This window comes from Azolla caroliniana, unplaced genomic scaffold (assembly GCF_043228905.1).
Source record: "Azolla caroliniana isolate FFs.n. ecotype wild unplaced genomic scaffold, voAzoCaro1.0.p SCAF_17, whole genome shotgun sequence".
In the NCBI taxonomy this organism is placed as follows: domain Eukaryota; kingdom Viridiplantae; phylum Streptophyta; class Polypodiopsida; order Salviniales; family Salviniaceae; genus Azolla; species Azolla caroliniana.
The window spans coordinates 17179608-17251696 of NW_028230452.1; the positions used below are offsets into that span (position 1 = coordinate 17179608).

The 72089-nt window shown below is 41.5% G+C and overlaps 3 protein-coding genes and 1 pseudogene across 3 annotated transcripts; 1 reads left to right on the forward strand and 3 right to left on the reverse strand.

Annotated features, from left to right (window-relative positions):
- Positions 1 to 10272: 10272 nt before the first annotated feature.
- On the reverse strand, positions 10273 to 17348 carry LOC147853328 (PH, RCC1 and FYVE domains-containing protein 1-like). The gene is made up of 9 exons (XM_087333429.1): positions 16554 to 17348; positions 16264 to 16350; positions 16102 to 16191; positions 15921 to 16007; positions 15573 to 15785; positions 13368 to 15479; positions 13126 to 13272; positions 12413 to 13023; positions 10273 to 11014 (listed from the first exon to the last, which is right to left on the reverse strand). The coding sequence occupies exons 1-9, from the start codon at positions 16599 to 16601 to the stop codon at positions 10912 to 10914; spliced, it is 3498 nt and encodes a 1165-aa protein (XP_087189555.1). The 5' UTR covers positions 16602 to 17348; the 3' UTR covers positions 10273 to 10911.
- Positions 17349 to 27499: 10151 nt separating this feature from the next.
- Positions 27500 to 28814, reverse strand: LOC147853329 (pentatricopeptide repeat-containing protein At5g27110-like). Its single transcript, XM_087332855.1, has 4 exons — positions 28739 to 28814; positions 28448 to 28677; positions 27974 to 28100; positions 27500 to 27882 (listed from the first exon to the last, which is right to left on the reverse strand). Exons 1-4 carry the CDS (start codon positions 28812 to 28814, stop codon positions 27500 to 27502), a joined length of 816 nt encoding a protein of 271 aa, XP_087188981.1.
- Positions 28815 to 31094: 2280 nt separating this feature from the next.
- On the reverse strand, positions 31095 to 38533 carry LOC147853330 (myosin-1-like). Its single transcript, XM_087333078.1, has 22 exons — positions 37808 to 38533; positions 37567 to 37668; positions 36796 to 36939; positions 36579 to 36711; positions 36459 to 36486; positions 35923 to 36088; positions 35728 to 35791; positions 35601 to 35614; positions 35408 to 35492; positions 35225 to 35328; positions 35017 to 35134; positions 34849 to 34934; positions 34607 to 34759; positions 34446 to 34535; positions 34290 to 34355; positions 34024 to 34164; positions 33747 to 33938; positions 33411 to 33616; positions 33193 to 33337; positions 32669 to 32798; positions 32329 to 32495; positions 31095 to 32111 (listed from the first exon to the last, which is right to left on the reverse strand). Exons 1-22 carry the CDS (start codon positions 38498 to 38500, stop codon positions 31452 to 31454), a joined length of 3687 nt encoding a protein of 1228 aa, XP_087189204.1. The 5' UTR covers positions 38501 to 38533; the 3' UTR covers positions 31095 to 31451.
- A 7578-nt stretch (positions 38534 to 46111) lies between these two features.
- Positions 46112 to 49178, forward strand: LOC147853331 (elongation factor 1-alpha 1 pseudogene; annotated as a pseudogene).
- Positions 49179 to 72089: the final 22911 nt, after the last annotated feature.

The window sequence follows — 72089 nt, forward strand, 5'->3', positions numbered from 1 at the left end:
TGGTATGTGATGCTGTTGTTTTTTTTGGTCATTCTTTTTGGCGCAAGATTAGAGCGCAACAATGTATAGAGAGAGAGAGAGAGAAAGAGACGAAGAGTTCGTATCTCTGTTGTAACCGCCGCCTGTGGCGAAGACAATGAACAAGAGGTCGTTGCCTTTGTGTTCATTTATTGTATATTGTTACATAGTGATAGTTAGCAGTCAGTGGACTGGCGTGGTTTTTCCCGTGTTTGGGTTTTCCACCTAAACATCCTGTGTACTCTTCTCTCCATTGTGTCGTGCATTCATTCCCGTTTTCTGTGTTTGATTCTAAGCTTGGTTGTGGCCGAGCATTGTTCATCGAGAGCGTGTAGTTCTTGACATAAGCAATGCAATGAAAAGACCCAAACGTGTGGAAGACGAGGTTAACATGGCATATGTTGATGCAATGCGTAGTGATGTTAACTTTAAAGATGATGCACACTGGGATTATTTGAGATGCATGGCTAATGCTTTGATGGAGGATTGCATGAAAGAAAATGCTAAAATTGCTTCAAAGTTTGATGCAGAAGATATTTTTAAGGTTGAGGTGGATACAAAAGAGTATTTGTCATCTTTTTCTGCATTTTATGATAGAGGAGTGATACTTTTTTTTACTGGCAAAATACCTACCCTTCATTGGGTCAAACAATGGCTTCGTGGTGTCTTGCATGCAGATTGTGTAGAGGATGTGTATGTTGGCCCACGTGGTTTCTATGAGGTGGTATTGAATTCAAGTGAGAATAAAGAAACATTACTTGCTAAGTTGCCAATTTTCCATGGTAGGAGTTTGGTTCATGTTGTTCCTTGGAGACCATTGACTGAGTACTTAGATATATTGAAACAAGATTGTCCGGTATGGGTGGAGGTAGAATGTAAGCATTCCACTATGTGGCCACTTTTGCATTCAACAATAGAGAAATTGGGGGAAATTTTGGTGCCTCCTAATGTTAATGCAATGAATCAATATCGATTGTGTATTCTTTGGAATACTACTATAAAATGACCAGGTTGTCTACAAATAGATCCTATGCCACCAATGTATTTCAAACTTAAATGGGGTACATTTGCAAGCCATTGTTTCCATTGTGGAGAATTATGACATTTTATGGTAGAATGTCCTCGTACTGGTAAAACTTTAGAGAATCATGAGGTGGTGGAGGATATTCATGAGAAAGCACAACACGATAAGGACCTTGATTTGGCTATGTGTGAGAATATTGAGGAACAAGGAGGTGTGATTGAGAAAGGGCCAAAGTCGTCAGATAGGGAGGGTCCATGGTCGGTAGTTTCTGGAAGAATGAATAGGTTTGGAAAGGGCACGTGGAATAAATCCAATGAGGGTATGAAGTTACCATTACAACAAGGCTCTTTTGGGCGTAGTAAAAATTCAGGTCATCAAGCCGATTTTCCTAGAGAATTATTTTTTGATAGTAAAGGGAATTTGCATAACCCTTAGAATAAGCATACTCAAGTACAACATAACAAAGGGAATAGATCAAGTGTGTCAAGATTCCCGTCCCATCAAAATTTGTTTGCAATCTTAGGAGATTTTTTCCAAGATTTAGCAGATACATTGATTGAGAGGGGAAAACAGGTTCCCTCATCTAAAGGAAAGGCTAAAGTATGAAGGTGACAACATGGAATGTAAGAGGGATTTGTTCCCGATTTAAGATGCATGAGGTGTGGAGTGCTTTTTACACAATCATTGGGATGTTTTATGTGTCGTGGAGCATAAAGAACATAAAAATGCAGGTTTAGTGGTTAACACTAAGGGTTATATGCTATGTTATTCAGGAAAAGTGAAAGGTGATTATTCAGGAGTTGTTATGTTTATAAGAAATGTGTTTTGTCCTCAAGTTATCTTTAGTGATGATTTTGGTCGATTTTTGGTTGTACAAATCTCTTATGAAGGCCAAATTTTGTGATTGGTTGGTGTATATGCTTCAAATCTATCTCAAAAACGAAAGTTGTTGTGGCAAAATTTGGCTTCGCTTCTTAAGCAAGGTCAAGCAGGAATAATGATGGGGGATTTTAATGTTTGTTGTGAGGAAGCACAATCAATTTTTATGCATTCTATAATGAAAAGATCCGAAACTCAATCTTGGGAGCAATTAGAAATGGATGTTCTACATTGTGATGTGTGGCCTTGGATTCATGGTGATGAGCCAAGTTATACTTTTCGATCAACACAATACACATCTACTTGGAGTAGGTTAGATCGTATGTATATTATGCATACTGATTCTTTCTTGCTAGAGATTTTGGATATTTTCATTTCTTATGATTTGGTTCTTTCGGATAATTTTCCATTAGTGTTTGAGCTTGCGCAGCAATCAGTTGATCAATTTGAATATTTCTTAGGACAACCTCCTCTTCGTTTTAATTCATCTTTTTTAGACCATGAAGTATTTCATGGTTACATGTGTCAATTGATTGAAAATTTCAATTTACATGTTTAAGATGTTGGATTCGAGGCTTGGGATGTATTTGTTGTAAATGTGCAAAAGCTATCTAGATTTTATGGAATGTATAATGCCTTTAAGAGAAGAAGAAAAATAAAGGCTTTGGCTACATTGTTGGGACAATGTAATGCATTACCAAGTTATTGGCCAATGGATGAGCAATTATTGGATATTCACAAAATATTATCCACCTCGTTATGTGATATGAAGGTTAAGAGTTATCAACAAGCTAGACTACATAAGTTGAGACAAGAAGTGGATGATTGTAATTGTCAATCACGCAATTTCTTTCATGCCCTTCATGAATCACATGCGAGGTATAATGTGTTGCGGTTACATGAAAATGGGACGATGATTATGGATCCTCATATGATTGTGACAAAATGTGTGGATTATTATAAGCAATTGTTAGATGTAGAAACTCATGTTGATGAAATTGTTAATTATGCTGAGAGGTGTTCTTGAAGGAAGTTACAAATCATGTATCAATAGAGGTTTCTAATGTTTGGATGCATATATATCAGAGGTTGAGGTAGAAAATGTGATTTCTGATCTTGTGAATGGTAAGAGTCCTGGTTGGGATGGTTTAACAAATGAATTCTTTAAGAAATATAATACACACTTGAAGAGGTCCTTTGCAATTCTATTCCAAAATGTTTGGTCCACAAGGCACATGCCACAATCTTGGAAGATTGGTTTAATAAAACTGTTACCTAAAGTGCCATCTCCAATGTCCTTTGCTCAATGGAGGCCTATATCTTTGATGGGGGGGATTTATAAGATTTTCACAAAGATTTTAGCTAATAGATTACATACAATATTGCCAACTATTATCCATAATGCTCAATATGGTTTTTTGGCCAACAGAGATATTTTGCATAATATTTTAAATGTTCAGATGGTAATAGATTTTGCTGTGTGGAAACTAAAAAAGAGATTGTGATGTTGCAATTGGATCTAGAGAAGGCATACGATCATGTTAATTGGTCCTTTTTATGTCATGTGATGCATTGAATGGGGTTTGGTGATCGTATGTCAAATTTAATATATACATTGGGGGATGCTTCAATGTCACATGTCATGCTTAATGGGGGAGTAACACAACCTATTTCGGTGAGAAGGTCAGTTAGACAAGGGTGCCCCCTTAGTCCACTTTTGTTTACTATTGTCACTCATTCTATACTTGTTAAGCTACATAATATGACGGTGGATGGAGATTTGGTTGGGTTAAGATTGCCATCTGGGAGACAGTGTATTACTCAAGCGCTAGTAGATGATCATTTTATGTTTTTGGGAGCTACATGTAATAATGTTACAAAGGCTACAAAGGTTTGGGAATTGTTTTCTCTTGCATCAAGATTAAAGATTAATATGCATAAATCAGTTCTTATTTCATGTACTGAGCAAAATATATTGGAGCTTGGCTGGTTAGGAAAGATTGTTAATCGTGGGGAAATTTTTCGACAGTTGGGTTACCCTATTGGAGTAGAAGTTTCACATGTTAAACTAGTTGACTGGGTGTCGAGAAAGATTGAAAATAAGTTCATCTATTGGAGATCTCAGTCATGGCCATTTCATATAAGGGTTAAAGTTGTGCAATCCATTATGATACCCATGGTTTCTTATTATCTTCCATTGTTTCCATGGTCTAAGAAGGTTGTTGAAAAGGTTACCCAATCCATGCATTCATTATTATGGGAGAAAAAAGGAAACATGGCATTTCTTGGTTGGCATGGGATCATATTTGTACTCCAAAACGGCTTGGAGGAGCAACATTATTGAATGTATATGAGCATATGGTAGCTCGGAAGTTTTCATTACTCATTTCTATGTTTGCAAACACACAACCATGGATAGAAATGGTGATTTTCTTTATTGAGAGAATTGGCATCAAGTTTGGCAAATTAAGAGTAGAAACACATTGGTGGAATGTAGTCAACTCCAAAAGGCAAGTGAAGTGTGCAACGTCTTGGGTTGTTAATCAATTATTATCATCTTGGCAGAATGTGTTAGAATTTGTCAAGTGGGATCCTCCATCACATAGAGAGCATGTAAATTCTCTACAACTAGAGATTTTGGCAACATCAAGGGTGTTGGATTGGGAAAGTAAACAATCTTTGCAAAATCAATTTAATCGAATGGCTCGATTAGGATTAGTATCACTAAAAGATGCAATTTTGACTTCTCAAAGAAGGTTGATGGCTTTTCGTACTACTAGATCAACATTTGGAATTCCACGCAATTATCGGCACATTTGGGATACATTACAAGGATTATCAATGTTGCAAGGGCATGTGCCACATTTGAATGAAGATTCTCTATATCTTGATTGGACATTTGTGGGGGGGAACAACTTAAGTATGGTTTCAACGAATGAGGTTTATCATACAATTATTGGGAAACATATGTGGTTAGAAAATAGGGTAATTAAGGTATGGTCTTTTCATAGGCCAACAATTTGGTGGAAAAATGTACTTCAGAAGGGTTGGTGTTCACATTTGTCATTTAGAGCGAAGGTGTTTATTTGGAGGGTTATGGTTGGTGGATTGCCATTGGGTGATGCTTTATGCAAAAGAAAAATTACTAGTGGTTTCTATTTCTTTTGTACGGTGGAAGTAGAGCACAGTCGACATCGATTTATTTCATGTCCTATTACAAAGATGGTTTGGAAGTTTATCAATGCAATATGGATGTCCTTGACAAGAGTGATACAATCTCCTTTCAAATGGGTTTTTGCACAAGTGGAATTAGGAGGTCTTTCACCTTCTTTTCAAATTATTTTGGAGTATTTGAGGTATTATGGGCTTTGATTTATTTGGCATATGTGAAATGCTTTTATATTTGATGAACAAAGGGGAGTACATTGTTATGTGTTGATATTGAAAGGGTTCCTTTTATGGCAATTTTCATTGTTGGAGATGTCAAGCATATTCAATCATGAAGAGAGACAAGTATGTAAGTTAGTTGGACATCACATTCGTCATTTGGTCTGATAAGAAAGGTTCGGGGATGTCTAGAGACATATTCATGGTTTGTAATGATATGAATATGTATCTCTCTATGTAGATATGTAAAGTTGACTTACAAGTTGTAATAGGGGTTTTTTTACATGCAATTAATATAATTGTGTGATTTTAACAAAAAAAAAAGAAAAGAAGAAGAAGAAGTTGTAACAAGTGGAATTTACATACAATTAATACAATTGTGTGCTTTTACCAAAAAACAAGAAAAGATCTTTTATTATTTGTCTTCGGAGGTCAAGTATGACCTATGAGTTCAAACATCTGACATTTTTCAAGTAAACACGTGCGAAAGTGAGTAGCGACTCTCGAGGATCGAGATCTTTACGAATGAATGCCACAACCAAGAGTGCACATTGTGACTCTAATAGGAATTCATGCAAAGGATTGGGTTTGGTCGAAGATGTGTTGGAAAGTATAGTTGAATATGATCAAAGGTAGAACAAAGTATCAAAGCAGGATACTTTGACACCCCAACTTTACTCTTGAATGCCACAATGAAGAGTGCACACTATGACTTTGAAAAGGAATTCTTGCAAAGGATTGGGTTTGGTCAAAGATGGCTTGGAAAGCATAGTCAGATGTGATCAAAGCCAGAGGATTGTATGGAAATGTGATATTCCAAGTCCCGAACTTGTTTACGACAAAGCGTGGATAGTTGATTACTCACATCATGACATGTCTCACATTGTAGTGAGTGTGAGCTAAGACAATGAGATGGGCTCTAACATTTGTATTGATGTGTGTGGTTTCCCCATTCAACGAAGAATATGGTTTTGTAGTTACGTGCAACAAATGTACTATAATGTGTGAAGCATGAGCCTTTGTAGTTTTCCCAAATCATGATACATTGATGTTGCAAAAATGCCGCATATACAAAGGAATCTAGTTATGCATCATGAAGCAAGTGCTTTGCATCCCATCTTCCAAACCATTTTCTATATCGTGAAGAGAGAGAGAGAGAGAGAGAGAGAGAGAGAGAGAGAGTTTGCCTAGATGAATGTAGCTCAATTGGTAAGGTTGCCCAATGGAGACCAGGTGGTCATGGGTTCAACCCCTACATTCCACAGTGGCGTCTAGTGAATTAAGAGATATGTATGAAGTATAGAATAGAGATGTGCGAAAATTGGGTATCGAACCCAAGGTGTAGTGCTTGTAGTGTTAACAACTTACCACTAGGGTAAGATAATTACGAGAGAGTGAATGAGTTGGTCTATAAGACTAAACAAGAGATTACATCTTAAGTGTTGTCTCGTCTTTGAGAACAACTGATCAAAATAAATCAATGTTACTAAAAAAATTTAACAAGGCAAAAAGAGGCTAAAGAATCTTGTTATGGATACATGTTTCTCAAGTCAAATATATTTAATTTTTGTCTTTGGAATATCTCAAGCATAGGTCAATCCAGAATAGAGATGTCTTTGAAGTGAGGGAAGCACTTGCAACAGTAGGAAACATTGGCCTTTATCTGTAAACGACAAGGGTGGTGAGATTGTGGTCCATGGGGTCGGAGCCTACATGAATGAAAAAATCCTATTACCAATCTATTGTAACCCTTTTTGCTATGTCCTAGTCGAGAACCAATTTGTGTAGCCCTTGAATGACTTGTAGCATGAGTGGGAGTGATGGGGCTAAAGAAAGTTGTGATTATTCTTTGTGGATGAGCTTGTGTGGATGTATTGTTGTCCTTCGACAACTTTTCCCTATGTCTCTTGAGTTTTAGTAAGAAAACCCCCATGCACCATTGGTCCTCATGTTTCATTGTCTTGTGCATTGGGCCAAAGCCTTCTTTAAAGAAGCGATGGTATCTTCCTCTTATTTCATAAAAAACACGACAACTACAAACATAATGTCCTACAATGACAAATATAGTGTTATTCAGAGAGAGAGAGATTTTATACACCCCCAATAGCCTTAATATACATGGGCACAATTAGCCTAGCTCTAGATGATGGAACACCCCATGCACCTCTTGATTGAAAGCATGTCCATTACTGAAACTTGACATCAAAACCTAACCATTTTGACAATCCTCAAATGTGTAAACCTTCTTGGAATAGCTACCTTTTGGTACAAAGTTCTTTCTTCATTGAATACCTTACAAAGACATAAGGGATTATCTTACAAAGTCTATCATGAACTAAGTTGTTGACCCCTAATTGAAAATCATGCATTCACATAATAGAAGACTAAACATGTAAGCAATGAGCTAGACGCATGTCATATTATATTGGGAAAAGTACTAGGATACCCTGAGAAGTTCGTCTATTTACCATAATGCCCCTGGAAGTTTCAAATTTACCAAACTACCCCTATGTCCAAAAAGTACCAGGATACCCTAAGAATTTCGTCTATTTACCATAATGCCCCTGGAAGTTTCAAATTTACCAAACTACCCCTATGTCCAAAAAGTACCAGGATACCCTGAGAATTTCGTCTATTTACCATAATGCCCCTAGAAGTTTCAAATTTACCAAACTACCCCTATGTCCAAAAAATTACACTTTATAAAGTAATTATACACTCAAATCTTTTGGTAAATAGGGCTAGTTCGGGTCCATTTCTTCATCGTTGGTAAATAGGGCTTGTAGATTTGAGTGTATAATTACTTTATAAAGTGTAATTTTTTGGACATAGGGGTAGTTTGGTACATTTGGAACTTCCAGGGGCATTCTGGTAAATAGATGAACTTCCAGGGGTATCCTGGTACTTTTCCCTATTATATTCTATTGGATAACAAAATATATCCATGGAAATCAATCAAAAGGAGTCTCACATTGCATTATATACGATTTACAGACAAACATATATTGATATACATAAAAAAACACATTCATTTGGATCTAACAAAATAGAGAATAATATGGCCAAATAGCCAAGAAGGGGAAAGTCATAGATATGGTGCATAACCGAATCCACCTACACATGATATATGACGAAAGTGAGGTGCTTGTCGATATATTGCTATAACCAAATATGGCCACACTTTGAATTGTTCTAGTGAAAATGAGTTCCAAAAACATAAAGAAAAGTACTTATTATTTAGAGCGAGAATGTCGATATCTATGGATGGTTGTGAATGTTGAAAGAATGTAATAACATGCATGCGTAAGATAGTTCAAAATGATGAGATATGTTGATTCCATGGATGAGAACAAAAGTGTGGATCTCAATTGGATTGCACTAACTTTGTTTATCTTAAATTTTTGTTTCTATTGACTTGATTGTTCATTGAAAAGGAGTACATCCTCTATCCTCATTTGCCAATATACTTTTGTCAACTTCACTAGTTTTTGGTTGAAGATGAGCAATGTGGTGGTCAAGATCAATAGTGAAACAAAAAGATCGTTGGGGAAAATGAAAGAACAAGTGCAAGCTTTCAATTAGTTTTGAGCAATTATTGGCAATCAAATGGTTCCTAAAGAAACTATTATGAAATGTTAACCATGTCAAATAAACTAAGTCAGAACTATTCAGAGATCTAGTTGAAATCCTCTTCAAACAAATCTCGGAGTTTTGAGCAAGGGATTTGGTAAATTCACAGTTTTTTCTGTATTTTCACAGTTTTTTTTTTTAGTTCAGAAATATGATTACAAATGATAGCCAGATTCCATCCCCCCAAAAAAACTGTGAAAATACGGAAAAACCTGTGAATTTACCAATTTCCTTTGAGCAATTATTGCAAATAAAATGGTTCCTAAAGAAACTATTGTGAAATGTAAAACATGTCATCAAGTAAACTAAGTTGGAACTATTCAAAGATCCAATTGAAATCCTCTTCAAACAACTCCTCCCTACAAAATTAAACATTACCTAGAATTCTGTCTGCTTACAAGTTGAATCTTTCTTATTAATGGCGTCCCTTTCTCTTATCACCGCAATGAATGCTAGTCAAGCAATGCTAGAAAATGAGGGTTGAATAATCTATTCTTACATGCACTCACTTTTGTCTTATAAAAAAGAAAAAAAAGCCGATTTCGTGTTTATTCCTTTTTCCCAACTTTGAATGAATATGAAAGTGGAGCTACAAGCCTACAACTTCATGTTCGCATTGATTGTTTTCCTTACCATCTTCTTGAAGTTAGCACAGGAAAATACAAAGTCAAAATTAACTTGCAAGCAATGCCAATGATGCAATCGCCTACTATTGTAACTAAAGATTTTACCATACTTGATCTAACTATAGAATGAAAAGGATTGACCGTGAATTCTCGAGCACCGTAATCAGTTGTAAAATACATGAGAATTCACTTTTGAGCTGGTTATCAAAATTCTGACCACATCCCTACTCACTACTCCGTTAAGTGAGAAAGAGTGTTGACATAAGTTACAGGTTCCTTGATTTAACCTTGACTGGAATCGATGGTAGAGCTAAAAAACTACAGTAACATTTCTTATCTTTACTTTTCCAGCTCTTTGGAAAACGTTACCAAACAGCACAAATCCTAACCTCATCTGATGACTCGCATTTGGAAACGCTTAACTGATAACATTGGAAATATGCACCAAATATCACTTGTTTGTGGACTAACTCATAACATATAAAATATGCACATGGAATTCTCTCATGATATATAGCAAGTTGTTTTCACATTCATATTCACATTCAATTAGTCATGTAGCACCACTGAAGAAACAGGTAGGCACAAACAGTGTATCTCGCCTCACGCAATATTTGGCTTGGAATCGAGCTTTTTTTCCCATATAGATTAATCCCAGGATAGAGTAGCACAAAATGAAAGCAGAAAGAATAGACCAGAGACTTCATGTTCAGACAAATGTTAGGCTATAATAATATTAAGCTGCAAAGAGCGAACATAAATGTATAATTACATAATTCATCTTCTCTCTACTACTGAGAAAATATGTAAGTGCTGTAATAGTAAAACATTACAGCTGTGTATATTGTACAGACACATGAATGATGTTGGATTTGTGCAAAACTCTCGTGAGTCTGCAGGGACTGAATGCAATTTATTGCGACAAAATGTTTACAGATTTCTTATCACAAAAATCAGAACATTCTCTCATTCCCCTTGACACAGTTGAGTGTAAGAGAAGGGTTGATTTTTATCTGAAACTTACAGTGACTTTACACCGACCCTACACAACCAGTCTCTTCCTCACTTTGATACTTATTCCAACACAAGAATTCCTTGAACTGGATGACAAGGAAACCAAAGATAACCTGACGTATATCCAAAGGGATCCCATCAATTGTGATGATGTTACTTGTTTTAAGAACCATTGTTCAAGTCCTCTAACTTGGAACTGCCCATCAGTTTGCACACAATTCTTAGCTCACCAAAATGCAGTTTCCTTCTCATTCAACTTCTTTGCATTGACAGAGACTTCAATTATGCATCCAAACAAGTACATATCACATGTGCAGTGATAATAAAACTTCTTTAAGCACCATTGTTTAGACCTCTGACATTGTACTGCTCATAAACTTGAGCGCGATTCTCAGCCCACCATAGCTCAGCTTCCTTTTCGCTGAACTTCTTGCGGCTGTGATATAGAGGAATCAATAATCTCTCTCTCTCTCTCTCTCTCTCTCTCTCTCTCTCTCTCTCTCTCTCTCTCTACTCCAACTTGAGACGAGATCACTTCTCGTTGAGATCAGGGCCATGAACAGGGTCGCTGAATCACACATGCCTAAGGTTCAAAAACGTCTCTCACATCGACTTCCTAGAATCACATGGGAAGCAAGCAAAATTCCTCTATAAATGAGGCCATTTTGCAATGCCAACATATCATGATCTAGGAAAAATGTGGAGGCTCATGCTTCACACATTATATTACACATGTTGCACCTAACTACAAAAGCATATTCTTTGCCAAATTAGGAAACCGAACACATCGATACATGTTAGTGCCCATCAGGTTGTGTCTACCATCCAAACCATTGTCTCCATGCAACTTAGCTCACATGCATTGCAATGTGAGATGGAGGGTTAGGGCACAAGTGGTGAGAATAGTCGACTATGCACACTTTGCCCGAAACAAGTTTGAAAGTCTGAGTATCACAGTTTGACATGCTCTACCTTTGATCATATTCAACTATGCTTTCCACACATCTTCACCAGTTGGGTTAAAATCGCATTAGTTGCATTAATTTAATAGATGCCATTGAGGAATGGAAGGATTGAATGAATGACATGCCTCTCATTATCTATTTATTTTCCAGTTGAGGCAGGACCCAGAGGTAAGCTGATTCTTTTATAAACCAATACATCGGGGGTTCAAATCTCACTAATTTACAAGATAATACTACCAAATCTAGAACTTGAATCCATGACCTTGTCTCCACTGGACAACCTTACCAACTGAGCTATATCTGTAAATGTTCTATAGCAAAATCGCACGATCACGAATAATACAAATACATAAGACATACATCAGGGCTGATGTGTCAAATATGGCGCATCATCAAATAATGTAGGGATCCTAAAAGGCCAGGGGAATGCATGGGGAAGAGTTGCCATAGTAAGATCAACCGCTCGATATGATTAACAGTTCCATGTTAACCATAAAAACGAAATGCAAAGCAAGTCCTCCGATTATGATACAAACCCCAATACTGAAGAAAATAAAGACAGGATTTAAATTATGAGAAAGCATCTATTTACTGCCTTCATCTATCACACAGGTTTGATAAGATATCATATGATTTCATGATTGTAAAATTTGTGGGTTTCCTTTTTCGTAACATTTGTGGGTCTCTAGTCACATCAATATAATCTTCCTTTCTTCTTCTTCCTCTCTCAACTAGATTGCTTGGTAATTTTTTCGGTTTCCAAAGATAATATTTAGCCTCCAAGGGCAATAATATATCTATCAATCTGTCTCATGCACATATAATAAAGAATAATAATTGACTTTTACGGATGTCTTCTGCTCACTGACCTGAATCTTACTCGTTTCAAATCCTTTCCACCACTTGGAAGAGATGTGAATGTAATATAGACTCCAGGTTCATGTTGTTTCACCCATTCTGTTCCCACACATGAATTCATGTCGCTCGCCAATAGTGATGTACTCCTCTTAAGTGTATCTGCATCCTTCTTACCAGATTCATAATGTTCCAATGAATCATGCATGGATGTTCTACCACTTGAGGTCCCCACACTCATGTCAAGTATTTGTGTGTCGTCGGAGCTTCTGGATATACTTAGCATAGAAGGATATTTATGAAAGCCAGCCACAGAGTTTTCTGTACCTCCACCATCCGACACTCTAAGCATTACAGGTTGAGGGGAAATAGACCTTTGTGGGAAATGGAAAGTTCCATTAGGAACTGCATACGAACTGATTGCACCATTTGATTCAGCATCTTGAACAATTCGAACATTAGGATTTCCACTGTATTTCTGATCACGAAAAGAGAAGTCATCAATCTCGGATGTCACAGTTGGCGCATGTGTGTTGTATAACCCATCTGACACTGGAGAGTAAGGAGTAAGTACACCACCATTATCATGCATTTGTGCAGGTAGCTTCTCTGCGAGATCTTTCAACTGCAACGGATTAAGGAATTTAGAAAATTAGATTAAACATAAAACTTGCTTCAGATAAACAGAACCCTCTTCTCCTCCACCCCCTGTTTGACATGAACCTACCTGCATGGTTAGACACCGAATCACTTCTTTTGCAGCTTTGCATTTTGAAGTTTCCTCAGCAGAAATTGCATTGGCCATTTGTAGTTCTTTTGTACCATGTTGTAATTGTGCCTCTTGTGCCTGATAGTGTTGTGTAAGTGATCCAACCTGCACAGAATACATTCCCAGATATTTCACAGGTTCCAATAATCTGATTGCAAACATACTCTTCTGAAGTAACACATCTACAAAGCTGTAATTACCTGAGCCCGAAGCCTTAGAACTTCCTGGGTCAAACTTTTGTTTGTCTTCTTCAACTCATCAAATATAAAATCCGGGGAGCCCAATCCAGAAAAGGTTGGAGTAGATGTAGTGGAATGTGGAGGATTGGACCGCCTTTGCACAGGTGAAGTAACTGATGATATTGTTCTTCGTGGAGCAGATATTGGTGAAATTGGATATTTGTATGATAAAGATGAATCTGTTTCGTAAAACAAACTAGGTGCAGGTGAGACTCGTCTTAGAGACTCGGGCTTCTTTAAAAATTTGGAGGTTGATTTCTCTTCATATTGTCTTGATCGTTCTGCATCATGAAGCCTGGGGTGTAGAGATAACTGCATATTCAACTGCTTTGCATCCTTCTTTATTCTATCTCTGGACTCCAAAGATTGTTGTATGACACTACTCTTCTTCAACCCTATGTGTGAGTTAATACTGACATTAGTGTCATTCTTCAACTTTGTATAGCAAGAATCACAAACACGATAAGGCTTTTTAGGAGTGGGAGCCAAAATGGCTTTGCTCGCCTTCTTGCTACTACATGCATGGCAGAAGACATGCCCACAGTTATAACAATTATGCCGTTTTCTAGTAAAGCCAAAAGATAACCGACACCCTGAACAGATGGATTGATCGGCACCCGAAAGCCATTTATGTAGACAAACCGCAGCCGTAAAGCTTGCACCACAAGCTATACTTTTCACTTGCTTTTCTTTCAGTGCCTCGACTAAGGTAGGAGTATGTCTATCTTGAACATCGCCATGGCCAAGTCTTCCATTGGCACCCTTGCCCCACGTGTAAACCTCTGTCTTTAACGTCAATACAGCCACGTGATGTGATCCACAAGCAATCTCCTCGACACATTCTTCCCACAAATTGCCTTTCACAAGTAATGGATATTTCCCAGTGGCTTGTGGATCTCCTAATTGCCCATAAACTGTGTTTCCCATGGTAAAGACCGTACCGGATGTTGTAAGTGCAACAGTGAGACTATGTCCACAGGCCACCTGTCGAAAATCATAATCAACAAGTGCAGCCACACAAGTAGGAACATTCTTCTGCTCCTTATCACCGTGTCCAAGACGCCCCTTCTCAGCATCACCCCAAGTGAAAAGCTTTCCAGATGGACATACATTAGAATCCGAATAGCCCATTATCACCTCAACTACAGCTGCCGTGTGCCATGCTCCACAAGCTACTTTAACAGTTTTAAGACCTTTTAAGGACTCAAGCTCTTTGGGAAAAGAGACACTCGCATTGTCTCCATGGCCAAGAGTTCCAAATGTGCCATCACCAAAGGTGAACAATTGTCCTGAAGAGGTTATGAGGGCAGTATGCCAGGGACCACACGCAACACTTGATACCCTTACACCCTCTGGCATATGAACCCTCTTAGGCATCCAATGACAGAAATCGTTACCCTGACCAAGAAGACCAAAGCTTCGTGTTCCATCTCCCCATGTATAAAGATCACCATTTCGTGTCACTGCACAAGTATGATACTCACCACAAGCTACCTGTTCAACACATGTATTAGCTAAAGATTCCACCAGTTGAGGATGAGCAACATCCACATGAACTCCATGACCAAGTCTGCCTCCTGACTCTTCTCCCCAGCAGAAGACCTCCCCTTGCCTGTTCACTAATGCAGAATGGCTTCTACCACATGCGATGTTGTGTACATCAAGTACGACAGCTGATTCTAAATGCTTTGGTAGTAAGGAATCCATCTTCGGCCCACACCCATTCTCAGCTCTATATGCACCACCACCCAATAGTCCTTCACCAAGCCCTTCACCCCACAGGTAAACATCACCTAGAGCATCAACATCATCTTGTCCAGATCCATGGCTCGATGAGCTTATCACACTTGATAGGCTCACTCTGAAAGCCTCTGAGCTACTATCTTTATACTGCGTTTTTGGAGCCTCTGGCCCTAAATCCGAATTAGTAGAGTTAAAAGATTCCCTTATCAAGGTTATCTCTGGAAACCCTTTCTTGGAATCAAGTGAATTTGTGGTTGCCACTAAATTAGTCTTATCTGACTCATGGTGAGGGGGACTTTCATATGTTACTCTATGAGCATTTGCATAATCCTGTGTAAGAAAGCAAGCAACAGAAAATAATCATTGATATATTTTATGCATTTGTTTCCCTCGGCAATACAAAGCACTTTAAAGTCATTCTACCTGTTGTAAACTATTCGAACCCATCGCCGAACCACCAACATTATACCTTCTCCTCATGAGGACAATAGGACTATTTCCATCAGAAAAAATAGTTGACAGATCTCCGTCAGTTTTTGTGTCAATACGTAACTTATGTGATTGTGATCGCCCACCATTTATAAGAGCCTTTAAACCAACAAACCACAATTCTGCCTGATCTTTGTCTCTACACACCTACATTAAAAATTAAGATGCATACACTTTGATGGTCACAAGCATTGCCAGGGCAATTGATGAAGTTGGTTTCTCAGTCAATCATGACTCAATGAAAAAGAAAACTGTCAATTTATTTTATGCCACTGTACTTACCAGATCGAGAGACTGCTCATGGTGTCCGAAAATAAGGGAGAAAGACTGGTATTCTTTCTCAGGTGTGGGATTCCGATGAAAACTGGCCTGCAAAATGCATGCGACTGAAGCATAAATTCACATTTACAATAACTCTTTTAAACTCATAATAACACAAAGTACATAGAAACAAGAGCCATACAGTGCGTTGACCAGGAATAATTCTGACCACAGAACTTAAATTTAACTGCATTTCCTCTTTTCCCGACAACCACATCAGTGCCTTCTCATCCTGCAGGAATCAGTTTTGTCATTATTTATATCATTCATGGCTGCATGATAAGAAATGATTTCTTCAACTTACATTAGAGAGTCTGAAGGGACAAAATCTAGGCTTTCCTTTGCGGCTGTAGTTCAGCAAATGAGCACCTTTCTTCAAGGCTGTGATGGCCTACATAAAAGCGAAACAAAATCTCTCTCATTTCAGCTTTACTTATCTTTCTAACATACACAGCTGGGGAGTGTGCTGGCATCAAATTGAGAGAATCCAAGTTAAATCCTTGCCATTTTCTCTGTCTAAACTACCATGCATCCTAAATGCAAGCAGAAGATGGACAAATAAAGTAAGACAAAACCTCGGATATTAAGCTATACCTGTTCGACATCGCGCTCGAATGTCCACGTTCGTCCAAGATCAGCCATGGTAATTGTTTCAATGATCACGACAAGATGAAAACAACAAACAATCAATTTATTCTTCAGACAAAAGAACCAATGGCCGTGAGGGCATCAAAATGTAGGGGTTCATGAAGTGCCATTTTTTTCTCAGAAACGGTAGAGTTGCTGATGGAGAGAAGAAGGCTCCACAGAAATGATCACCCACAAGAAATGAAATCTAGAGAGTCAAAAAATGTTGTTTTTTTTCAGGAATAATTGATTATATTCCATAGTCTACACAGATAGACCTTCTTCCAAAATCCCTGAATTATAGACTATCTGTTTGAATATCTTTCACTGCGTAGAATTAACTAAATCTGTCTTCCCAAATCCAAAGGGAACAGTCAGAATCAACCCATAAAAAAATTCTTCCAAAGTGAATTCAGTGTACTCAAAACCCTAAGAAATCTGTCAAGATCCCCATGCATCAATGGATTTTGAACCAGATAATGAGTTTTCGAAGCTAATTCCACGTACTCAAATCCTAGATATTTGTAGCTGTCTGTTCATCGATGAATTTGAGCCAGAAGGGAAGCTTTGGAAGCAAAGTCCGTGCACTCAAAACCCTAATAAATATGTGGTAAACTCTTCATCCATGACGGGGTTGTGACAGAAAATGACCTTTGAATTCGAAGTCTGTCTACCAAAAGATTAAGAGCTTTTTTTATGAATTATTCAGTGAAGAAGAGAAACTTCTGAAGGAAATTCTGGAGAAACCTGCCATGCATTGATAATCAATGAGCACCATGAGACAGAAAGACGCTTCAGATACCATCAATGAATAGAGAGAGAGAGAGAGAGATGAAGCAGAAAAGACAGTTTTTTGACATACAAACATTTCTATGACTTCTAGGAAGAAAACAGAGAGTTAGATAAAGTGATACTTTCTGTATTCTCTTAACTATGTCATGAAAAAAAATGCGGAAACAGAAAAGCTTACTGTAGAGAATCGTCGGAGAGTAGAAATCCACAGAGCCTGTTATCTGCAAGGGGCAGGGGGGAAAATGGTGGAGATGCAAGAGCTACGGATAGTTTAGGTAGAAATTGAAGCCCTAGAAGTTCCGATGGAAAGAGAAGATCATAGAGAAAGAGGAGAAAATCCAGGAAGCCTGTATCAGCAAAGGGCGGGCGTGGGGGAAATGATCGGAAATGCAGGAGCTATGGCTGAGCTTAGGTAGGCATGGAGCCCCTATAATTGTAGAGGAGAGACTTGAGAGGATATCAGATGGAGGAATCCCCCAAACTCTGTACCAGAAGCCAGTGGGGAGGAAACGGTGGGAAATGCAGGGGGCTATGGCGAACTTGGACAGGCATGGAAAACCCTAATGAACTGCAGCAGACAAAAACCAAAAACCAAAAAAAAATAAAGCAAAACCCAAAGAGAAGATCGGATGATTTGGGGGGTGAGAGACTCCGGAATCCTTTTCTATCCTCTTTCTTATTTTTCTTAGGTTGCAGGAGATATGGGAGCTTTGTTAGGCAAGCAGGAATGGAAACCCTAGAAATGCAGCAGAAGAAGAAAGAAGAAGAAGAAGGGCCCTGAGAGAGGAAGGAGATCATGGAGGAAGAAGAAACCTCAGAATTCTCTTCGTTTCTTCTTCAGTACTTACTTCCTCTCTGTTCTTTTCTTTTCTGTCTCTCTGTTCTTCTTCTTCCTCCTCTGTTCTTTTTCTTTTTCTTTTTCTTTTTTTCTCTTCTCTTTTTTTTTTTTTGTTTTAGTTTTTTTGACTCTGTCTCATCTTTTCCTTCTCTTGCTTTCATTTTCATATCTCTCTCTCTCTCTCTCTCTCTCTCTCTCTCTCTCTCTCTCTCTCTCTCTTCTCAGTTTTTTTCCTTCCATTTTTACCATCCTATTACATGACCACCATTCTAGAGCTCATGTCAATGGATCGATCCCATCCCGATAGAAGCTCTCATGCCGATCGATCGATCGATCCCATCCCGACAGAAGCTCATGCCGATCGATCGATCCCATCCCGATAGAAGCTCTCATGCCGATCGATCGATCCCATCCCGATAGAAGCTCATGTTGATCGATCGATCCCATCTGGGGAGGAGCTTGTGCCCATCGATCGATCCCATCCCGAGAGGAGCTCATGCCGATTGATCAATCCCATCACGACAAGAAGGAGCTCTTGTTGATCAATCGATCCCATCTCGATAGGACCTCATGCCGATCGATCGATCCCATCCCGACAAAGACTCATGCCGATTGATCAATCCCTTCACAATAGGAAGGAGCTCCTGTTGATCAATCCATCCCATCTTGATAGGACCTCGTGCCGATCGATCGATCTCATCCCGACAAAGAGCTCCTGTTGATCAATCCATCCCATCCGGCGAGGAGCTTGTCCTCGTCGATCCCCGCGAGAAGACCCCGTGTCGATCGATCCCATCCCGAGTGGAGCTCATGCCCATTGATCCCCATGAGATGACCTCGTGTCAATTGATCAACCCTGTCACAACGAGCTCATGCCCATCGATCCCCACAAAGACGAACACCCCTTGTCGATCCCATCACGAGAAGAGCTCTCAGGTCCATCAATCCCCACGAAACAACCCTGCGTCGATCGATCGATCCCATCACGAGGAGCTCGTACCCATTGATTCGTCGTTCAGATGACCCTGCACCATTTATCCCCCACCTTAGAACTCATGTCAATCAACACAACACATCTTGCTCCCTAACACGTGTTTTGAATACTTTTTTGTCTCTCTTGGAAGGACTCCCCCCCTCAATCGTGCAATGTAACCTCCCCAACTACGACCAACTCGAGAAACTAGACCACAGTGAAAAATGACCCCTGCCATGGGCATATTCCTGCAAGAGGAGGACCACTTGAGACATACCATAATTCTCAAGATAGAGATTCATGTTGACTAGCAAGTTGATGGTGAAAATGTGTGTCATGCTTGAGTAGGGGTTCTCATGGGTAAACTCATGTGAGATAACACATATCGAGGTGTATATAAGACGAAAGGACGTTAAAAGTTTATTGACAAGGGGATTACATTGGACAAAAAGGTACGTGTTTGTGGAGGGAATTGATACATGAACAATGTCAATCTCAAATACATAGCTACCCATCAATCTATGTTGTCTTTTGGCTTTCCATGAAATATGAAACAACATCGAGCTATTTGTGATGCACTTAGATGTATTGGGTTGCATGTACACTACGTCCATGAATTCATTGAGTGTATTAGGTGAACAATTTGTCTAGGGTAATTAATCTCCCCTCATATGTCCCTCCCCCAACCCTCTCTCTATGTGTTGATATGTTTTCCGGAACCATTGATCGAACCATGTTCCGTCTTTAACACTCGTTGTCATGAATTACCAATCCTATAATGGTAAGTGAAAGGGAGATTGTGCATATATCAACCAATTCCCAACCCATAATTATTATTATAAATATGCATTTACCATTATAGGAGAGAATCTCATACAATACACTTGGCCCATTTGGTGGAGAGGACTAAATAACCATAGTAAATTTATCGCATTGATTTGAGATTTGTCTTTTGAGACACGAGGATTTTTCTCACAAACTCACCTCATGGTATATTTTTTATTGCCTCTCTTTACACAAACAAGCTTCGTTTCAGAATATAAAAGGTATTTCGGTTAAGGGTAACCCTCAAAACAAAATGGCAAGAGCAGAGATAGTTTTGCTCGTGTATGGAATATAACACGTTTACGTGACATTAACATCCTTCCCTATTCATACTTTCTTTATCCATACTTTCTCATTCTTCTATTAAAAATATAAACATACACACATTTCGTATGTCCTTTGTGTGAACCCACTATTTCAGGGACAAATAAATAGTCCATTGTTGAATCCACATAGTCTATTAATGATATTAACCTTTACCTATTGGCAATTGCCCATAACCATGTATTGTGCATATTCACTATTACGAATCACATGTATAGCATGAGTGACCCTTTGTGAGCCATTCACAAGGAGATGATTATAGAGCTCCCTTTTACTTATCTAATGTTGACTCAAGGACGTTAGGTTTAATATCTCGTACATGTTACCTACCCCACACTATTTGATGGGTCGGTGCTCATTTGTAACCAAATCAAGACATTTGCTCTTTCGTTTGTTTGTATATATTCTGAAGTATGGTTCACATGAGTATTACACATTCTCTTGTCACATCAATACAAAATATATCCGGATAATAGTATGCAAAGCTATGTGGAATATAGCCCAGTAACATCAAGAAAGGAAAACCACAAATTGGAAGCCTCTCACACCCTTGAGAGTTATCCATACAAAGATGTGATCACAATGACAAGGAGTCTGTTTTATAACCAATCACCTCATATGTTTATAATTATATTCCTTTGTGAGAGGAAACACTTATTTTGATGCACGAGTACTAGTCTTGGACACATGCATCATATGCTTGTTCCAATTTTAGCTTATAACAAAACTAACTAGCAATGTAAGGGGAAGAATATCACTCTTTATTGTTCCCATTTATTTCCCAATTATATATGTGCATTGTTTGAAAGAACATGTCAACTTGTCCATAGATCCATGGACGCGTAAAGGCAATTGGTCTGAACATGGTTACCTCTTAGAACTTCACCCATGAAGTTTGGTGGGCCTCCGAAAAACCCAAATTCTCGGAAGAGAATAAGTAAGAATAATGATTTAGTAACACAACATGGATGGTCGAGACTCGATACCATAAAAGAGGAGTTTCATGGCTTTCGTTCTAGGAGAGGGAGCCTCCTCACTCGAAAAACAAAATGGAAATTGATTATACTCTTGATGGTATGGAAACTGTCTCACTTCATCTAGATATAATTTTAGGTAGACAATATCTCAATTGACCTATAAATTATCATATTCTCTTTAAAAGAAAGGATCGTGTCACGTAATAGGGTTCACCCCCATGTTTATGCACTTTCTTTCTCATGAATCGACATATTCTATTGATGTTTGCTATTATTATTTATTTATTGTTTCTATACTCACACTCGTTGAATATTTTATTTCTTATGAATAATGACGACGTTTTCGTTTTCTTTTTATGTCTCGATGCTGTCAAGTCCTGTTCACATTCCCATCACTATCTCACAACAATTAGGTTAGCAATTTACTCTACTCTTATGTCAAGGCAGTTGGAAACACACACGGCCCACAAATCCATATCCTTCTCCAATGTGGAGCCTACATACAACGATTCTCAAAATGTTAATGTTATGTTAGATATACTTTGAGCACATGCAAAGTTACCTTACTTCAAACATTTAACATGAAATTCCACATAAACATGCATCCATGTATCGTGAAAGTTTTCATTTGTAAATACATGCTCTAGAAACGGAGGTTCCTTCATGCTTGTAACAAGGTAAAAACCAAAATAATGACGACTTTTGAAGTCGAACCATGAAATGCCATATTGTTATCTCTGAACCATGGTATATACATTACCACTCTTTTACATAGAGTGATGTAGGTTTAAACAATTTGACATCTAACAATACACACTATGACATTATTGTAACATTAATTAGTGACACTTCAACCTCAACACATGTTCTACTAGTGATAAAAGGTTGAAGGATTTCATAAATGCAAGACAAAAGAATCGATGTTGGTCCTTAACATGGTTTCGCAATGAGAGCAACTAAAACATTTCCATGGTTGAATGCTTTCGATGCAAAACAATTAGTCTCCACAGAAACTCAGAAACCATGCTTTCACAACATAAATTAATGTGTGGCGGTTCAAGCATAAGAAATAACCATCATCGATAATGCACGCGAACTCAAGAAGGCCTTCATTTTCCACAAGAAAACTACGTACATAGAACTAAAAAGGCATTCTTTAATACAAAAGGCACACATCTTACATGGATATGTTTCATTCTTTAATGAACAAAAAGCATTAAATATAAAACAATTCATCGTTTTGTAATTGAACGAGTACATGCTTTATTTATCTTAAAGTTTTAACAAAAGTGTAGATAATTGTGTAACATTGTAATATAAAACACGATATTCGCCAGATTAATCACGACAGTCCTTCGAGCATCATGTGATTCTTATCGTTATTTTATAAATGACAATGCATTAAGTATATGAAACTTTACGACATTCATTAGCATCTATATTCTTGACTCGTTACAGCTGTATCTCACGTCAATTGCATTCGATCCTTGAATGAAACAAACGTATGATACAACCATTGACCATTGGTATACCGAGTACATTAAAAAAACATAAGCAAGACAAAATAGTTATTTCATTCATCCACTTTCAATAGCAAGCAAGCAACAAGATTTCATGTCGTGTCTAGCTTTTCTTCTTTTTAACAATTCCATCAACAAGTACCTACACTTTGGAATAATGAGTATATCTATTTCATCTTTCTATCTGTTATCATAATGACATCTTGCGATATGGTTGCAATCTTGTTAATGTGCATATTTAAAGAGAGCAACCTATTGTGTCAACTTACACATCTACACATGGTTGCAATATTGTTAACGAGCATCTTTAAAGGTATACAATCTAAAGTTTCATCTCAGTATGCATAACATTGTTCTAGATAAAGACCACCCCCTTGCCCTCTTAAAGAGAAAAACATAAGAAAAAAACGGTATCGACAAAGACAAATGCGACAATCATGTCTAGAAGATGTCACATGCATGCACACATAGAAAATGATTTAGTGACGAAGTAAGTGCTCTCAATTGTAGCTTCTAGTCCCATTCTTCAACCTTGGGATTGCACAAATTTTTTTGACAGTAGATGTTATACAAATATCTTTGTTGAAATTAATATTGACCTCTACGAAAGCATAATGTGAAGAATTCACTGACGTGGCAAATGAGTTTTATAAAGAGAGGAGAGAGCATTTGCACACAATAAATATAGTAAAGAGAGGTACAGTGTTAAGAAAGGCAACTTGTGAAATGTCGACAAGGCCTGCAATGGGGCAAACATGTGTATTTACATAGTAGGAAAATCGTACAATTAACATTATTCAAGGAAATGAAACCTAAAGCACCAACCTACAATGCCATGTATCAAATAGAGCTAAAAAGAAGAAAACCTTACAGCTCACATTGTCGAGACATAGGTTCCGAACATTCCTACAATTAGAATTGGAAGAATCATGCAATTATAACTATGAAATGCGAATCCCCCAGTACCGCGACTAACTATGATTCGCCTATTCTTTGATAATATGTTAGCCTTGATGTGGTGTTTTTCTTGTAATTTATTAATACAACACTACGATATACCATCATGAAAAGTTCATACATGCAGTAACACAAATTGTTAGCATTAGGCACATAGCTTTTACAGTATATTATGACAAACATGAACTAAAAAATAACAAACACCACAATATCCTAGATCTATAAAAAATATTCTATTATTAGATATTGGGTATCCTTTGCTTAGATGGTCATGTGTAACAATAGTATGTGATGAGATGCATAAAATTTATTCATCATGAAGTTGGGCCAATGTGCTTTTTATATGTCACGAATCACTCTCTTTAACACTCTCTTAGATAGACATGAATGCACAATAATATTGTATCACCAACTCTAAGATCAACAAAATTTCACCATTTGTGGATATTAGAGAGCCCTTGTGTTGTGATATTATGTACATGATGGGATTGCATTCATGAACAGAGGCTTTAAAAATCGGGGGAAGTATAAAATTGAAATAAGATTTTCATACGCATCATAGAGTGGACCTGCAATTTCAATGTTCACCAAAATAGTGTATGTTCTTTAATCAAATGTCTATATCAAAAACAAGGTTTCGCATTGAGCTATAATAGTCAAAACAAGGAAGACAAAATAAAGTCTTGAATATGGTTGAAAACATGATAAATAGTAACATAATGTCAAAACACTTATTGATTATCTAAACATGTTCAACGTTGAATACTTTGTAGGTATGAATGTAATCATTGGTCCAAATTGTCCTCTATTCTCAATATGATTATATCTACTTGAGTCATGACTCCTAGTGATGCCATTTAAGAATGAAGAGTGATGGGATACATGATTAAGGGGGTTGACCTACACCATATATAAATTATTGGCTTTGAAGGTCAAATATGACCTATGAGCAAAAAGTATAATGTTTTCACATAATATTGTGGGAAAGTGAGTAGCCACTCTTGATGTTCAAGAACTTTACTAATGAATGTAGCAATTTGAGAGTTCACACTATGATTGTTAGGGAAATTCATGTAATAAATGTTGGGTCAAAGATGTGTGTATTGCATTGTTGAATATGATCATAGCTAGAGAGTGTTGTACCAAAGTGTGATACTTAGACTCTCAAAGTTGTTTAGGGAGAAATGTGCAGAGTCGACTTGTCTCATCACATGCGCTCCAATGTCTTGTTTCACATTGAATCGAGTATGAAAAACTGACATAGACGAGGGGTTGCATGAAATGGAGTAGGTGAATATTGACTCGGGAAGAGAAAGAGAAACAATTAGCAAGAAGGAAGAGAACAAGAGCAAAAGACATGGAACTATGAATTCCGTAATTGGTGTTGTTCACCTTGATTGTAGTGAAGGGGATCACACATATTTATACAAGGTTTGGAGAGGCATGATACAAAGAAAGTTCTCGGGATGTGTGTGTTCTAATGGATTCTAGAAAAAAAGTTCTAGAGGATTATCAAATATACAAGAAGATCCATGCAATGTAATATGTGTTAATGGATTCTAGAATATATAGTTATCACAAAAGGTGAATAGCCAAGCCAAGTGGTTAAAACTATTCATCATGTAGGGAGGATTCAAGTTTGAATCTTGGCTATGACAAAAAAGCAAGAGGAAATCTATTCACTATGTGGGGAGGATTCGAGTTTGAATCTTGGTTATAATGTGTGAAGCCAAAGCAAATCTAAAATTTCCCCATGTCATTAGACATTGACATTGTAAAAATACTCCTCCATTCACAAAGGAATACATTGATCCACAATGAAGCAAGAATATTGCATCATATCCCATCTTCTAAAGAAAATTTTCATATTTTGCATTTATCTGAAATACAAGTTTTTGTTTTATGTGTCTTTTGCATTTTTTTACTTGTTTCGCATACCATTTTGGGAAGTCGATGTGAAAGACTTATTTGAAACTTAAGCGGGTACTCAACAACTCTTTCTATGGCCTTGATAAGAATGGGAAGTGATCCGTATTAAGAAGTAGAAAGGTGCATGACAAATGTTTCTTAACTTGGAAAAACTTTGTTTGAAAACGCTTTTGGTGATCACGTGACATTTGGTTCCAATTTTGCAACCCTCATGTTAGACAAATGAAAGCATTTGTTAGATTAGTTCTAATTAAATTTTTTACCTCATGTACAATATAGATTCAAGTTATCGGACATTGTCTCCACCTCTTATACCACCTCGATCATAGGGGCCATGTCCCTGTATCAAGGATGAATGCATCACACTCGAACCCTTGGGATCAGAGGCAAGATTCCCGATCGGAGAGGATAATGTGTTGGCGTACTTTATGTCAAAGCACAATCACCCTATCACAAGCTTGGGTATAAAAAGGGAGTGTACCCTCAATCACCACCACACTACGATAAATATAAATTATGTTACAATTTCGTATTTTATGATTGGGCAACTCGTTTTCCCTAGACATAATGTAACATATGGGTACAAGGCATTGCATCTTCTGATTATTGGTACAAGCTTGGTCATGGTAGAATGTCACGATCAAGACACAGGCTCCAAGAATTGGAATGACACATATATTTTTATGTTCCACGCCTCTTGGTCACACAAGAGAGACATGGGGAGACCATCTAGTTCTTGCATGCCTTTGATCATTGTTACGTTCATACAATTCAAGACAATATGGAGGATGGATGGAAGCATCATTGCCTCGTGATAGAGAGGTTTTTAGTTTTTGGGGTTGGCTTTATATGATAGGCCCATCCACCATATATTGTGATGCTAGTCGAGACAAACCTACTCCAACTAACCCCATGAATTGACCTAATCACTTGGGCACCTCCATTATTCTCAATTGCAGCTTGGTTGTCACCAACGAACCTGACAATCCAAGGGCTTGAAACCCTATGGCACGCTAACCTAGAAACATGTAGGAGCAATTGTTTATTTCCTCAATCTAGAGGAGGTCATAGATCTAGGAGGACATGAAGCGTGGATACTTTAAGTCTACATTCACTTAGGATGTGCCCATCTACCAATGTTCCTCAAGATGACTCAATAAGATTCCTCAAAACAAAAAAGGGATTTTGATTCACTAAGTTGAGAAAAAAACAAAAAAATGAGTTTTTTACATACAAGAATAAAAGTGCAAAAGTGGTTTCCGTAAATACTACATTGACTCTGAATAGTTTGATGATATTAGAACTTCCCTATCTATAGACAATATAGTACCCCTAGTTCTATGCACGCTCACCACCTCGCCTTAATGCATGCATGGTACTTGGTTAACGCAAATATTCGCCACTCAGACATAATGTAAAATGCTAAAATAACAACCATTTCAAGTCTATTATAATGAAGCAATAATAATATTTTACAAACGTAACAATTGCTTCTTCTTTTTTCCAAAAAAATATTCTTCATTAGTAGAAATTCTACATACATGACAAAATGATTAGTTTGACAACCTTATAAAGGTTGTATCCGGGATAGGCCAATAAAAAACTCAAAGACTTAGAGTATAAAACTACAAAGAATGGTGACCACATACAAGAATCTTCTTTCCATCTCATGTGATCACTGGCTTAAACACTGAACTGTAGTTTCTCATTGTTCATCCATGTAGTTATCCATATGTGGATAGATACTACGTCATTATTCTTCCGTTCTCACGTGCTCATCAACATATGTAATAATTGCTCATCACCATGGCTTTACAATATATTAGACCTTTATCTACCATGGTTGTATGACTACAAGCATTTCCAACCGGCTTTGGTAAAACTCCATTTCCTCTCATCTGGTCAAATACAGAAAACACATTTTCAATTTCTCCAACTTGACCATATCCTGTAATTAGAACATTGAAGGAGACTATATTTCGAGTTGGAAGCATATCAAACAGTTCACGTGCTTTCTCTAAGACTCCACACTTAGCATATAGATCAAACAATGCATTGCCAACAACTTGATTTCTCTTCAACCTGCCCATCTCCTCAATCTTTACATGCAATTCTCTGCCCTTTTCTATTGCTCCAATGTTAGCACAAGCTTTTAGAGTACCTACAAATGTGACAAAATTAGAAGATTCTCTTCTTTTGCATGAGCTCAAAAGCATTAAGGGCCTCCTCGTCATTCTCATAGTGCACATAACCTGTGAACAATGTATTCCATGTCACTATATCACATATGAGAAGTTTGTCAAACACAGCCTTTGCTTTTGTTAGCATGCCAGATTTCAAATAATCTCTACTAGTGCATTTCCAACAAGTTGGCTTTTTCTGAAAAGCCCAAGTTTCCTCTCAGCATCGAAATGTATCTCATTGCCCTTGTTTGCAAATCTAATGCACCCACAAGCTTTCAAAATGCATGCACATGTGACTTCATCTCCAGAAATTCATTGAAGTTGCATCTTCTTGACTTGATCAACGCGTCCTCACCTTGCTCCTTTTTTGCTTTTTCAAGTGAACCAACATGTCAACTATTCATCTGGGATGATCCCCTGACATTGCATATGCTCGAAACCTTCCAATGCTTCCTGATGTCAATCATGAAGACCATGCCGTGCTATTAATGCATTCCATGACACCACATCACGAATTGAGATCTTATCGTATACATCTCTGACTTGATCTATCGTACCACATTTTGAATACATGCCCATTAAAGAAAAAGCATTACTTTCCATTGCCTTATTCCCACAAATATGTGCATGTATTTGTTGGCCATTTTCCACAACTTTCAGCTTAGCACAAGCTTTTGGAAGCACAGAAACAACATAATCACTGGGTGTTGGATTTGTAAACACCAAACTTTCCCTTCCGCCCTTGTAGCTATTTCTTGCATTGTGTTGAAGTTCTGAATCGCAGACTTCTAGATATATTTATTCGGAATATACTTGGCCGAATACAACAGTCACCTGCAAAAGAAAATGCTTCTATTTTCCTCGTCCCCTCATGAAAGTCTGCTTCAGCCCCAACAACATCATCACTCATCCTTATCAAACAAAGAAAATATGCTTCCTTTTCCCCAACCAACATGTCGCCGATTACTACCAACGTCCACATCAACCATCTCTCCGTAGCATAGCAAATCCTGTACATACTAAACAAAATCACAATGACACTACTCTCTTAATCCCCTCATGAAATTCCGCTTCTTCCCCAACACCATTGTCACTCATCCTTTACCAAAATAGACAATGTTCTTCGTTTTCCACATCAACCGTCTGTTCGTTTGCCATTGAAGTCATGTACAAACAAAATAGAGTGAATGTGCTATCCTCATCCCCTCATAAAAACATTGCTTCAACCCCCCAACACCACCATGATTCACTCATCCTTAAAAAAAAGACAATTTGCTTCAATAACCACATCAACCACCGAGAACCTGTACCAAAAAACATAATGACACTACTCTCTTGATCCCCTCATGAAATTCCGCTTCTTCACCCGACACCATCGTCACTCACCCTTTACCAAAATAGACAATATTCTTTGTTTTCCACATCAATTGCTTTTAAGCTAATGTATAATTCTTACATCATGATGGTCATGAGTTCAAGTCCTCTAATTGATTTATAATGTTTTGCATTATCAAGAGCTTCAACCTTGTTTCTCCCATTGCACGAGGGTCCATGCTCCTTGTTGATTCCTAGGTCTTTGGTTTCTTCTTCAAATTCCTCATCTGTGCTTCTTGGCTTGGCACAAAAACAACAAATAATTGCTTTAGCAATATCAAAATATATTTTGCCATCTCATGTGGCCTACTATCCAACCCACAACGAGAAGATAATATAATGTCCTTAGTGGTCATATATCCTTTATTGGGTGATGATCAAGCCCACATATTGTCATGGTGTGTTGTAGACCTTATGGTGAAATCGGGTTCCATCATGGAATAGGGGTTTGGATTTGCCTTGTGGTCAATATTCCTATGTTTGCACTTGGTTAACCAAATTGGAATCTAATACTTGGGCCAAATGGCAAGAGTAACTTTATTTCATTGCTTATTGGAAGCCACAACTTTTAGTTCACATTTGTTGGGTCTAGGAGCAAATTTGGAGTCTCAATTACGACCTTTGGGACTAGTTATGATGAAGCCCTTCAAGCTTTTTATGTTGTAACTAGTTTCATACTATGTTTTTCCATATAGCAATTGGCAATAATAAGTGTGATAGAAAAAGGAGATAAAGGAAAAGGTTAAAATGATGTGGGGAAAAAGGAAACAAGGGAACCATACACGTGTCAATGCACAAAAAAAACCCAAACACACTCAAGGTTATGCATTACGATCATGACTTAATGACTAACTTGTCGTTTGTGCACCGTCACTTTGTCCCCGGTTGTTTCTTTTTTCATTTGGTTATTTAATTTCCCCAAAATAATTCTAAGATGTGTCCGCATTTACTATGTAAGGTGGTGTCAGAGCACCGTCACGAAATATGTCATGTCATGTTTTTTTTTGCATCCATATGAAGGAAAAGATTTTGCTTTGTGTGCTCATCATAGCTTTTTACTTGCTTTCCATGTAGTCCTAAGAAGCTAGTGTGAAGGCATTTGCCACTTCATAGGCATGTACACCATAGCCCTCTCCATAGTCACCAACCCAATGGTCTCAAGATTTCATAACTTCCAATTCTTTAGAGATGCCTTCCAAATTCTTTAGAGCCAATTTCATCCAAAGCAAGAACTTAACTTGTGCTCAAATGCATAGTGTACTCTCTTGGCAACTTCCAAAACTCTGTATAGACAGGTCATTCCACATTATTTGAAGGAACCCAAAGACCAACAAATTTGAAGCTCTATATCACTTCATGCATCAAATTAGTGTACAAAATGCATGGGTTGTTTTTGGTGCATATTCTCTGTTTTATAGTTTCATGACAATCAATCAACCTTATTCCAAAGGTCATAAGCTCTGAAACACCATAACCAAGAGAGACAATACATATTTATAGCTGCATTAACGTTCAGGAATGTGGAAACATTTATATGCAATGGTCGATTTTATGTCATCCTAAAACACATGATCTGTTAGCATATCTCAGATTTGATCCTTTTCGATGTACTGATTTCTCTACCCCCGGATACCTTACAAAGGTGGGACTCATGTATATTGTTTACATATCTGATAAGGTATTTTGCAAATTGGACTCACATTTGAGGTAAATAAATCCTTATGCTCAAAAATTTGATTTCTCGCGGTATGATGTTACACCAAACATGAATTACAAGTAAATGGAAAGAGACATTACAATGCGAAATTGTGACAGGTAGCCATAAATCATCTCTACAATTCAAGGAGAAAGCCCTTGTACGGAGACTGTTATTTTACATGCATCAAGCTAAAATCTAGCAAAGGGATGATTACAATGGGCTATATGCTCAGACTTTCTCTGCAATGATGTCTCTCATTCTTATTGAGGATGCCAGTCATTGAATAGAAGCTTGCATCTTTGTATAATCAAATGCTAAAAAAAAATCAAGATTGAAGCTCAACTGGCTACTTTACAGAGTGATCAGTCACATCAGCAAACAATGAGCTGATGGAGTTTTTACCAATGTAAACATACAACAATACAACAGAATCTTCTACAGCTCGTGAAGATGGAAATTTTGTTCTTTGACATATCACCTCCCACCCCACCATTTCTTCCTCTTCTTTTCTGCAGATTCGGGTTTCCCGAGCTTCTTCAGCATGTTTTTGGTCTCCTTCAGCCTGCCTTTGAAATCTTTCTTCCATACTTCAAACCTTTGCTTCAGTTTTTGAAGCTCTGATTCTGGCTTGAAATTGGCTTCAATCTGTCCCGATTTTACTTCCACTAGGAAGTGAGCATCATCATTGAAAACCTGTGTTCGATGTTCAAATTCCTTCAATAATCGATCAATCACAGATCTACTTGGATCAAGATCACTTCTACTAGCATTGGATTCTCGATGACAGGGTATTTCTGCTGAATTTCCTTGTACATTCTCGTAAATAGATCGATTTCCTGAAGCACTGCCTTGCTCATTATGTTTTTCTTGTATGGAAGGCTGTACCTCCACAACAGTTTTTGTAGTTGTCAAATTTTGCTGCAGGGTAGCTATTTGTTTTGTCCACATTTCCTCCATTGATTTCATCTTGGTTTCATAGACTGTCCATTTTCTCTCATACTCCTTTATAGTCTGCTGTAAAATTGCATTTTCTTCTTCTTTTCGTTGCAGAGTAGCCAGCAACTGTTGCTGCCCACCTTGTTTATCTCCTTTTCTCATGCATTTATTATTTAATCCTTCATTGATACTACATGCCTGCCATCCAAATGAAAATCAATTAACCTCTTTTTATTTTTCCAATCTGTGTGTGTATAATCACAGCATGGATTGAGACCCCAACGTCTAAAAGAATTACCCAAGCCAAACTCGCACAGTGGGATCAAAGGATGACAAGTAAACATGATAATGTCCCCCTTTGATTATGTGTAAATAATTTATGGAGGATCCATAGGTTTCCAAACACATGACATACCTCCTCTTTTGAATCCTTTTCAACACCATTTTCACCATCCACCTTCCCTTCTGTCCTTATCAGCATTTTCTCATGGGTGTCGATATTGTCTCCCAATGTTCTTCCAATCATGTTCTCCTTTACAATATGATGTGCAAAAGATTTCCTCACCAACCAACCTCGTATAGCTGGATCACGAAGAATCGTTAAAAAAATCTAGTATAGACTTCCCATTACAACCAGGAAATCCAGAATTTTTTTTTAATATTTCTGTCTGCATTTATCCAAAGTAGTGAAAATAGTTCGATCTCATTGATGTACAGGTAGACATAGTTATGAGAAATGTGTTTGTTAGACTTACAGGCTTGCAAATATGTTAATGCTTTTTTCTGCTTCTTAAAACTGCATCGGACTTTGTAGCCTCGATATGCCTTCTGCACTGCCACAATGGCAAGCACATGCTTTTTCCATATCTGCTCCAGCCTATCAAGCTTTGGAATACATACGTACACACATCAGTATCAGTAATATTCCTAGACCTACAACCAAATTCTATACGAAAAGGTAAACTCATGATTTCCTGTACAGTCTTTTCACAAAGGAAAACTTTTACAGTGACATTATAGTATGATATCATACAGGTACCCATGGACATATTTTAACAGAAGGAAATTATCAACTCAAGCACTACCATCTACCAAAAATTCACCTTTATTTCATGTAGCAAATATAAAATTTGTAGTTCCTCTTTTATGAATTCCCATGATTTCCTCTCCTCATGGCATACCAGTGAATCTAAATTCACTAGCATTCTGGGTAGCCATTTTTCTAGTAACCTAATGATCCATTTTTCAATGTAGGGTATATAATGTGAGCAAGTAATACCTGTCCTGGGTAGAAGAATAAGTTTCTCAAACCCACACGATACACGTATGGAGGTACATTAAACCTCTGCAGAATTTCTATGCATATACCAAGTTCATCCTGGTCAGTGGCAACATTGGGTGCAGGTGCAACAAACGTACCAAACCTGCACACATGTTGTGTTAAGGGGAACATTCTGCTGTGGCATAGATGAGCTCCATTTTACGAAGGGCATATACCTGCTTGCAAACAGCTTATGTGAAATTTGTTCCCCATGATGTGTTCTTGATTGTTCCACGGCTTCAGTGAGTCTATTCAATCGCAACTGCTCAAGTACAAATTCTTCCTCAAATAAACCTTTAAGCAGCAGTTTATTAGGCATAATACAGAGTATGAAAGATGGTGAACTGCTTTTCAGTTGCTGCAGTACGTGGTGTACCCATTCCTGGAAGTAGCTTGCATCAACAGTAAAGATAACCATATCAATTCTATATTTTATTTTGTTAATTGCTTACAAAGACTTTTCTGTTAACACAAAACGGGATTATGAATCCTGCAACCATCTATATTTTCACCTGACATCTGGAAGAAAGGGTCACATCTGAATCCAATTCACTACTTATAGGTGTACAAGTATGATGGACATCCATATTATTTTTCTCTGAGCTGTATGGCAGCTGAGACATGCATGAGTGTAAGATTTCCAGATGTTGGCATCCAACAACTTGGTTGAGTTCCTTTAAAATTTGAGTGGAATCATATGTCACCTGCAAACGTCACTCAACAGAATTGTTTACCCCAAATAATAATTTGTTAAGCAAAAATTTAAATTCTCCATACGAATACAAATACCTCTCCAAAAATGTGATATATTGAATACTCATGGCTGTTCTTTTGTTGGCAGCAACTACTATTGTCTATCAGTGTTTCTAATCTATTTGTGAAGCCAGAATGTTCACTTTTTGATACATTCTCCAACAGAGGAAATAATGCCTGATTGAAATATCAATGTTCAAGACATAGAAACTATTACTACAAAAGCACATGGCAATGATTTGCAAAAAAATATTTATATATGAGTTGCACATTGTGATAGATATGAGGAAACATGTACAAACCTGCTCCAGAAATTCAAGAACAGCATTTGGTGCAGAACCAATTCTACTTTGTCCACAGATGATATCCTGAAAAGTAAAGCAGACAAGTTCTATTTCAAGATTACATATCAGAAACAGAAAGCCTAAATGCCCTTTTAAACAGATAAATATTTTTACCTCTTCCTCTAGCTGAGATAGATGACATTGAATGAAGTGTTGCAAATATTCGTAGGAGTAGTTCACGAGCAAACCATTCAGCCCCTTCCTCTAAAGGCCATGCTTGTGAGTCCCATAAATTATTGAAGCTTCTATATGTGCAACTATAACAGACTACATACCTGTGATAGTCCAAAACCAGGCATGTTCACAATATTAATAGACTTGTACTCTCCACACAGTTCAGACTGCAGCATCTTGTTGATTTGTGCCATTAACCATCGAAATAACCTTTCATAAATTGATTGAGCCAATAGATCCTTGGAAACAATCGCCTACAGATCATATTGGCAGATTTTTCTATTTCTTACAAAATGATGCTTATAAATATCTATGAACAAAAGCAGGAAGATAATCAACCCACTTCAACTGAATCACATGAGATGTTCGAAAGAGCTCCCAGTAGCTGCTCTCTAGAACATCGAAGCAATCTGGCAGCATTTTCCACAGCTGAAATAATGGCTTGTGGTCTGTTACATCTAATGATACAGGAAAGATCTGAACATATCATTCCAAAATTTACTGACCATACCTTGACTCTCAATACCGAGTGTAGGTAATGTGATGTTTCCAAGCCAAAGAATTGCTGCCAGCATGGTAAAGATATGTTCTTGATCTTGGCTACTGACCCTGAAGGCATATAGGGAATCCTGGATTTTTAAAAAAGCTATAGTTTTCAAAATAGATTTCCTTTTGAACACACCGAATTGAGATGAAAAGAGAAACATGCTTTAACTCACAATAACTGACTGAAACTTAGTATGATAGTTGATTCCATCCATTAAATCAAGTTCCATCTTATTTAAATAACTGAATTCCCCTGCCCCCAATAGATTCAACTTGTCTGTGAAATACAAAAACGCAAATATACTAAACATCTGGGTTCTGATGAAAACGTCAGCAATTACAAGATGATATCCAACCTTTGAGGACAGAATCTGCACCCCCACAGAGCTGGTAGAAAATATTATATGTGTGTTCACCCTTCTCTCGATGTGCAACTCTCAACTGCAATAACATAATGAGAGACGTTTCTTAGTACTTCCAGACAAAGAAAGAAGCTCGATATCTTTCAAGTTTCATAAATTCAGTGCATCATAAATCCTAATAAATTACCTCTTCGAACAAAACTTCTCAGTATTGATGAAGTGCCGCATCACAATACAAAACCTAGCCAATTAGGAAGCTTCCTGATTTTTTCAAAATATGTAATGGAAAAGTGTTTAAATAACAAATGCCTTACCAGTTTTCCATTCAGCCCCTGACAATCTCTTGGAATTATCATAAAATAAATTTACCATTTCCCCCTACAAACCAAATCAATTTAAACTTCAGCCTCACATGGCATGTGTTCATATTACAGATCTGTGAGTCCATAATCAATGTACTAAAACAAACAAAGAAAAATTCAAAACACTAAGGTAGTTTAAAAAATTACCACACAACTTGCATTTGTTTTGCTGGATGGTTTTACATAAGCAAAAGCTTCCATAATTGGATGGACTAACAGCAACATCTTTTCTAGATCAGGATTCCCTCCATGAGAGACCAAATTTTCCAGTGTGAGTTTCATTGTTGCTAACTTGTCTGCATCATTCGCGCCACTGAAACGAGACACCTTGTTATTTTGAGTTCTATGAGCACTAAACAGTGTTCATTTCTCAACAAATATTTCCAGTAATGCATATTTCTCAATACGTTTCCATTTATTTAAAGAAACACTTTCTTGCCGCTCCACTGAAACGAGACACCTTGTTATTTTGAGTTCTATGAGCACTAAACAGTGTTCATTTCTCAACAAATATTTCCAGTAATGCATATTTCTCAATACGTTTCCATTTATTTAAAGAAACACTTTCTTGCAAGCATCTCATCTAATGAAAATGCCGTCTTTTATAGAGCAACTAAAATAATGAAGCATTTATATACATCACATGGCCAATATTATAATAGCATATAGATAGCTTAGCTCACCTAATAATAATTGATTGGTTCATTGCATCTGAAACATGACAAAAACATAAGGATAATCGTGTCTGAAAATTCGGAAACATAGAATAAGTGAACCATGAGGTTGGGTGACCTACAAATTACCTCTTTTCATTGCTTCAAATGTACTGTCTGCAACCGCACGGACATGAAGACCAGATGCATCCAAACCATTTCCATTGTCACTTTGACGCTCCATAGATGAAGTGATGGATATTAACATTGATCCAGCTCTAGTCTACAAACAGCCAGAAATACAACATAAATGTAATGCTTTTGATACCTAGCCTTAGCAAGAATTTTAAAGAGGTTTCAAGCTTACATGGCTCTTGCCTATCCCGTATCTTCTTCGCAAGGTGTGAAGTATCGATGGCTCATTGATGAAGCTAAGCTGAACAAGGTTTTCCACATCATCGAGGACATCTGGGTTTGCAGGAAGAAGTCTATTAGACTGCAACCTTACTACCTGCAGTAGAACAACAGTTCCAAGAAGGACATTGCATGAAAGGAAAATAAATAACTTCAAAAAAGTCAGTGCTTCCATTCTCCATAGGGAACTTCAAACTACCCGCAAAGTCATTATTTATTTCCCCAAAAGCGCCTAAGTATCTATTGTGGTCACAAAGTACACAGGGTAAACCATGGAAAGCGCAAGTATGGTCAATCCATCATGTGAGCAATTATGTGCTCAAATTTGTCCTCTTCTGTTTTTTGCGGCGTCAAACAAGGATTTTAATTAAGGGAAGTAAGAAAGGACTGTTAAGGAAATAAAGAAAAACTCTGGAGAGTATTTCGGAGTAAATGCCCTTCTTTGTTTTAAAAGCTTTGGGCTTTCCTAAACTCTGGTGTGAGAGCTATTTTGCACCATTGCTTCTTTACACATCACCAACATTAACAAATACAAATGATGTCACTAGTATGAAAACCCACTCTTCCTTTGAAGACGAGGAAAAAATTCCAGATTTTGTTAGGGTTTTGAAAGATCCAGAAAATCCACAGGGTTTTTTTAGAGAGCTTTAGCATTTCTGTCGGCTGGCAAGAAAAGAGGATTTGGTGGTTTTTTAAGAGCAAAAAGGATGAGGAATTCACTCACCTGGCCATCTTGCAGAGAAACCATGGCCTCCATGTCACAGATTGAATGGAGGAGACCCTGTGCCCATTTACTTTCTTGGTTCAAAAACCATACTTTGCGACCCTGCAAAATAAAGGATGAACAAGGAAAAAATAGATCAATTTTAGAAGGATGAATCATGAATTAGAAAATCTCCTCAGAGAGTACATTCTGTCTTTTAAATGTTAAGACTATTCTGGAATATGAACAGAGGTAATGTTACCTTCAATGTATCTCCTTCTGCCATCACCACTTCCTTGGTTCTCTCTTGCCCAGATGAGCTCTTCTCGTTCTCTTTCTTCATATTCGACTTGGCCATGGTAGTAGATTGGCCGAAACTTTCCTGTGTCGCCATCACAACACGGTATTCATTTAGCTGTGCTTGTTCCATCCTCAACTCATCAGAATGATGAGACTCGTTTGTTGCAGTGGATGGAGATGGAGCAGAGCTTCCATGTCGATCATCAGCAGATGGTTCGTCGGGTATCTCGTGGTCTTTCATAGGAGAGTCCTGACCATTCTTCCCTTCAGCTATGGAAGCTTGGCCCACATTTTCCTGCGTCATCACCATTCGATTTCCGTTGATTACGGCGCAATGATCAAGACCTTCTTTCGCAGTGGATGGACATGGATCAGAGCTTCCATTGATGAGCACTGTTGTAGTGAATGCCTGTGGACATGGATCACAGGTTCCGTCACCGTCAGCGCACGACGCAGAAGAATGAGCATTTCGGTACGGCGCAGAAGAATGAGCATTTCGATGGGAGGACAGCGTAGCTAATAATCGACCTGATCTGCTGGAAGGCAAGCGACCCTTCGACAGGGGTCTCTGGGGAAGACGAGGGAGATCTTCCGCAGGTTTTTCGTCTCGATCTTGTATAGAGTCGAGCAAAAGCTCGAGTGTACTGCGGGCCATGGGCGTCTTATGTAGATCTCAGAAAGCTTCCTTCCATCGGGGGTAAAACGCGCAAGGCGGTAGAGAAAAAACCAGAAATGGAGAAGAAAGGAAGCTCGCCCTGGCCTGGCTATGGCGGGAGGGCTCTGTTCCGTCTGCAGAAGGATTCTCAGACAGACAGACAGAGAAGAGAGAGAGAGAGAGAGAGAGAGAGGCTATGGCAGAACGAACATGGTGTGGGCGGAGAGGACGAGCTGACGTGGCGCCTGACTCAGCGCGGCCCCGCTTCCACGTAGGCGGCCCCCGCCACGTGGCAGGCCTCCTAACCCCCCCGCTTCCCGAGATCGCCTGCAGACGTGGCAGGCCGACGTGGCCATGCGTTGAGGCCCGCCCACGTAGGATGATGACGTGGCTGTTTTGGCGCGACTTCTTAATTCAAAAACTTTCGCTTTGTAAATCCCTTTTTTCCGATTTTTATTTTCTGCCTTTGCTTTTTGCTTTTTGCTTTTTGCTCTTGCTTTTAAAACCCTTTGCAAGGCTCATTTTTTGTTTTTCTAATTTCTTTTTCCTTTCATTTTGCTTGCTTTTTCCTTTTTCTTTTAGTTTTTTTTTTCCCTGCCTGCTTGATTTTCGATTTTTCATATTATCCTTTTGATTTTAGACTTTTTTCCTTTTTCTTTTTCGTTTTTTTTCTTTTTTTTCTTTTTCTTTTTTTTCTTTTTTCTTTTTTCTTTTTTCTTTTTTCTTTTTTCTTTTTTCTTGCTTATTGTTTCTTTTTATCTATTTGTCCTTCTAAAAGAAGCAAAGTCTCTAACAAATTTCATGGTTCTCAACGCAAGTTCGAAATTCGAATCATATATGTCATAAGAAATCAACTCGCAATTTAGTCCTTTGGCGGGGCACCTTTGGCCTTCATGATCATGGTTTTCCAATAAAGAAATTAGCATGTCAAAATGCCAGAATCTTCCAAAATTATATATAAAATCGGCCAAATATGTCACAACTTTTTCTCGAATTTTATCTATAAATATGCAACAATATTTTCGGTTTTTCGATCGTTGTCATTATAGTTCACCAAAAGTATATTGTACAATGTTTCCATGCCTTACAAATCATGTTTAAAGCACTACGAAATACAAAATATAGCTTACCAATCATATTATGCATTGTCCCCTAATAATACCCAATTGGCCAATCTATTTGACCCATTTGTCCTTTGCATCTCTCCAATTCCCAAACACATGATTCCATTTGCACATTACAATTTCTTGGTTCATTCATTGATATACTCATTGGGCCTTCGTTACTAACCTATGACTTTTCATCTCCTCAATGCCATTTTGCTTCATAAACCCTCAATCTCTTTCTCTCACGAGCAACAATACTAGATGGATTAACCAAACTAGCTCGCCATTTATTTCATCATACAATGAAAACCGTCTTGTGGATCCCTCATGTTGCAAAAAATATGCCATACTTCATGCCTTTGAGCTCCACTTCACAATTCAAATGCAAAGCATCAAGAAAAGCCATTGAGCTTCCACTTCACAAGCCTTTTGTATCATGCATTGGTTGAAACAACATGTATTGACATCAACATTTTGTTGTTGTAACCAAATTTTCCAACCATATATTTGGATTAATATCCCTTACAAACATCATTATAGGCACAATGGCATGGACTAAATAATTATGTTTCATTAAAGAGGCTTAAAATATGATAGCTTTTCATTTAGTCAGCCCATTATATTACAAATTCAAGTTTTAAGTGATCCATTTATGTGCACAATCATGCCGTTAGGTTTAAGAATATTGAAATTGCCATCATCGTGACCTACAATTTCATCACGACTTGTTTTATCTAGAGGAATTTGCTTAAAAAGTGAAGAATGTCTATGTATATCCCATCGTTGTCATCTATTTCCAAGTATCCAAACAACCACATTTCAAAATCTTGGACAAATACATTGCTCCTTTGGCAAATGTACTACTATTTCAAATTTAGAAGTCATATCTATATTTTCTTTTTGAAGCTTCAAACTCGAGATACTCATTACATACAACACATCTACCACTATCATTCAAAAGTGATGTAGCACACTAGACATAAGCTTTGTCGCGCCACTCTTTTAGTTTCTCCTTCCTCCAAAAATGTTAATGTTGTTAGCATTATATGCACCAATTTTTCCATTTGATCATGCGAAGAAAGTAAAAATGGTTCATTTGTATTAGTCTGTTGTCCATTTATTCCAAGAGTTCCTTAATTTCATGTGTCCTTTTGATACAATTGTTAGCCCATCAATAAACTTTATTTGTGATGTTTCAACATGCATGAATTTAGGGACATTTTTAGATATATCAACGACAGTCAATGCATGTCGATGAGCTATACAATGTACAATGATCAAATTGGGAACATGAATTTTCATTATTATTTCAATTCCAATATCGGTGTCCACATTCATCGGTGACGCTCCCTTGATGGCTAAGCTGATTGATTTGTTAATGTTGAGGCATCAATCATTTAGTGGATGTTTCATATGGCCATATACACACCTACCATTGCCATTTGGAACTTTTAACATAAATTATCATCAATATTACAAATCCAAAATTGCTTCCAACCATTGGCGATGCACCATTGATGGCTATGCTGATCAATTTGTTAATGTTGACGCGTCAATCATTTAGTAGATGTTTAATATGTTCACATACATGTCTACTTTTGCCATTTGGAACATTTAACAAACCCATATACACAACTTGTTGAAGGGTCATGACATTTACTTTGCGTGTATGTATCATATACAAGGTGCGACACTAAAATATTATTAGTACTTTCATCTAGCATCAAAGAGTAATATGGAGAACTTATCATATTCGAAGTTTGCATTTCTACATGATGTTTCCCAAAGGTGTACAATAATTTATATCATCCATACCTACTTGTACATGATGCGTGATCAATCTAATCAGACATAGTTGACCCCTCTAATTGTTACCGTACGAGATGTACGGAGAGTAGAGTGTGATGAGCGAGGGATGAATGCTATAATGTTGTTGATGTGTATGAGTAAATGTGCACAAATATAATTGTAAGTATGAGTCGATACGTATGTGAACACATGCACGCGTGTGTGCATGTGGACATAGACGAAGAGGTGTGAGTGAGTGATTAGTGTGAATGGACAAGGGGGCTTGCACCCCTGTGCATCTACCCTTTTGTAACTATATAACCCCTTATGGGGAATGAATGAATAAATGAATAGTTCTTTTTTTCTTTTTTCTTTTTTCATAAATCAATGTTTGTTATTAAAACAAAATGATAATACACCCCTTGCTATCTTCACTACTTCATAAATAGTGATAGTGTAAGGGAAACCCTCTCAAGTGTTGTAAAACTAGATGACATAAGTCTATCTCCTCTTGGGACACGATCTCCATACAACATAGTTGTGAAAATTGCCAAATCAATTTCCCTTTCATCCTACGGATTTGTTGTGTTATCCCATGAAGTCCATCAAACAAGGACTCATTTCTCATGGTCCAATTAAACCACATCCCCCAATATCTAATGTAATAAAAAACCACCTTATACGATGGTGTGGGCATAACTTTATCCTCATCCATAAAAACCCATTTATAAGGTGACAAAATATTCCCTGTTATCGATGCCCAAATTTTTGACATAATCACCCAAATGGCCTTAGCAACCGAACATGTAATGAACCTATGTCTAGCATCTTCTTCAAACACCGTATAGAAAAAAACATGTCCCATTCGAAATATGTCTTCGTTTTAAGGCCATCGCCAAAGGCAACCCACCAACTATGGCACGCCAAAGAAATACCTTTGCATGGAATGGAAGATGAGATTGCCACCCTGCATCTAAAACTCTAGTAAAGCTCCATGTATCCAACACCTTATTTTCTAACCAAGCTTTATCTTCAACCAACTTATGGCACACATCATTAGTGTGCACCACATAAATCGATTTCCCATTACCAAATGAGCGATCTTTCCATGGTTCCTCGACCACCAACTCTGGAATTGGGAAAACTAATGTAGGCAATGCCAATATTGATTGCCAAATATATTCATATCCACATGGTATATGAAACTTATTTCTGATTATCCGAAAGGCCATCATTTTCCTATGTGACTCTAAAATACCATCTTCTACAGTTATCAAACCTAGCCTTGCCATTCGATTGAACTGTGAATTTAGACTTTCTTTTCCCTCCTAGTGTAATATCCTTGAAGCTGCGAACACCTCTGCTGCCAATGAATTTATATCTTTTTTGCACTTAGGAGGCCTCCAATTAAACAACTTCAAACATCGTTGCCAAGAAAGCACCAATTGTTCAACCATACTAGATTTTGAACACTTAAACTGTCGGGTACTATTAACAACGTGCCACCACGAAGCTGTAATTCTCGTTTTCCCATGGTAAATACCAACCTTTTCCACAAAATAAGTAATTATTTCTGCCCAAGGTTTGGTACCTATGCACATACCTTTCAGAAGATTGAATCTTCGAACCACCATATGATCTTCTAAATTTAGTAAAGCAGCACCCCCTAACCGTTTTGGGGTACAAATATTGTTCCATGATACCCAACTCATACCAAGGTTTGTGTCTTTCTTCCATAGTTCATATTTAAGTGAACGAGCTAAATGATCAAGTGATTTCTTTGTCCATGGTAACAATGGCAAAAAATAAGAAATCATTGGAATCATTATAGCTTGTACCACTTTGAGACGAGTACTAAACGACCATGCTTGAGACTTCCAATACATAAATTTGTCCAAAATGGTTCCCGATATCCAATTCAAACATTGTGATGATGAGATATCAACACCAATAGGGTAACCTAAGTGCCGACACACATTCCCTTGATCTAATATTTGGCCACCCCATCCAAGATCCACCAAATCACTTTCAGTGCATCTAATGAGCATCGACTTTTGCATATTTATATGTAATCCTGATGCCAATGCGAACACATTCCACACCTCCATGGCTTTAGCTATGTTATCAGGTGTTGCTTTGAGAAATAAAAATGAATCATCAACCAATGCTCGGGCGATCAAATGTTTCCATGATGGTAGAGCTAATCCAACTATTTCCCCACGTGTCGCCAACTCATGCATCCTCACCAAAATCGGGTGTGTAGCAATAGCAAATAATAGTGGACTCAATGGGCATCCTTGTCTAAGTGATCTTTTCAATGGTATTGCCTTAGTAACTCCACCATTTAACATAACATGTGAGACTGCACCTAATCCCACCAACAACGATATTCAAGACATCCTTTTCCCAAAACCCATATGAGACATAAGTTGAGTAATAAAAGACAACTTACATGATCATATGGCTTCTCGATGTCGAGTTGTATCATTACAATTTGGTGTTTGGATTCCTTTGCATAATCCATTGCCATTTGCACATTCAAAATATTATGCAGGATGTCCCTTCCCTTAATAAACCCATATTGCATTGGATGGACCATAGACGACAACACCGTTTGAAGTCTATTTGCAATTACTTTGGCAAAAATCTTATACATCCCACCCATTAATGATATCGGTCTCCATTGAGCAAAAGACGTAGGAGATGCAACTTTTGGGTATAAGTTTAACCAGACCAAGTTTCCATGAATCAGGCATTTTACCAAAACTCCATATTTCTTGGAATATCATTGTTAAAGGGGGTTTGAGTTCATGTAAAAAGGCTTTAAAAAACTCATTCGTAATGCCATCCCAACCCGGGCTTTTATCACTTGCAATATGTGATAATACATATTCCACCACCTCCTCCTCCTTTATATCCTCCTCCAATGCAATCATGTCATGTTGCCCACCACTCGCCTTGACTGAGTTAAATAACATCGATTGCGCTTGTGTTATGCCATCATTCATAATACAATCTCGCCCAAAAAGATTCGTGAAATGTTTAACACAATTATCAATAATCACTTATGGGTTTGTATTCAAAGTTCCATCAATCTCTACATTTACCACATTCATTCTAGCATGAGATGCTTGCAACCCATGGTAAAACTTATGTGAATTATAGTTGTGATCATGTACTTCATTTTTCATAGCCATCACTTGTGATTGTTGATAACTACGAACCTCTAATACTTGTAAGGCTTGTGACAATGTCTCTTGAATATCCAACAACACATCATCCAATGGAATCTTTACCAACAATGCATTACATCTATCTAGAAAGTGTTGTAACAAACTCATCTTTTGTTTACGGATAGATGCTTGATAAATTCCATAATAACGTGTAAACCGTTGTATATTGGAAAGACAAATATCCCATGACGAAACACCGTGGACATTGACTTGTCTTGTAAACTCCCCCACCAATTGTCCCATAGCATGCTTAAATTTATCATGTCTAAGAAAAGATGAATTAAATCTCCATGGTTGTCTCCCCAATAAAGCTCTAAAACCATCCATAGTTTGATGTGTGCATTCCAAAACAACTGGAAAATGATATGATGATCCAATCCCCCTATGCACTCGCATAGTCAAAAACTCTGGCAAGAATGTATCATCATGCATAATATAAATGTGATCCAGTCTACTCCAAGTTTATCTATATTGTGCCGACTGAAAGATATAACCAACATCATTTCCATTGATCCAAGTCCATGCATCATACCTTACGACATCCATCATAACCAAATCCCATACCTCTCGCTTCCATCAAGCCATGCATCGAAGTAGATTGGCCCACCTCAGAACACATATTAAAATCCCCTAACAAAAAATTGGATCTCCCATGAAGCAAAACTTGATTTAAGCATCTCCAAAGTTCCATACGATGTCTTGCAACATTCGATCCATAAATACCGACCACCCAACTATGTTTCCATTCATAATTAACTTCAACCACCAAAAACCGACCATGTACATCTCTTTGAGCCACTACCGGTTTCAAGCTATCCCTTATAATAAGCATTACACCTAAATAAGGGCCCCCATTGACTCCAGCATAAAACACGTGATATTGCTTATGATGAAAAGAAGACCTAGACTTAGCATGCTCCTTATGTTCTACTACACATAATATATCCCATTCACTATTAAAAAAAGAAAGAAAAAAAGAAAAAAGAATGGTTCTCTCTCAATCTCTCTCTCTCTCTCTCGCTCTTCCTCCTTTACGTTGAACCCCTTGGGAGGGGGGTGGAGCCATTCTAGGCACCACCCCTCAATGCTTGTCAACATCTTCATGATCTCTCTCACCATCATACCATTCATCATCTTCACTAATACCCCGTGTCTATCTTCATCATGAATCATCATCATTATCATAAATATTAACCCTAACCCTAAAACCTATAACACAATTTTGGTGACCACGATGGAGGCTGACAGGAAGTGTTGAGAATGCACGAGAGATGGTTCCAGAAGGAGTAATGCGGAGACAACCAGAGCCGGAAGGGCCGAAGCAAACAGAGAAAGACATGGACGACGCACCGAACCAAGGCGACCAAATAGAAAGTCTACCAAAAGAGAGGAAGACACGAGTGAACCAAAAAGAAGCTGCCAAACAATGGCTCAATCGAATCAACAATGTGCGATAAATGGCAACAACGAAGTGCGAGTGGGAAATGTCGACGATTTATGGAGAGAAGAAGAAGAAGGTGGTTATTCAAGACCCTACTGAAGAAGAAATCTTGCAAAATGCAAAGAACGTGGAGAAAGTGGTCATGAAAGTAGAGTTTCTTTCATTGGGGCATGGCTTGGATTCTACGCTTGTAGGAAAGAAAAAGAAGAAGAAAGAAAGTTTTTGAATTTGATATGCAAGAAGATGAAAATGTTGAGCTTGGACCTTTTGATTATGAGTAAGGAGATGTAACACACAATGGCTAATTGATTCTATTGCGGAACAATCTTGATAATGTGATCACATAAATAAAAAAAGAATATATGGAATCTCATGGTCTGTAGTATTGCCAACAAGTTCTATTAAGAGTAAGATTCGAAGAGAAGTGAATGAACGTCAAATATATGCGTGTATAATCATGTGTGGTCGTGAATTGAAAGGGGCACATAATTGCCTCTGTGATTCTAGGATATTTTATTATATTATCGATTTAATTATTGTGAAGAAAGAGTGAAGATCATAGTAGATGCAAATGGAATGGATAGGGAAACGAGGACAAAATAGAGAAACGGGCCGGACAATGGCCAAACAGTGGTCGGGCAACAATAAGGCTCGACGACAATAAGGCTTGAAGTGCCACAGGCACTATGGTCATGCAATCGACCTACGATACGCTCCATATATTCGGATGCGAGGCCTATGCCTTCATACCTAGGGACAAAAGGACCAAGTTGGCACCCCATGCAACGAAGTGCATATTTCTCAGTTATGGAACCGATGAGGACTTCGACTACGGGATATGGGACTATGAGAACCGGAAACTGATCGGGAGTAGTGACGTAGTCTTCAATGAAGACTCTATCTTCTCTCAGTGGAACCAACAGAAAACAGTTGGTAAAAGAGTAACCTTCGAAGACGATAGAGTTGTCATAGAAGGACCGTCCTACTGCGCCGACTCAGAGATTCGACAAACAGTCGAACTCAAACAAGCCGACAATACGCTTGCCGACACCGAATCGACAATAGGTCCAAAAGTCGAACTCAAGGTCAAAGTCATCAAAGACAAAGTCAAAAACCGATCCGAGTTGACCGAGTACCCAAGGGAGAACATCACAACACCGTTGAAATCCCAACATGGGGACGGGTCATCCAACAAGACTCCTTACACAAGTGGCTCAACAAATGCCGATCGACCAACAGAGACGATCGAAGGATCCGAACCACTCATTTCGGCACTCAGGAGATTTGGACGAGCTTGAAGGCAGACAGAGTTCTATCAACCTGGCCTCGACTACGTCAACTATACTGATGCAGGCAAACCAAGCACTTATGAAGAAGCTATGGCCGCAACGGATGTTGACACATGGCTACAAGCCATGAAATCAGAGATGGACCAATTCACAGGAATCAAACATGGGAGTTGGTTGAACTACCAGCTAGAAGGAAGCCGCTACCTTGCAAATGGGTTTTCCGATACAAGTATGTATCCGATACAAGGATGAGTATGTGTGAGCACATGCACAATTATGTGCATGTGACAAGAATGTAACAGTCTCTTTTTGTAACGGACATATTATTTACTGTTACATTATGTATTATATAAACCCCTTATGGGGCATGTAATGAATATAGTTTTTTCCCCTCTCATTTGGTGTCATTTCCTATTTGTCTTTCTCTCTTGCTCCCTCTCTAACGTAACCCCCTTGGGAGGGGGGTGAAGCCATTTTAGGTTTCACTCCCCACCCAACAACACTTTTGGCACGCTCGGTGGGACCCTCCCTTGAGAAGAAGTCACTCTCTCCCTCTTTACATCTCTATGTTTGAGTGTGTGCATGCACTGTTGCTAATGAAACCCAAAACGAAGTAACATCATCCATAGCCATGGCGCTTGAAGCTCTAACCCCCTTGAGAAGAAGTCTATTTCTCTCTCTCTCCATTGCGTGTTGGTCTATTTTTGTTTTATAAATTTCTTCTCCAAGATTTCCTTGTTCTTAGCACTCCTAAGCTCATCCTCCTGTCTTCATTATTGTGATTGGACATGTGGCTGGGAAGTCTTCAACCCCTGTCACCCTATATAGAAGATGGGAGGTATTGACAAGCATGTGATGAGAGATTCAAGAAGGACGTTGTGTAAATGAACTGGTAGTCATTCACGTGCTTGGGTATTGTACAAACTCAAGGTTGAGCAGGAGCGTGGTATCACCATTGATATCACTTTCTGGAAGTTTGAAGCCACTAAGTACTGTTGCGCTGTCATTGATGCACCTGGCTACTGAGTGACTTAATCAAGAACATGATCACTCGAACTTCACATGTGGATTGTGTGTTTTGATCATTGATTCAACTACCATTTGTTTTGAGGCCAATTCCAAGAATGGACAAACATGTGAGCATGCTCTGCTTGCATTTACTCTTGGGTGAAGCAAATTATTTGTGTTGCAACAAGATAGATGCCATTACTCCCAATTATTTTGAAGCGCAATATGATGAGACCACAAAGTAAGTATGAACTTAGCTCAAACTGGTTGGATACAACCTTGAGAAGATTCCACTTTTTCCTATATCTAGTTGTGAAGGTGACTATAGGATAGAGAGCTCTAACAACCTTGATTTGTATAAAGGTCCTACACTACTGGAAGCGCAAGATATGATTCAAGAGCCAAAGAGGTCATCTGATAAGCCTCTCCACCTACCCTTTCATGATGGGTACAAGATGAGTGGTATTGGAACTGTTCCAGTCGGACTAATGGAGACTGGTAGAATCAAACCTGGTATGGTGGTTACCTTTGCACCAATAGGACTGACTACCTAGGTTAAGTGTGTGGAAATGCATTATGAAGCAGTCTTAGAGGCTCTAGGTAGTGACAATGTTGGCTTCAATGTGAAGAATGTCGTTGTCCAAGGATCATAAGAGAGGGTATATTGTGTTTGAGAATGACCCAACCAGGGAAGTTGTGAACTTCACATCTCAGGTGATCATAATGAACAATCCTGGACAGATTGGGCAACTAGGAGTCAGGAGACAAATTCTACCTATGGGGCGGGATCCTAATGCACGACCAGGAAGATGAGGAGATGGACATGGTGTTGCTCAAGTTCCTGTAGGCTTGAAATTTGAAGATGAAGAGAGTCGGATAGACGGCCACAGAGAGAGCCGGCCAACCAATCTGACATCCAACTGATGGTGGCAGCAACGTTTGATGCTCCATAGCCGACAGATAGAGCCGACAAACAGCGACGGCCCGTGCCCTGCAAACAACCAGATAAATGTTAAACTGTCCCACAAAGAGCCTGTAGAGAGCGGCGACAACCGGACAAGTGACGACTAGTAGATCGTGACAAACGACGTCTGACAACCGGATAGAGGTCCGACAACCTGTGAACAACGCCACCTGCGGACAGAAACAGTTGGCATCCGACAGTCGACGGACAGGCATGGCCGGCGGCTCGCAAAACAGAAATGACCGGGATGGACTTAGACCAAGGTAGAGCAGAGAGAGAGAGCTCCACTGATCTCTGCCATGGCTCCGACAGGATCATCAAGGGAAAGAACAATGAATAAGAGATGAAGGAAGCAAACGAAGATGATGACAATAATGATACAGAAGAACCAATAGGCTTCACAACAACGGGGGAGGATAGTCACCACGTATGTCGACTGAAGAAAAGTCTCTATGGCTTGAAACAGGCGCTAAGGATGTGGTACGAAAAGTTTGACTCCTACATCAGGAAGTTGGGATACCGCCGATCCGACTCCAACCCATGCATGTACATTTGGTAATTGACCAATGAGTCTAGGATTTACCTGATCCTATATGTCGACGATATGTTGATTGCAGGAAGCAAACAAGTAGAGATCGAAAAGCTGAAGCGGAGCATGTTAGGAAACAGGTCCCTCCGGATGGGAAGTGAAGAGAACCGGATGAGGAGTACCTGACTACGGAAGCCCCGGTGAGAACCAGATGAGGAGTACCCGGCTACGGAAGTCCCGGTGAGAACCGGATGACGAGTATCCGGCAAGAGCCGGATGGTGAAGGCCCGATGAGAAGTGCTCACCGGATTAAGGGACATATTCGTAAATATGTTTTCTGAGAGTTCATCGGGGCTATATTTGTAAATAGCCGAAAAGTCATATTAGTATAAATATGACTTAGGGCAAACTTATTGTGTGTGTAGTCTGTTGAGAAGCAAGCTCAACATGGTATGTGATGCTTATTGGGAAATAAGCTATAGTAGCTATTTAGCTACTTGTGAACATAAAGGAGAAACAACTAATTAGCTACTGACAACTATTTAGCGACTGACAGCTAATTAGCTACAGGCAACTAATTAGCTGCATACGTAAGTAACTTATTACTTAGGTAAAAAGTAAGAGAGTAAGTAAGAAGAAGATATACAGGAAGTAGAACTCTGAGAGAGAGAGTGAGGATAGAGAGAAAGAACTCAGAGAGTGAGAGCAAAAAGAGAGAAACAGACGAGAGCAAGTAGAGCTCCGCGTGTAATGAAATAGAAGAAGTTTTGGTTGCTACAGAGGTAAGTCTCCTTCCCCCTTCCCTTCTGAGTTTGAGCACTAAACGATCCAGCACACCACGATCCGCCGCGCACATAAGAAGAGCCCAAGTGCCTTCTTCACGTTTTCTTAACATAGTCGTCATTCTTGTTGGTGCAAGATTTGAGCGCGTAACTGTGTATAGAGAGAGAGAGAGAGAGAGAGAGAGAGGAAGAGGTCGTTGCCTCTGTTGTAACCGCCGCATGTGGCGAAGACAATGAACAAGAGGTCGTTGCCTCTGTGTTCATCTATTGTATATTGTTACATAGTGATAGTTAGCAGTTTGTGGACTGCCGTGGTTTTTCCGGTGTTTGGGTTTTCCACGTAAACATCCTGTGTACTCTTCTCTCCTTTGTGTCGTGCATTCATTACCCGTTTTTTTTCTGTGTATGATTCTAAGCTCAGTTGTGGCCAAGCGTTGTTCATCGAGAGCGTGTAGTTCCTGTCAAAGTGGTAAAACGACATAGAAAAAATGGACGATTTGTTGGGAGGCATGTTCAAGCTCACCGGCTCCAACTATTCGGTGTGGAAATCGAAGATGAGGGACATGCTTGTGGTTAAAGATCTTTGGCTGTCGGTTCAGTTCGGGGACAAGAGACCAGACAAAATCGACGCCGCAATATGGGAGCACATGAAGACAACGGCGTACATACGGTGCTTCATCAACATGAGCCTATACAATAACTTCAATGAAGAGAGCAAGGCTCATGAGCTTTGGGAGAAGATCGGCATTATGTTTCAAAACAAAAATGTTGTTAATCAGGTTTCGGTATTTCAGAAGCTAGTAAGACTCCGATACCAAGATGGCTCAAGCATGGCAGAGCACATGAATGCCTTCCAGCGGCTGATCCACCAGGCAACATCATTGGAAGTACCTCTCGCCGATGAGGTACTAGCGCTACTCCTACTCGGTTCCCTCCCAGATAGATGGGAGACGTTGGTTGTCACTTTGGGCAACGCCGGGCCGGAAGGGAAACGATTATCCCTAGCAAGAGTGAAGTCGAGCTTGCTAGATGAGGAGGCGCGTCGGAAAGATAAGGATATGAGCTCCGACTCCAAAGCGCTCCTTACCGAATCGGAACACGGAAGACAAAGGAACCGTAGTCCCCAGAACTGGGAAAAGTCGGGGACACGGTCAAAGTCAAGGGGGAGGCCTACTTGCTTCTATTGCGGCAAGCCAGGACACTTCTAGAAGAACTGTCGGCATTTTCGAAAAGACAAGGAAACCGATGGTACCAATTCGAAGCGGACACCGGACCGGAACGATAAAGACCGGAGGGGAACGGACCGGAAGGGAATGACGGCAATCGCGGCAAGTGAAGAAGAGTTGATGCTCATCACCGAGGAGAGTGAGATAAACCTTGCCGGCGACGAGATGACTTGGGTGGTCGACTCCGGAGCGTCATTCCACCTTACCCCAGACCGGAAATGCTTCTCATCCTACTCAGCCGGTGATCACGGCTGTGTCCGGATGGGGAATGAAGGTACATGCTAAATTGTCGGCATAGGAGACGTGTGGCTGACAACACCAACTGGATGCAAGTTGCTGCTGAAGGATGTCTGACACGTTCCAGAGGTTCGTCTGAACCTGATATCAGCCGGTCGGCTAGATGATGAAGGCTACACGGGTAGCATCCGGAACAGTGTTATGAAGTTCAGCAAAGGGAGCCTGATTGTGGCTCGGGCCCGGAAGGTCAACACGCTGTACCTGATGAATGCTCGGTTATGTTCGGAGGAAGTGAATGTGGCATTCGACACTACCGGTGAGCTGTGGCACAAAAGGCTGTGTCACATGAGCGAGAAGGGGATGAAGAGGCTTGCAGACGACAACGTTATTCCAGTGAAGAATGTGCACTTGGAGAAGTGCACTGATTGTCTGGCCGGTAAGCAAAACCGGACCTCCTTCTGACCAAGGCCACCGATGACACGTAATGCACCACTGTAGTTGGTGCATACTGATGTGTGTCAAGCGGACACGAAGTCACATGCATGATCGCAGTACTTCGTGACGTTCATAGATGATCACAGCCGAAAGCTGTGGGCCACACCGTTGAAGACGAAGGATCAGGTGCTATCCGTCTTCAAAGAGCTCCACGCGAGAGTGGAAAGAGAAACCGGTCGGAAGCTGAAGGCGGTTCAAGCAGATAACGGAGGTGAATATCGGGGGCAGTTCGAGGAGTATTGTCGCTCGAAGGGAATCCGGTTCGAATTTACTGTGCCGAAGACGCCGGAACTAAACGGGCTGGCTGAGAGGATGAACCGGACCATAATGGAGAGAGTCTGGAGTATGCTGGCGCATGCAAAATTACCCAAGACGTTTTGGGATGAGGCACTGTCGACGACGACGTATGTGATAAATAGATCACCCTCAGTACCCTTGGACGGAGACATGCCGCAGAGAGTATGGACCGGTAAGGAAGTGTCCTACCGGCATTTGAAGGTGTTCGGGTGTCTCGCGTACGTGCATGTAGCTAAGGACCGGAGAGGAAAGTTAGATCCAAAGACCCATCCATGCATATTCCTCGGTTACGGCGACGATGAGTTCGGCTACCGAATGTGGGACCCGATCGACAAGAAGGTATTCCGGAGTCGAGATATTATCTTCATGGAGGACAAGACGCTCGCCGACTGGGAGTCGGAGAAGAAGATAAAGAACTCTGAGTCAACCGGTAAGGATCGATTCTACGATGAGCAGATCCAACCGGCAAGAGGCTGGTTAGCACTCGAGGAACCATTCGGTTACGGTGAGGATACCGAACCGGTAGAAGAAGAAGTAGAGGAAGCTGAAACCGAAACCGGCCAAGACCCCGAATCAGATTCGAATGAAGAGCAAATGGAGGAGCCGGTTATTGAAGCCCAAAGACAAAGATATCCTCTTAGAGAGAGAAGGGCCCCCCGGAGATTTCCGGATGCAGAGCATGTGCTACTGACAGATGAGGGGGAGCCAGAAAGCTTCGAGGAAGCTAAAAGTGACGCCCATAGCCGCAAATGGTTAAGTTCCATGCAGGATGAGATGGATTCCCTGCATGAGAACCATACATATGAATTGGTGGAGTTGAAGAAAGGAAAGAGGGCACTCCGAAATAAGTGGGTGTACAAGTTGAAACCGGGAGATGCCGAAAACCCCCGAGATACAAAGCTAGGATCATGGTGAAGGGGTTCCAGCAAAAGAAGGGTGTGGACTTCGACGAGATATTTGCCCCCGTAGTAAAGATGACCTCCATCCAGACGGTGCTGAGTATAGCGGCAAGCATGGACCTTGAGGTAGAGCAGCTGGACGTGAAGACGACATTCCTTCACGGTGACCTCGAAGAGGAGATCTACATGCAACAACCGGAAGGATTCGTGGAGAAAGGGAAGGAGCACCTGGTTTGCCAATTGAAGAAGAGCATGTACGGACTGAAGCAGGCTCCCCGACAATGGTACCGGAAGTTCGACTCCTTCATGACCGATCAAGGGTACCATAAGACGCAGGCCGATCACTGCGTGTTTGTGAAGAAGTTCGAAGGAGGCGACTTCCTGATACTCCTTCTGTACGTGGACGAAATGTTGATCGTCGGACGGGACCAAGCCAAAATACGAATGCTGAAGAAGGCTTTCAACCGAACTTTTGCAATGAAAGACTTGGGTCCGACAAGACAGATGTTGGGGATGCATATCATCCGGAACCGGCCAATGAAGCAATTGTGGTTGTCACAAGAGAAGTACGTGACAAAGGTGCTTCAGCGGTTCAACATGTTAGAAGCGAAACCGGTTGGATCGACACTTTCGGCAAACTGCAAGTTATCCGGTAAGCAAAGCCCGAAGACGAAAGCAGAGAAGGCAAATATGATGAAGGTTCCATATGCCTCTGCCATCGGGAGCTTAATGTACGCAATGGTGTGTACCCGACTGGATATAGGATACGCAGTCGGAGTGGTGAGCCAGTTTATGAGCAGTCCCGGCAAGGAGCACTGGAACGCGGTCAAATGGATACTCCGGTACTTGAAGGGGACTTCAAATATGTGTCTCCGATTTGTCACGGATCATAAACTCAAGAGACAAGCAAGAAGATAACCAAATGGACAAGAAAGAAGATAGTATTAAAGGAAAGACTCCATAACTGGTGTTGTTCACCTTGAATTCCTTCAAGGTGAACTCCTCTATTTATACTACATGGCATGCATACTTGTTGCACGCATGTGAATCTACAATAGAGCATGTAGGTATGCATGCATGTGCCAAGTGTAAATACTACAAGGGAGCAACTATGCACATGATGCTAGCAAAATAATAAGGACCAATTACATACATAACTAGTACTAGATATCTTGGTTAACTCATAATACTAGATTATAACATGGTCGTGTCAAGAGTTCGAATCTTGACATTATCCCCCCTCTTACGCCGCCTTCCCAAATCGGCCGCTGGTTTGTGGGGATATCGGTGATGAAAATCTTGGACGACCTCTGGGGCATTTTGTAAATTTGCTGATGGTTCCCATGTGGCCCCAGACATGGGGTAACCCCTCCATAGGACGAGGTATTGCAAGTGTCGACGATGCCAACGCGAGTTAAGGATTTGGTCGACCTCGTATTCCTCCCCTGTCGTCAATTGCACAGGTGGTGGTGGTGGGGCGAGACATCCTGGGAGTTGTGAAGCATAATGGGGTTCGAGGAGGGAGACATGAAAAACATCGTGAATCCGGAAGTGGGATGGAAGGGCGAGCCGGAAGGCGACGGGATTGATGCACTCGATGATACAGAATGGTCCCAAATTCTTGTAATCAAGTTTCGCACATGGACGAGTAGTAGAGATGTGTCGACGTAACAACCAGACCATGTCTCCAACGACAAAGTGTGGAGTGGAAGATCGATGGCGATCAGCCTGCTTCTTGTATCGTTCACTAGCAAGACTAAGCTCCAAGGATAAATCATGATGTAGTTCTTCCAAAATGCGGGCACGATCCTCCGCCGAAGGGTTCACGGAAGTGGTAGGAAGGGAAATGTTGAAGCGAGGATGTAAACCATAGTTGGCAAAGAAGGGAGTGACGCCAGTCGATGCATGGAGAGAATTATTGTAGGCGAATTCCGCGAGCGAAAGTAAGTTGACCCAATCATCTTGTTGGTAACTAACCGAGCACCGAAGATACCGCTCAAGGATTTGGTTGACACGCTCCGTTTGCCCGTCAGTTTGGGGGTGATAAGCGAAGGACAACTTGACAGAGATGCCTAAAGTTTGTAGCAGGCGCTGCCAGAAGTGAGAGACAAACTGGGGTCCGCGATCCAAGATGACATCATCGGGGAGTCCATGCAAGCGTACCACATTGTTGAGTAGGAGATGCACCATTCCTTCTCTAGAAATGGTTTTGGAGCATGGAGTGAAGTGAGCCATCTTCGTAAACCGATCGACAACGACCAACACCGAGTCATAGCTATTGACCAAGGGTAGATTAGTTATTAGGTCCATAGAGATAGAGGCCCAAGGACGACGAGGACATGGAAGCGGCTGTAGTAAGCCGTATGGCCGATGATGAATGGCTTTGGAGCGAGCACAAACCTCACAACTCTTTATGTATTCTTTGACCAGCTTCCATGGTTGTGGCCACCAATACCCCTGAGAGATTAGCTCGAGGGTTTTCGCGACCCCGAAATTACCTGCAAGTGGGTCATCGTGGCATTCCCGCAACACCCGGGTGCGACATGGGCCCTCTGGGACGTATAAGAGATGATCTCGGAACAACAAACCCTGTTGTATGGTGAAGGTGTCAAGATCCTTCCTTTTGGTCGCCTTGGAGGGGTTTTGTAGACTATCTTGAATCTTGTTGGCGAACGCATCGAACTTGGATGCATCAGTGATTTGTTGGAGTAAAGAATCATCCTGCAACATACAAGTGGCAAAAAGATGCAATTGGTCGGGTTTCAACAAACGTCTAGATTGTTGAGCATAAGCAGCATCCCCAGGGCGTAGTGCAAGGTCAGCTCGGCGAGAAAGGGCATCAGCATTCCCATGTTGGCCACCAGGTCGAAATACGATCTCAAAATCGTAGTCGGCAAGAAATGTCGACCAACGGGCCTGCCTTCGATTCAAAGTACGAGTGGTGGAAAAATAAACTAAATTTTTATGATCAGTCACTACCTGGACAAGATGTTGTGCGCCGGCCAAGTAGGGTCGCCATTCTTCAAAGGTAGCAATGATAGCAGCAAGCTCCATGTCGTAAATGGGATAATTGATTTCGGATGCCGTAAATTTTCGGGAATAGTAAGCCACTGGGTGCATTAGGTTGTTGTCGTCTGCCTGGGATAAGATGGCGCCAATGGCAAAGTCAGAGGCATTGGTTTCGACTTGGAAGGGTTTTGTGGGGTCGGCATGTAGCAGCACCGGGGCAGTGATGAATGCGTGTTTGAGTGAGTCGAACGCATTTTGTGCCTCCGAGGTCCATAAAAATGGAGTGCCTTTATGGGTGAGAGCGATAAGAGGTTGTGCTAGGGTGGAAAACCCCTTGATGAAGCGACGGTAAAAATTCGCGAAGCCGAGGAAGGATTGCACATCTTTAAGTCGCCTTGGAGTCGCCCACGCCTGAATGACAGAGACCTTCTTCATATCCATGGTGATGCCAGTGGGCGAAATGATGTAGCCTAGAAATTCGATCGAGGTATGGTCGAACTTGCATTTCTCGCCTTTGGCATAAAGGCCATGCTCGCGAAGTTTGGCAAGAACTAATCGGACTTGGCGAGTGTGCTCCTCCATGTTTGGCGAGAAAATGAGAATATCATCGAGGTAAATGACAACAAAAAGATCAAGATATTCTCGGAAAATATCGTTCATCATATGTTGAAAAACTGCGGGAGCGTTAGTAAGACCAAAAGGCATTACCTTGTATTCGAAATGCCCATACCGTGTTCGAAATGCGGTTTTCCATTCATCCCCCGGCTTGATGTGTACTAGATTGCACTCCTCACCGGGTCTGCACCATCCGGCTCTCTGTAGTCGGGTACTCCTCATCCGGTTCTCACCGGGTCTGCGCCATCCGGCTCTCCATAGCCGGGTACTCCTCATCCGATTCTCACCGGGTCTGCGCCATCCGGCTCTCCGTAGCTGGGTACTCCTCATCCGGTTCTCATCGAGTCTGCACCATCCGGCTCTCTGTAGCCGGGTACTCGTCATACGGTTTCAGCCTCGGCCTATCGGCCTTGGCCGACTTTGTTCATCAACACTGTTCTTCTCCCTTCCCATCTGGAGGGACCTGTCTCCCAACAAACTCCCCCTTCACTCCGGCATGGGGTGTCTTACTAGTCCGATCCTCTTCCGGCATGCATCCAACTTGTCGGGTATCAGCACTTTGGTCAGCATATCTGACCCGTTCTCGGCCGTGTGGATCTTCGTCAGTGCGAACTCCTGGTCATCTACTCTTTCCCGGATCCAGTGATATCTTCGCTGGATATGCTTCGTCCGGGAATGGTAGGCCGCATTCTTAGCAAGATGGATGGCACTTTGACTGTCGCAATAGAGTCGGTATTCATCTTGCCGGATACCGAGCTCTCCGATGAAGTCCTTCATCCATAATATTTCCTTGCTGGCTTCCACAACCGCCATGTACTCCGCTTCCGTGGTTGACAATGCAACCGTCTTCTACAGCCTCGACTGCCACGAGACAGCTCCCCCTGCATATGTCATTACATACCCGGATGTAGACCGGCTGGTATCCACATCAGCCGACATGTCCGAATCGGTGAAACCGTCAAGTTGAGGTTTTCCGGAGCCGAATCGGAGACACATATTTGAAGTGCCCTTCAAATACCGGAGTATCCATTTGACCGCGTTCCAGTGCTCCTTGCCGGGATTGCTCATGAACCGGCTCACCACTCCGACTGCGTATCCTATATCCGGTCGGGTACACACCATTGCGTACATCAAGCTCCCGACGACAACAGAGGCATATGGAATCTTCATCATATCCGCCTTCTCTGCTTTCGTCTTCGGGCTTTGCTTACCGGATAGCCTGCAGTTTGCCAGAAGTGTCGATCCGACCGGTTTCGCATCTGACATGTTGAACCGGTGAAGCACCTTTGTCACGTACTTCTCCTGTGACAGCCATAATTGCTTCACTGACCGGTTCCGGATAATATGCATCCCCAGCATCTGTTCTGCCGGACCCAAGTCTTTCATTGAGAAGGTGAGGGCCTTCTTCAGCATCCGTATTTTGACTTGGTCCCGTCCGACGATCAACATGTCATCCACGTACAGAAGGAGATTCAGGAAGTCGCCTCCTTCAAACTTCTTCACAAACACGCAGTGATCGGCCTGCGTCTTGTGGTACCCTTGATCGGCCATGAAGGAGTCGAACTTCCGGTACCATTGACGGGGAGCCTGCTTCAACCCGTAGAGGCTCTTCTTCAACCGGCAAACCAGGTGTCATGAAAACAACATTTTGGTTATCAAGAATCGAACCCACGACTTCTTGGTCTATGTGTTGAACCCTTAACCATTGTAATAACATATATGTTGTGTGATTATAATAATTATGTTTCTAGTTATTACAAGATATTAGAATATTCTAGAACATTCTAGAACATTCTAGATTATTCTAGAACATCCTTTAATATTTCATGATTATATTTCTTATCATAAAATCTAAAATATTCTAGAACATTCTAGATTACTCCATAAGGACCTATAAATAATTGTCTATACATTCGTTTCAACTCATTCGGTTCAGTTATCATAAAATATTAAAGGATGTTCTAGAATAATCTAGAATGTTCTAGAATGTTCTAGAATATTCTAATATCTTGTAATAACTAGAAACATAATTATTATAATCACACAACATATATGTTATTACAATGGTTAAGGGTTCAACACATAGACCAAGAAGTCGTGGGTTCGATTCTTAATAACCAAAATGTTGTCTTCATGACACCAGGTGCTCCTTCCCTTTCTCCACAAATCCCTCCGACTGCTGCATGTAGATCTCCTCTTCGAGGTCGCCGTGAAGGAATGCCGTCTTCACGTCTAGCTATTCTACCTTGAGGTCCATGCTTGCCGCCATACTCAGCACCGTCCGGATGGAGGTCATCTTTACTACCGGGGCAAATATCTCGTCGAAGTCCACACCCTTCTTCTGCTGGAACCCCTTCACCACGATCCTGGCTTTGTATCTCAGGGGGTTGACGGCATCTCCCGGTTTCAACTTGTACACCCACTTGTTTCGGAGTGCCCGCTTTCCTTTCGGCAACTCCACCAATTCGTACGTATGGTTCACATGCAGGGAATCCATCTCATCCTACATGGCACTTAACCATTTGTGGTTGTGGGTGTCATCCTTTGCTTCTTCGAAGCTTTCCGGCTCCCCCTCATCGGTCAGCAGAACATGCTCTGCATCCGGAAATCTCCGGGGCGCCCTTCTCTCTCTGAGAGGATATCTCCATCTTCGGGCTTCGGTAACCGGCTCCTCCATTTTCTCTTCATCTGAATCTGATTCGGGGTCTTGGCCGGTTCCGGTTTCAGCTTCCTCTACTTCTTCTTCAGCCTGTTCGGTATCCTCACCGTAACCGGCTGGTCCCTCAAGTGCTAACTGGTCTCTTGCCGGTTGGATCTGCTCATCGTAGAGTCGATCCTTACCGGTCGACTCGGAGTTCATTATCTTCTTCTCCGACTCCCAGTCGGCGAGCGTCTTGTCCTCCATGAAGATAATATCTCGACTCCGGAATACCTTCTTGTCGACCGGGTCCCACACTCGGTAGCCGAACTCATCGTCACCGTAACCGAGGAATATGCATGGCCGGGTCTTTGGATCTAACTATCCTCTCCGGTCCTTAGCTACATGCACGTACGCGAGACACCCGAATACCTTCAGATGCCGGTAGGATACTTCCTTACCGGTCCATACTCTATGTGGCGTGTCTCCGTCCAAGGGTACTGAGGGTGATCTATTTATCACATATGTCGCCGTCGACAATGCCTCAGCCCAAAACTTCTTGGGTAGTTTTGCATGCGCTAGCATGCTCCGAACCCTCTCCATTATAGTCCGGTTCATCCTCTCGGCCAGTCCGTTTAGTTCCGGTGTCTTCGACACGGTAAATTCTCCTCCGGTATTCTCCTCCGTTATCTGCTCGAACAACCTTCAGCTTCCGACCGGTTTCTCTTTCCACTCTCGCGTGGAGCTCTTTGAAGACGGATAGCACCTGATCCTTCGTCTTCAACGGCGTGGCCCACAACTTCCGGCTGTGGTCATCTATGAACGTCACGAAGTACTGTGATCCTGCATGTGACTTCATGTCCACTTGACACACATCAGTATGCACCAACTCCAGTGGTGCGTTACGTCTCATCGGTGGCCTTGGTCGGAAGGAGGTCTGGTTTTGCTTATCGGCCAGACAATCAGTGCACTTCTCCAAGTGCACGTTCTTCACTGGAATGAGGTTGTCGTCTGCAAGCCTCTTCATCCCCTTCTCGCTCATATGACACAACCTCTTGTGCCACAGCTCACCGGTAGTGTCGGATGCCACGTTCACTTCTTCTTCCGGACATAACCGGGCATTCATCAGGTACAGTGTGTTGACGTTCCAGGCCCGAGCCACAATCAGGCTCCCTTTACTGAACTTCATGACACCGTTCGAGATGCTACCCGTGTAGCCTTCATCATCTAGCCGACCGACTGATATCAGGTTCAGACGAACCTCCGGAACGTGTCGGACATCCTTCAGTAGCAACTTGCATCCGGTTAGTGTTATCAACCACACGTCTCCTATGCCGACAATTCGGCATGTTCCTTCATTCCCCATCCGGACACAGCCGTGATCACCGGCTGAGTAGGATGAGAAGCATTTCCGGTCCGGGGTAAGGTGGAACGACGCTCCGGAGTCGACCACCCAGGTCATCTCGTCGCCTGCAAGGTTTATCTCACTCTCCTCGATGATGAGCATCAACTCTTCGTCACTTGCCGCGATTGCCGTCGTCCCCTTCCGGTCCGTTCCCCTCCGGTCTTTACCGTTCCGGTCCGGTATCCGCTTCGAATCGGTACCATCGGTTTCCTTGTCCTTTCGGAAATGCCGACAGTTCTTCTGGAAGTGTCCCGGCTTGCCGCAATAGAAGCAAGTAGGTCTCCCCCTTGACTTTGACCGTGTCCTCGACTTTTCCCGGTTCTGGGGACTATGGTTTCTTTGTCTTCCATGTTCCGATTCGGTAAGGAGCGCTTTGGAGTCGGAGCTTGTATCTTTATCTTTCCGACGCGCCTCCTCATCTAGCAAGCTCGACTTTACTCTTGCTAGGGATAACCGCTTTCCTTCCGGCCCGGCGTTGCCCAAAGTGACAACCAACGTCTCCCAGCTATTCGAGAGGGAACCTAGCAGGAGTAGCGGTAGTACCTCGTCGGCGAGAGGTACTTCCAATGATGTTGCCTGGTGTATCAGCCCCTGGAAGGCATTCATGTGCTCCGCCATGCTGGAGCCATCTTGGTACCGGAGTCTTACTAGCTTCCGGAATACCGAAACCTGATTAACAACATTTTTGTTTTGAAACATTATGCCGATCTTCTCCCAGAGCTCATGAGCCTTGCTCTCTTCATTGAAGTTGTTGTACATGCTCATGTCGATGAAGCACCGTATGTACGCCGTTGTCTTCATGTGCATCACCTCCCATATCGCGGCGTCGATTTTGTCCGGTCTCTTGTCCCCGAACTGAACCGGCAGCCAGAGGTCTTTAACCAGGAACATGTCCCTCATCTTCGACTTCCACACCGAATAGTTGGAGCCGGTGAGCTTGAACATGCCTCCCAACGAATCGTCCATTTTCTATGTCGTTTCGCTTTGATACCACTTTCCAGGAACTGCACGCTCCCTATACGCAACGCTCGGCCACAACCGAGCTTAGAATCATACACAAGAAACGGGAAATAAATGCACGACACAAAGAAGAGAAGAGTACACAGGATGTTTACGTGGAAAACCCCAAACTAGGGAAAAAACCACGGCAGCCCACATGCTGCAAACTATCAGTATGTTAGAATGTACAACAGTGAGTTCACGGAGGCAACGACCTCGTGCTCACGATCTTCGCCACAGGCGGCGGTTTCAACAGAGGCAACGACCAGTTTCTCTCTCTCTCTCTCTCTCTCTCTCTCTCTGTACACGGTTACGCGCTCTCTTCCTTCTTGCACCAACAAGAATAATAAGAACACTAAAAGTTTGCCCTAAGTCATATTTATACTAATATGACTTTTCGGCTATTTACAAATATAGCCATGATGGACGAATCAGAGACAATTGATTCGAACAAGAGCTGGAATGAATCAGAGACAATCGATTCAGTTCAACAGACAGATTCGGAAGAATAGGATCAATTCAAGGCCAAGAGGACGAGAAGGCAGCAAAAGTCGACACCAACACGAAGGAATCGGTGAACCTGCACGCGTCGAAGTCACAACAGCGAGGGAGTTGAATTGGGCCTGTTGAGCAGACAAGCCGACCAAGGAGGTCGAGGTGTGCAGAACAAGAGGGTTCACGGCAAACAGAACCGGACTGGACGAGGAGTGTGAGCAAGGCGGAGTGACGCCAGAAGGAGCTGAGCAGAAGGACCGGTTGCCACAGACGTTGACACTACGACCGGACCTCAAGTTGAGCTTGAGGGGGAGTGTTGAGCGGCAAGCTCAATTGGAGCCGGATCGGCTGGATAAGCCTGAGCCAGTGAGCAAAAGAGCCGGTGAGCTGGGGAGCCGGTTAGCCGAATCCATCAGTAACCGGAAGCCTAGTAGCAGCTAGACTACTAGGGAGTTATTACTCTCGTAGTTAGTGTCAGATGCTCGAGTGAGCATTGATGTACACCGTACTTTTGTCAGTCAGTATGGACCTATATAAAAGTGTTCGCTGAACACATATGATGTACAGAGCGTTGATATAATTTTTGAATAGAGATTCTTGTTCTCTCTCTCTCTCTCCCGCTTATTGTTAAGCTCTCCATTAAACCTGTTCTCTGTTTTTTGTTTTTTATTGCTTACGCACGCTATTTGCTTTTACAATCCGGCAAAGAGACATGTCGATTACGGATTACACCACCAAAATAAAGGAGATTTGTGATGCACTCGGGTCCATCAACGTGACTGTGGACGAAGACGAGATGGTACAAATCTGCCTTGGTGGTCTAGCGCAAAGGTATGAGCCAATCCAGACAATGATATGCACCCGGGAGAAGCCACCGTCCTTCTTCGACTTACAACCAATGTTGATGGTCGAAGAAAACCACGCGAGCGGGTCGAGGACCACTCAATCGGACAACCGAATGCTGTACACAGAGTCGGATTGGCCCCGTGGACGTAGAGGACGAGGTGGGTCGGCACGCAATGGAGACGGCTGGCAAGAGTAGGACCGAAGGCACAGAGACAGTGCCGACAGTAGTTCTGGATCCCTCCACAAGCAGGGGGAGTCAAAGCGGCACCGGAAGCCGACAAGGAAAAGCCGACACGGAATGCTGGTATTGTGGCAAAAAGGGCCACAGGGAAAGCGAGTGTTGGAAGAAGCGTGTTGATTCGGACAAATCCGGATCTGGCAAGGCCGGTCAGGAGGATCCATAATCGGGAAGACTGGTAAAGGGCCAACCTTCGTGATAAAGCACAAGCCTAACTCGATGAAGAAGACCACTTCCAAATCAAAGGAAGTATGGTATGTTGATTCTGGAGCGTCCAACCACATGACGAGCCATGAAGAGTGGTTCTCCTTTTTGGAAAAACTGGAATAACCGGGAATCGTTGAAACCGGAGACAACACCCCTCACCCGATTGTGCATGTCGGAGAAGTCCGTTTGAGCCATGTCAGACAGAAGGGGAAGCTGATGAATGTACTACATGTTCCGACTATGACAAAGAACCTGGTGTCGGTTGGATAAATCGTCGACTAGGGGATGCAGGTGCGGTTTACGCACCTTGGGTGCTTCATCGAGGAAGAAGGCCGGATAATTGCGCAAGGGCGTAGAGAAGGGAGGATGTTCATGTTAGTAAACAGGTCCCTCCGGATGGGAAGTGAGAAGAACAGTGTTGATGAGCAAACTCGGCCGAGGCCTAAACCGGATGTGGAGTACCCGACAACGGAAGGCCCGGTGAGAACCGGATGACGAGTGCCTGGCAAGAGTTGGATGGTGAAGGCCCGATGAGAAGTGCTCACCGGATGAAGGGACATATTCATAAATATGTTTATGAGAGTCCATCGGGGCTATATTTGTAGATAACCGAAAAGTCATATTAGTATAAATATGACTTAGGGCAAACTTAATAGATAATGTTGATATTCTTGTTGGTGCAAGATTAGAGTGCGTAACTGTGCATAGAGGGAGAGAGAGAGGAAGAGGTCGTTGCCTTTGTTGTAAACGCCGCCTGTGGCGAAGATAGCAAGGTCGAGGTCGTTGCCTCGGTGCTTTACTATTGTACATTGTGATATAGTGATAGTTTGCAGTCTGTGGGCTGCCGTGGTTTTTTCCCTAGTTTGGGTTTTTCCACGTTAACATCCTCTGTACTCTTCTCTTCACTGTGTCGTGCGTACCTTACCCGTTTTCTGTGTTTGATCCTAGACTCGGTTGTGGCCGAGCGTCGCGCTTAGGGAGCATGTATTCTTGTCAGTTCATCCTCAACACAAATGACGTCGGCACCGCCATGTTTGCCACATGACAAAAGATTGAATCGGACATCGATCTCTGGCACAAACGGATCGGCCACGTCAATTACCGGAGGCTTCAAGACCTGCAATGAAACATGTTGTGTTCGGATTGCCGAAATTCAGTGGCCGGAAGGCCCAAATATGTGAAGCCTACCAACTCAGGAAGCAACACCGGCTTCCATTTCCCACTGAACGAAACCGGAGCCGTAACAAGCTTGACCTAATCGATTTGGATGTATGGGGACTGGCACAGAACGTTAGTCTTGACGGGAGTCGATACTTCGTCTCCTTCATCAACGACTACAGCTGACACACGTGGATCTACCTCATCGAGAAGAAAAGTGAAGTCTTCGACTGTTTCCGGAACCTTCAAAGTTTAGTCGAAAGGGAAACGAAGAGGAAGATCAAGTGCCTACGGCCGGATGGCGGAAAAAAATACTTTTCTGGCTAATTCAACAGTTATCTGCAGCATAACGGAATTCGGAGAGAATTTAGCTGCAGATACACACCGGAGCAAAATGGTGTGGCCAAAAGGAAGAACTGGCCAATTGTTGACGCGGCAAGGGCAATGTTGGAGGAGAAAAGCATGCCCCAAACCTACTGGGCTGAGGCGGTCCGAACGGCCGTCTACATCCAAAACCGGATTGGAGACAAGGTGTCAGCACATGAGTTGTATTTCAGGTGGAAGCCGAATTTGAGACACCTAAAAAAATATTCGGTAGCATAACATATATGCATGTACAGGATGAGAAGCGGAAGAAGCTAGATCCGAAGTTGGATAAGTGCATCCTAGTCGGTTACTCGTATGAGCAAAAGGGGTATAAGTGTTATAACCCCTGGACGAAGTAGGTCCGAGTAAGCAGAGATGTTGAGTTCGACGAGATGACATCGTGGTACTCTCTACCGACTTCGACTTTCGACTCCGGCCCAATCCCAGAGGATGAGGCCAGTGAGCCTGAACCGGTCCAGACAAAAGATGACAAGCTTGAGACTCTAGAAGAGAGTATGGAATCGTTTTGGTTGAGCGGACCGAACAAGCGACTAGGTCAAAGTGACCAATCGGATGAGGAACCGACGAGTAGTGGAGACTCTACCGTGCTCTCCCCGAGCAAGTAACCGAGGAGACGGTTCATGCGTAAAGAGAAAGGGAAGAAGAAGATGTCGGAATATGAAACCGGCAACGTTGAGTCGGATTGGAGCGAATACGACTCCAGAAAGGATGAAGGTGGATCTTCGGGAACGAAGTCCGAACCGGCCAAGAAGGGCCCCAAACCGGGTGATGACAAGTTACGTCGGTCTTCCCGCCAGAAGAACCCCGTTACGCGGTACAGGTACAATGAGTACATGGCGCATCACTATGCGTACGTGACTAAGGTGGCGGAAGTGAGTGAGCCAGAGAGCTACGCAGAAGCGGCAAAGGACACAAATTGGTGTGCCGCTATGGAAGAAGAAATGTGGGCACTCGATGCCAACGACACATGGGACCTCGTTGACCCTCCCCGACACTGTAAACAGATCGGTTGCAAATGGGTGTACAAGGTAAAGTACAGTGCCGACGGTTCGGTTAACCAATACAAGGCCCAGTTAGTGGCGAAGGGATATGCACAGACCCACGAAATCGACTATGACGAGACCTTTGCTCCGATAGCAAAGATGACGACGGTTCGTGTGGTACTGGTGGTTGTTGCGGCAAGGGGATGGCATCTTCACTAGATGGACGTGAAGAATGCGTTTCTTCAAGGTGACCTTGAAGAACGGGTCTATATGATCCAACCTCCCGGTTTTCAGTCGAAGATGAACAAGTCGACGGTGTGCTGGCTTAAGAAGTCGCTTTACGGTCTGAAATAAGCCCCCGAAGCTTGAAATGCACCGGTTGCGTAAGATGGGGTTTGTAACTTCTAAATCTGACTTATCGTTGTTCATCCGGCAAGGTTCAGACGGTCCAGTTTGCATCTTGATTTATGTAGATGATTTAGTCATCACCGGACCCGAACTCAATGAAATCGACTGAGTGAAGTCCTAGCTGTTGGACGCATTTGAGATGAAGGACGTAGGGGACCTTCATTATTTCCTTGGGATCGAGGTGATCCAAACCCCCGATGGCATATTGCTCTCACAACGCCATTATGTGTTGAATATGTTGTACAAGTTCGGCATGATGGAATGCCGACCGATCTCCACACCCCTGGACCGGAACTAGAAGCTCCATCCTGGCTCCAGACTGCCCTGCGATGAGTAACGCTTCTGACAAATAGTCGGAAGCCTGATATACTTGACTATCACCTGACCCGACATCAGTTATCCGGTCGGAGTGATCAACCAATTGATGTAGAAGCCGATCGTCGAGCACCTTCAGTGCGCACACCGGATACTCTGGTATGTTAGCGGCACGAAGGCTTGGGGACTGTTATACCGGCATGGTATAACTGAAGAGCTAGTCGGATACACATATGCCGACTGGGCTAATGATGCATCGGACCACCGATCCACCTCTAGTTACATGTTTTCTCTTCGTAGCGTGATTGTTGCGTGGAGCAGCAAGAAGCAGACAACATTGGATATGTCGAGTACTGAGGCTGAGTACTAGGGCGCTACCAATGCCACCTGTGAAGCCATCTGGCTTCGGCGACTATTGCGAAATCTTCGGATTGAGGTGCCGACCTCGATCTTGATCCACTGTGACAACATGAGCAACATACAACTGTTACCCCATACGAGATGTACGGAGAGTCAATGTGATGAGCGAGGGTCAAATGTTATCATGATGATTGTTGTGTGTGTGTGTAGGGGGCATAAATGTAATTGTGAGTTGATACGTATGTGAACACATGCACACGTGTGTGCATGTGGATGGATACGAGGAGGTGTGAGTGAGTGTCCAGTATGAATGCTCTAGGGGGCTTACACCCCTTTGTATCTACCCCCTCTTGTACTATTTAACCCCTTTATGGGGAATGAATGAAACATATAATCATTTTCTCTCTCTCTCTCTCTCTCTCTCTTGTCATCTCTCTTTCTCTCTCTCTCCCCCTCAACGTTGAATCCCCCACCCCGCAATGCTTCTCAAATGCACATGATCTCTCTCGCCATCAATCTCATACTCATCATCATTTTTACCATTACATTATGTCTATCTTCATTATCAATCTACCATCATTGCTAGCCCTATTCTTATCATTATCATTAACCCTAACCCTAAAACCTACAACAACAACTTGCCAAGAACCCTGTATTCCATGCTCGAACAAAGCACATAGAAGTGCATTATGACTTTGTTCGTGAGCAAGTCCTGAGCAGTATGTTCAGACGAATCGGCAAGTTGTCGACATCTTCACCAAACCTCTCGAATTGGACAAGTTGCAACACTTCACCGAAATGCTTGGTGTTCAACATCTCGATGTGCCGCACTTGAGGGGGAGAACGGGCAAAGGCAAAGAAACCGGTGCCATAATGAGCAAAGGCAAAGAAACTGCTGACAGCACCAGACAAGGAACCGGAAAGGGAAGAACCAACAAAGGGGGAGACAAGAGAAAAAAGGAAGCCGAGTCGATGAAGGAAGTCGGCACATCCGAACAAGTCAGAACGAGCGGCAGTGGCGGCAAAGTCAAGAAGGACAGAGCCGACCGGAAGGAGAAGGCCAAGACCGGACATGGTTTGATGTGGTGAAGGGCCTGAAACCAGAAGACGAGTTGGAGAACACCGACTCGGACAAGAGCCGGAATGAATCGGGAGCGACTGATTTAGACAAGGACTGGAAAGAATCGGAGATAGCCGATTCTCTTCAACAGTTGGATTCGGAGGAGCCGGATCAACTAAAGGCCAAGCGGACACAGACGCAACGGAAGTCGACGCCAACACGAAGGAACCGACAGGTCGACAAGCGTCGGAGTCGTAACAGCAAGGGAGCTGAAATGGGCCTGGTGAGCAGACAAGCCGACCGAGGAGGTCAAGGTGCGCAGAACTAGAAGGGTCGTGGCAAACAGGACCGGACGGTACGAGGAGCGCGAGCAAGGCGGAGCAATGCCAGAAGGCTGTTGGGGACACTAACACCACAATTCGACCTCCAGTTGAGCTTGAGGGGGAGTGTTGAGTGAGCAAGCTTAATGGGATACGGATCAGCATCTGGATCGGTATCCGGAAACAACCGGCCGTATCGAGGAGACGGATCGGAGAGCCGGATTCGAGCGGGAACCGAAAGCCTAGTAGTAGCCTAGAATACTAGGTAATCATTGTCTTGTAGTTAGTGTCAGTTGCTCATATGAGCATTGAAGTACTTGTCAGTACTTCTGTCAGTCCTTTATGGACTTGTATAAATAGTGTTGTTATAGCACATTGTATGTACAGAGTTTTAGAGTTATTTTGAATCTACGTTTACGTTCTGCTCTCTTTGTCTCTCTCGTGTATACTCTTTGTATATTAAGCTTCTCCATTAAACCTTCATCTTATTCTCTGTTGCTATCCGGTTGAGCCGGTTCTGTCTAACGCTTCCGCACGTTAACTTTTACAACCACTAAGATAAAGGAGATTTGTGACGCGCTCGGGTCCATCAATGTGACGGTGGACGAAGAGGAGATGGTCCAAATCAGTCTCTGTGGTCTAGCACAATGGTATGGGCCAATCCGGATGGCAATTTGCACCCGGGAGAAACCATAGTCCTTCTTCGACTTACAATCAATGTTGATGGTCAAAGAAAACCACACGAGTGGGTTGAGGACCACTCAATCGAACAACCAGATGTTGTACACGGAGGCGGATCGGCCCCATGGGCGTGGGGACGAGGTGGGTCGGCATGCAATGGAGATGGCCGACAAGAGCAGAACCGAAGGCACAGAGACAATGCCGACAACAATTCCAAACCCTCCACAAGCAGGGGGAGTGAAGCTGTGCCGGAAACCGACAGGGAAAGGCCGGCATGGAATGTTGGTACTGTGGCAAGAAAGGCCACAAAGAAAGCGAGTGCTGGAAGAAGCGCGTCGATTCGGATAAATCCGGATTCGGCAAGGCCGGATAGGGAAACCGACAAAGCTCGCACTACGTAGAAGGATCAGAAGGATCCGGATTACTTGAGAAATATCTCTAGAATATACCGTACAATATTTCTTGAATATACTAATGACTAGAATATTCTGATTCTGAAATGTACTATATGCTAGACTATAGAATATTAAACTATTATATAGAAATGCATGCTCATATCAAAATGTTTGTGCGTATGCGGGTGCAAAGAATGAGAATGACAATACAGAAACACAAAGATATGATATTTTAACGTGGAAAACCCGAATTGGGAAAAACCACGGGAGCCTACAAACCTTGAACCAAATCACTAACTTTAAGAGGAATACAATAAGAACCTTCAAGGCACCGATCTAGAGTTCTTCTTTGTCTAAACAGATGGTTATAGAGTTACAACTCTCTCACACTCTCTCTCTTTCACTCTAGTTACAGAGGCAACAACAATAGTAACTATACACAACTACAATTAATATCATTACCTACATTATAATGATTGCCCTAGGTGAATTTATGCTAATACAACATTCAGGGCTATTTACAAATATAGCCCACAAGGGCCCATTAACACTATTTACAGATATGGCCCTGAGTCTGCTTTGACTAATTTGACTATGAGCCGAATCGATTCGGATTCGATTTTCTGGCCACGACCGAATCGAACAATTAGTTTGATTTTTCGGCCTCGGCCGAGTTTCTGTCAACCGATTCGGTTCTCCCTTTCCTTCGATTCGTGCTCCTCTTCCCATCCGGAGGGACCTGTTACCTAACAGATACACCCAGTTCGGAGTCGATCGAGGAGTGGTGGAATTAAGGGCAAGGGATAGTGATTACACATTGTTGAGACCTTGATAATCCACACATAGTCGTAATGAGTTGTCCTTCTTCTTGACAAATAAGATTGGGGCCCCAATCGATGATTTGAAGGGTTGAATGAAGACCTGAGCGAGGTTTTCATCCAGATATGTGCGAAGAGCCTCAAGTTCGGGTTCAAATATCCCATTGATGGGCCCAAATGGTGGATGCGCGCCATCTTGGAGTTCGATTGGACAATCATAGGGGCGATGTGCCAGTAACCAATCTGCATTTTGCTTTTCAAACACATCCAAAAAGTCACGATATCTTGTGGGCAAATTGGTGACAGAAATAGAGACGTCTCGTGACACAATGGGCATTGAAGTGACCAAGCGGGAACCTGCCACAACGGAATCAGCAGTGTGGGAGACTGAGTTGAAATTGGAAGAATGTGTAGCCAAGCTGAAGGCAACACCCACACAATTAATGTTTCCAACCAGGATAGCCCTAAAAGTGATGGGGCGGTTGCACCAATCCACTATCGGATTGTGTGTTTCCAACCAGGATAGTCCTGTTGGGATTACGGTCCCTCCGGATGGGATGTCCGGAGATGAATGACGGCAAGCCCGGTTGCGGTTACGGAACCGGATGATGAAGAGTACCCGGCATGAAGCCGGATGAAGAGTACCCGGATACGGATCCGGATGATGAAGACCCCGGCTACGGAGCCGGATGACGAATGTACCCGGAGAGAGATCCGGATGCAGGGACATATTTGTGAATATGTTTGCTAAGAGCCCTTGAGGCTATATTTGTAAATATCCCGAAAGTCATATATGTATAAATATGACTTAGGGCAAACAGTTTTATGAGGTTGTTGCTTATTCTTCATGAGAAGTGAGAGCAGCCGAGAGAGAGAGAGAGAGAGAGACGAAGAGGTCGTTGCCTCTGTGTATTACCGCCGCCTGTGGCGAGGACAGTGAGCTCAAGGTTGTTGCCTT

Coding starts and splice junctions, on each gene's coding strand:
- LOC147853329 (XM_087332855.1), bottom strand. CDS start 28,814: ATGAGTGATGATGTTGTTGGGGCTGAAGCAGACTTTCATGAGGGGACG. Junction 28,101..28,447: donor AATGTGGTACGATAGATCAA/GTCAGAGATGTA, acceptor TGGGCTTTTCAG/AAAAAGCCAACTTGTTGGAA. Junction 27,883..27,973: donor ATGGAATACATTGTTCACAG/GTTATGTGCACT, acceptor TCACATTTGTAG/GTACTCTAAAAGCTTGTGCT.
- LOC147853328 (XM_087333429.1), bottom strand. CDS start 16,601: ATGGCTGATCTTGGACGAACGTGGACATTCGAGCGCGATGTCGAACAG. Junction 16,192..16,263: donor GTCCCTTCAGACTCTCTAAT/GTAAGTTGAAGA, acceptor TGATTCCTGCAG/GATGAGAAGGCACTGATGTG. Junction 11,015..12,412: donor TTGAAACGAGTAAGATTCAG/GTCAGTGAGCAG, acceptor TCTATATCACAG/CCGCAAGAAGTTCAGCGAAA.
- LOC147853330 (XM_087333078.1), bottom strand. CDS start 38,500: ATGGCCCGCAGTACACTCGAGCTTTTGCTCGACTCTATACAAGATCGA. Junction 34,165..34,289: donor TTCTTGAATTTCTGGAGCAG/GTTTGTACATGT, acceptor TATTTCAATCAG/GCATTATTTCCTCTGTTGGA. Junction 32,799..33,192: donor TATTCTTCTACCCAGGACAG/GTATTACTTGCT, acceptor TGTATTCCAAAG/CTTGATAGGCTGGAGCAGAT.